We start from the raw sequence: 52,500 nt of genomic DNA, 5'->3' as shown, positions 1-52,500 counted from the left end.
TCATCATCCTCAGGCATGGAATTTTCCAGAACTTCAAGCTGGAACAACAACCCTTGACATCTGTGTGTGTGTGTGTGTGCAGGACGGTGCCAGCCCAGGACAAATCCTTCGCCGTGGGGGTCCAGTACATGCTCTTCAGAGTCCTCGGTGAGGTCCGCCACACCAATGAAGACCAGAAGGTCGGCTCTGACGTCTCCATCTTGTGTGTCCGCAGCCTTCATGCCCGGCCCGGTTCTGTACGGCACCATCATCGACTATACGTGCATCCTGTGGGACCGGAAGTGCGGACGGCAGACTTCCTGTCTCTACTACGACTTGGAGCACTTCAGACAAAGGCAAGTCACTGAGTTGGGGAGGTGTTTAGGGCACGTCCGACCGGTATACGGGGAAGAACCAGAACACGTTGGGGATCGGTGTGGATGGTTGTAAGGTCGGAATCGGGTTTAAAAATGGCGCAACATTTTGAGAGTTTAGGGCATTGTTGAATTATGAATACGTCCATTCATTTGAATGAGAATTTCCTGGAAATTTGGGAATTTCGAGAAAAAACAAGAATCTATGAAAACATTGATACTAGCACACTTGTCCTAGATCAGGGGTCGGCAACCCGCGGCTCTAGAGCCGCATGCGGCTCTTTAGCGCCGCCCTAGTGGCTCTCTGGAGCTTTTTCAGAAATGTATGAAAAATGGAAAAAGATGAGGGGAAAAAAATATATTTTTTGTTTTAATATGGTTTCTGTAGGAGGACAAACATGACACAAACATCCCTAATTGTTATAAAGCACACCGTTTATATTAAACATGCTTCACTGATTCGAGTATTTGGCGAGCACCGTTTTGTCCTACTAATTTTGGCGGTCCTTGAACTCACCGTAGTTTGTTTACATGTATAACTTTCTCCGACTTTCTAGGACGTGTTTTATGCCACATTTTTTTCTGTCTCATTTTGTCCACCAAACTTTTAACGTTGTGCATGAATGCACAAAGGTGAGTTTTGTTGATGTTATTGACTTGTGTGGAGTGCTAATCAGACATATTTGGTCACTGCATGACTGCAAGCTAATCGATGCTAACATGCTATTTAGGCTAGCTATATGTACATATTGCATCATTATGCCTTATTTGTAGGTATATTTGAGCTCATTTAGTTTCCTTTAAGTCATCTTAATTCCATTTATATCTCATGACACACTATCTGTATGTAATATGGTTTTTAATTTTTTTTGCTGCTCCAGACAGATTTGTTTTTGTATTTTTGGTCCAATATGGCTCTTTCAACATTTTGGGTTGCCGACCCCTGCCCTAGATGATATGAATGGGTTGGTGTTGGGATTTTTCGAATCAATTGAAAAATGTTGACATAGTAACGGTTTGAATTGAAAATGGGTATTTCGGAATTCCTGGAATTTCGGGAAAACCGAGAATTTGTACAAACATTTTTTTTTTTTAAATATGGATAATCCAACAATTGTCGTGGATGACATGGATGGGTCGGTGTTGGGATTTTTCGAATCGGTTGAAAAATGTTGACGTAGCAACAGTTTGAATTGAGAATGGGTATTTCGTCATTCCTGGAATTTTGGGAAAACCGAGGATTTGTACAATTTTTTATTTTTTTTTAAATACAGGTAATCCAACAATTGTCCTACATGATATGAATGGGTTGGTGTTGGGATTTTTCGAATCAGTTGAAAAATGTTGACATAGTAAAGTTTGAATTGAGAATGGGTATTTCGGAATGCCTGGAATTTCGGAGAAACCGGGAATTTGTACAATTTCTTTTTTTTTTAAATAAATGTAATTCAACAATTGTCCTAAATGATATAAATGGGTCGGTGTTGGGATTTTTCGAATCGGTTGAAAAATGTTAACGTAGTAACAGTTTGAATTGAGAATGGGTATTTGGGAATGCCTGGAATTTCGGAGAAACCGGGAATTTGTACAATTTCTTTTTTTTTTAAATACATGTAATCCAACAATTGTCCTAGATGATATGAATGGGTTGGTGTTGGGATTTTTCGAATCAGTTGAAAAATGCTGACATCGTAACAGTTTGAATTGAGAATGGGTATTTCGGAATGCCTGGAATTTCGGAGAAACCGGGAATTTGTACAATTTCTTTTTTTTTTTAAATAAATGTAATCCAACAATTGTCCTAAATGATATAAATGGGTCGGTGTTGGGATTTTTCGAATCGGTTGAAAAATGTTGACGTAGTAACAGTTTGAATTGAGAATGGGTATTTCGTCATTCCTGGAATTTTGGGAAAACCGAGGATTTGTACAATTTTTTATTTTTTTTTAAATATAGGTAATCCAACAATTGTCCTACATGATATGAATGGGTTGGTGTTGGGATTTTTCGAATCAGTTGAAAAATGTTGACATAGTAACAGTTTGAATTGAGAATGGGTATTTCGGAATGCCTGGAATTTCGGAGAAACCGGGAATTTGTACAATTTCTTTTTTTTTTAAATAAATGTAATCCAACAATTGTCCTAAATGATATAAATGGGTCGGTGTTGGGATTTTTCGAATCGGTTGAAAAATGTTGATGTAGTAACAGTTTGAATTGAGAATGGGTATTTCAGAATGCCTGGAATTTGGGAGAAACCGGGAATTTGTACAATTTCTTTTTTTTTTTAAATAAATGTAATCCAACAATTGTCCTAAATGATATAAATGGGTCAGTGTTGGGACTTTTCGAATCGGTTGAAAAATGTTGATGTAGTAACAGTTTGAATTGAGAATGGGTATTTCAGAATGCCTGGAATTTGGGAGAAACCGGGAATTTGTACAATTTCTTTTTTTTTTAAATAAATGTAATCCAACAATTGTCCTAAATGATATAAATGGGTCGGTGTTGGGATTTTTCGAATCGGTTGAAAAATGTTGACATAGTAACAGTTTGAATTGAGAATGGGTATTTAGGAATTCCTGGAATTTCGGGAACACCGAGGATTTGTACAATTTTTTTATTTTATTTTTTTAAATAGGTAATCTAACAATTGTCCTAGATGATATGAATGGGTCTGTGTCGGGATTTTTCGTGAATTTGTACCAAAAAAAAATTGATTGGTGTGTTTGTTGTTCCCACTTGAGGGATGTTTTTGAAGGTATTTTGGAATTCCTGGAATTTCGGGAAAACGTGGAATTTGTACAACTTTTTTTTTTGGTTGAAAATATAGGTAATCCAACAATTGTCCTAGATGATATGAAGGGGTCGGTGTTGGGATTTTTCGAATCGGTTGAAAAATGTTGACATAGTAACAGTTTGAATTGAAAATGGGTATTTCGGAATTCCTGGAATTTCGGGAACATCGAGGATTTGTACAATTTTTTTATTTTTTATTTTTAAAATGGGTAATCTAACAATTGTCCTAGATGATATGAATGGGTCGGTGTTGGGATTTTTCGTATCGGTTGAAAAATGTTGATGTAGTAACAGTTTGAATTGAGAATGGGTATTTTGGAATTCCTGGAATTTCGGGAAAACGTGGAATTTGTACAACTTTTTTTTGGGTTGAAAATATAGGTAATACAACAATTGTCCTAGATGATATGAAGGGGTCGGTGTTGGGATTTTTCGAATCGGTTGAAAAATGTTGACATAGTAACAGTTTGAATTGAAAATGGGTATTTCGGAATTCCTGGAATTTCGGGAACACCGAGGATTTGTACAATTTTTTTATTTTATTTTTTTAAATAGGTAATCTAACAATTGTCCTAGATGATATGAATGGGTCTGTGTCGGGATTTTTCGTGAATTTGTACCAAAAAAAAATTGATTGGTGTGTTTGTTGTTCCCACTTGAGGGATGTTTTTGAAGGTGGAATGATCAAAAACAGTTGAAAAATGTGGACAGTGAAAACTTTCCAAGAGGTGCAAATAGAACTTGAGAAAACCGGGAATTCGAAAACAGTAGTTTGATTGTCCAAGGTGAGTGGTGTGTTTGGATGGTGGTACGGTTCGAATCGGGTGAGAAATGTAGGGATTGTGCATGCTTGAAAATTGGGAATTCTGGGTAATCCGGGATGAATAAATAAAAAACGGCCAAAACACATTTTTTTACGGCACAAACGAATGGCAGTGTTATTGGGCTGCTAAGGCTAACACCTAATGAGACGCACACACCCAGGGATTTGATCACCCTGGGGTGGGCCCTTCCTCGGCAGAGGGTGTCTTGTGGTAAGCCGGGCCGAAACACCCCTTGACGCTGGGGCACACAACTGAAGATGGTGGAAAAGCCTCCCAGCAGTGTCACCTAGCCTCACTTAGGTATGCAGTTAGGTGCAAGTCTGGCTCAGGGAGGAGGACACCCCTGCCATGCAGAGTCCCCAGGGATTCTACCGACTAGTCCTTTCAACAAATTCATATCTGCAATTATTAGAGCGGCCAACTTCACGCATGTCCATGTGACGTTGTCTTTGTCTCGGCAGGTTCTTTGGTCTCCAGTTGGTCTTCATGTGCGGGGGTCTGCTCTGCTTCTTCTTGACCGCTGTGGTCCTGCACAGGAGGGCGGGGCTTCGGGTCCCCGAGGCCGCCGACAAAGACGTGTACGAGTTGGTGGACGGACGCAAACAAGCACAAGTCAAAGTCCAGACTTGAGTACATTATAAACGGTATACTTTTTATAAGGCGGGGGCAGTTCCCCTGACGTCCACCAGAGGACGCCAACATGTTACGCTCAGAGCCGTGTACTGCGAGAGTGTGGCCAACCCGGTTTCAAAGGTGGTCTCAAAATGGTGCTGTGAGGAGCTTTTGACCAATCATTGAGGAGCTTTTCCGGCCATACTTTCTCTGATTGGTCAAGATGCCCTCACATGACGACAGGGGTTATTTTGTGATTGAAATTGATTGATTGAAACTTTTATTAGTAGATTGCACAGTACAGTACATATTCCGTACAATTGACCACTAAATGGTAACACCCCAATAAGTTTTTCAACTTGTTTAAGTCGGGGTCCACGTTATGGACCACACCCTCCACTAACCACGTTAAACCCAGATTCCGATCTAACAAAGGTCTTAAAGGGGAACATTATCACAATTTCAGAAGGGTTAAAACCATTAAAAATCAGTTCCCAGTGGCTTATTTTATTTTTCGAAGTTTTTTTAAAAATTTTACCCATCACGCAATATCCCTAAAAAAAGCTTCAAAGTGCCTGATTTTAACCATCGTTATATACACCCGTCCATTTTCCTGTGACGTCACATAGTGATGCCAACACAAACAAACATAGAACAGCAAGGAATAGCGACATTAGCTTGGATTCAGACTTGTATTTCAGCGGCTTAAGCGATTCAACAGATCACGCATGTATTGAAACGGATGGTTGTAGTGTGGAGGCAGGTAGCGAAAACGAAATTGAAGAAGAAACTGAAGCTATTGAGCCATATCGGTTTGAACCGTATGCAAGCGAAACCGACGAAAACGACACGACAGCCAGCGACACGGGAGAAAGCGAGGACGAATTCGGCGATCGCCTTCTAACCAACGATTGGTATGTGTTTGTTTGGCATTAAAGGAAACTAACAACTATGAACTAGGTTTACAGCATATGAAATACATTTGGCAACAACATGCACTTTGAGAGTGCAGACAGCCTAGTTTTCATCAATTAATATATTCTGTAGACATACCCTCATCCGCTCGCAGATTTCTTTGACTTTATCGTTGGAAATGCATCTGCTTTGAGTGTCGCAGGATATCCACACATTCTTGCCATCTCTGTCGTAGCATAGCTTTCGTCGGTAAAGTGTGCGGAACAAACGTCCAATTCCTTGCCACTTTCGCATCTTTGGGCCACTGGTGCATCTTGAATCCGTCCCTGTTCGTGTTGTTACACCCTCCGACAACACACCGACGAGGCATGATGTCTCCAAGGTACGGAAAACAGTCGAAAAAACGGAAAATAACAGAGCTGATTTGACTCGGTGTTTGTAATGTGTTTGAGAAAATGTGACGTCATCGCTCCGAGAGCGAATAATAGAAAGGCGTTTAATTCGCCAAAGTTCACCCATTTAGAGTTCGGAAATCGGTTAAAAAAATATATGGTCTTTTTTCTGCAACATCAAGATATATATTGACGCTTACATAGGTCTGGTGATAATGTTCCCCTTTAACTCATTCTCCTTCTATGCCACATCAATATGGAATGCACTCCCAACAGGTGTAAAAGAAAGGGCATCTCTATCCTCCTTCAAAACCACACTAAAGGAACATCTCCAGGCAACTTCAACCCTAAACTAACACCCTCCCTTCCGCATCCTACCTCCCCGGATTGTAAATAATCAAATGTAGATACTTATTCTTATGCTTTCTGATCTCTCTCTCTATGTCCACTACTTGCTGTACATATCTTACCAAGTCAGTCCTACACTGTTTCAATGTCCATTTCTCTGATGATGCAATTGTTGATGACTGAAGTGTTGATATCAACCAAACCTAACCCGCCCCCTCTCCACATCCCACACCCCGGATTGTAAATAATGTAAATAATTCAATGTATATACTCTGATGATTATCTTGTGTGATGACTGTATTATGATGATAGTATATATCTGTATCATGAATCAATTTAAGTGGACCCCGACTTAAACAAGTTGAAAAACTTATTGGGGTGTTACCATTTAGTGGTCAATTGTACAGAATATGTACTGTCAGTGACGTGCGGTGAGGTTGATGGCTGGTGAGGCACTGACTTCATCACAGTCAGATTTACAAACATATGAACCCTAAAGACTTTCTTATTCACCATTTGATTGGCAGCAGTTAACGGGTTATGTTTAAAAGCTCATACCAGCATTCTTCCCTGCTTGGCACTCAGCATCAAGGGTTGGAATTGGGGGTTAAATCCACAAAAATTATTCCCAGGCGCGGCGCCGCTGCTGCCCATTGCTCCCCTCACCTCCCAGGGGGTGATCAAGGGGATGGGTCAAATGCAGAGGACAAATTTCATTACACCTAGTGTGTGTGTGACAATCATTGCTACTTTAACTTAACTTTAACTTTACACATACAAACTGTAGCACACAAAAAAGCACATTTAATAAAAAAAAACGTTATTATAGTCTTACCTTTATGTAATATATTGGGTTGGAGGCAATAACCAGTCGAGGTGATGAAGTACGTCTCTTTACTGTAGACTTCAGAACAGACTCAACACACTTGACGTCAGGTGCGCAACACCACGTAAATTGTTGGCCAACCAAAAAGTAACCACAGTACGCTATAGCCAACATTAACCAGGAGATGGCAACAGACAAACATAGATCACTCTTTTACATTCCTCCCCTTTCAGAAATGTAGAAGTTACTCAATAGAAATAAACAACCCAACCAAAAAATGCAGCAGCTCAATAAGAAGCCAAAAAGTGCAAAAACAATAATGTTCGTGTTGGAGGAGTTGTGAATGAATGAAATATAAAATCCGTGCTGCAGTCTGCAGGTGTACATAATGTTGTGGCCCTGCAGTCATTCACAACTCCTCCAACACGAACATTATTGTTTTTGCACTTTTTGGCTTCTTATTAAATAACTTTTTTAAATAGATTCAATCTTGCACGTGGAAAGTTTAAGTGTGGGCTTTAGTTGATATAACACTCCCGTCAGGGAGTGCATTCTCTACCACCAGGAGGCGGGATTACTGCGAGCCTCACACAGTGCGTCTTCGCAGCATTTTTATGATTGCTCAGCACAAGAAATACGTTACACACATACAGTTGTTGACAAAATACACTGTACATTATATACCTCAGCTAACTAAACTATGGAAATGTATAATATAATTCATATAGCAATACGGTCTCACTGCACAGCAGGCCAGCAGTTAGCCGAGTCCGCAATCCATGTTGAGGCACAACTGAGTGACGTGCCTCAACTGGCTGCTGATCACCGCACCGTCTCTTCTCAGTATTTGAACGGCAAATGTGAAAATTCAGCGATTTTGAATAACAATAATCTAAAACTGGTGAAGTTAAATGGAAAATAACTTTATAGTACAATCACTGGATACATATAACAATTTAATTAATTTTTTTTAGTGACTGCACGTCATTGTGTACTGTACTGTGCAATCTACTAATAAAAGTTTCAATCAATCAATCAATCAATCAAAAACCCTCTCTATGCAAGACTCTGGTTACACTTCAGCTAACGCACCACAATACTTCACATACTTCTATAAAAAATGTAACTCAATATTATACTTCATTACTGTTACTAAGATGTAGTTATATTTCAAAGGACCCTAAAACTATCTAATGTAGTCAACTTCTATTACCATGGTGAATAATATACATACTCAATTCCTCTCCCCTCAGATATTTGGAATCATTAAGAGCCTAGCTATAAGAATAAATCTATATATTGATGGATTGATCATATATTCTTAGTCAGTCAGGTATTGAATGAAAATATTTTTTTGCTCAGTATACGGTTTACCTGTTATACCTTAATTATCGGGTCTTGTTAGTTCCAGGCCGAACCGTGGCCAACCAAATTTCCACCAAGTAGCATTATTAATTAATGTAATATTTTCATGGTTGGAGCATAAAAAACAGTTTATGACCTCTAAATGTGTTTTTTGTTTACATACTTAGAGCCTCTAAATATAAAATAGCAGCTATACAGTATCACAGAGGATTCTCCTAGCTTCATTGCTATGGTTGTCACCCGGCCACTTCGACACGGCCATGTCATGGAAATACTTCATCGCATCCTGGGTATTTTTTTCTAAGTTAGAACTGGGCACCGTGTGCTGAAACCACGGGCTTAAACTGTTCCGCTAAAGCAAGAATTAATGGCAGCTTTGTTGTTGGAATTCCGCATTGTCAGCAATATGTTTTGTGCAAATCAAATTTTCCATCTAATGCTGTGAAATAGAGTGAGGTGCATTTCAGCCCAGTAAATATTAAAACTGGTATCAGGACTCTGAACCACATACTTTCTCATCTTGTCCTGTCTTTAATGATGACCTGAGCTCATAAGTAAAGAGTCTGCCAAAGTCCCCACTAGGGATGGCTACCGTTCACATTTGAACCAACACGGTACCAATTCCCAGTACCTGGTCCCAATTCCTGGTAGGCTACCTGGGAAAGAGACGAGGTAATCAGAATCAGAATCAGAAGTACTTTATTAACCCCAGAGGGGAAATTGAGATTTTCTGCACAATCCCATTCCAGATCATACAAACATTACAGGGAGACAGAAATAGGATCGCTGACGGGTCTGCCAACTTCCGGCGCTCCTTACATAAAAAAGGTGACAGACAGGTAAACGTAGAGGGGATGAGGGGTAGAGTGGTAAAAAAATACTCAGTCAAAGGCTGGACACCAGGGAGGGGGTCCAGACTGAGGCCAAGGAAAACAAACTCATAGCCATAGCACACATAAACATGTTGCATAGAATCAACAAAACTTGCAACAGAGGGGAGGGAGTGGGAGCTACGGAGGCCGGCTGCTGCTGTATAAGCGCTACTCAGCCGTCCATTGCTGCTAAGGGGAGTCAAGCGATGGTGAAGTGGTGGGGTTGGGGTAGTGGGGTTTGTGTGCATATGCCCATTGTCCAGGGTGTAGTGTTGTTGTGGCAATAGGCCTGGAGCCGCTCTGCAGGCAGTGCAAGCAAAGTTCAACAATGCTTGCGGAGCTCATACTACTGAGGACCTTGTTACTTCCACAGACCAACAAGCTCAGTAGAGGCAAGCCGCCACACCCAATCCAGCAGTTCATTAAACCACACCATCATCCGAGGGAACGACCACAAGCCCACACCAGCTCTGAGACTCAGTTCTCTGCTGGAGGTTGGCAAAACTCAGGCAGCAGGGCTAATCAGAGCATATAAAATACCCCAGTATCAAGTGGGGAAGGACATTGAGAACTATCTGATGCGCTTTGAGCGCATGGCAAAGACTTCGGTGTGACCAGGCCAGAGGGTGAGTGGGTATGTCTCGTTCGTCCGCTCACAGGGAGGCATTGAAGGCCTACAGCACCGCGAGTCAAGATAACACCACTCCTACCCAGAGGGAGGCGCTCATGATACAGTTTGACATCTCGCTGGAGACATATCTGACTGACGTTCCATGCTTTTGTGGGGATAGAACCCCGCTATATACACGCTGGATTTAGCTGAAGCAGATCGTCTTGGAGCAGTTTCTCCGTGTGCTTCCTGGAGACATCCCTATAATTGGGTGAAGGTCATCGGCGGTCTAAGCTAGACCTGCAGTGTCTAAACGCCAGGAGAGGAGGCCAAGTAACAGTGGCGTACAGTTGTCAGCCCTCATCACAGCCCAGATACCCACCCAGCCGCCACCTGTACCCCGAAGCCCAGCAGTGAGTCAGCAAGGCACTGGAAAGGAGCTGATCTGTTTTTACTGCCAGTAGCCAGGACATCAAACTTTTTTGTGCCCGCCAGCGATGACAGTTAATGGTGAACCAGTAGCTGCTCTTTTGGACTCTGGTAGCTTCCTGTCGCTAGTTCGTAGAGATGTAGTGCCGACGGGCATGGTGGATGATAGCAGGATGTTGTGTGTTCCCGGGGACAAATACTCCTACACTACTGTGGATGTTCCGGTTGTTATGGATTAACAACCGTACATATTAACCATTATCCTCTACCCAGGAACGTAGTCTATTGGAATAGGCTGCAAAGGGCCATATGGAGTCATGCGGACAGCGGGCCTTTTAAAAGGGTCTTCAAGAAGAGGATCTGGACTTCAAAGAGCCTTCGGGCAAGGACATGTAGGAGTTACACTAGGACTTTGGGGATTTGACTCTTAAACCTTGCCTGACCAGGATCTTCAGCTCTCGCTGGATTGGTTCGCAGCCGAGTGTGAAGCGACTGGGATGAGAATCAGCACCTCCAAGTCCGAGTCCATGGTTCTCGCCCGGAAAAGGGTGGAATGCCATCTTCGGGTTGGGGAGGAGACCCTGCCCCAAGTGGAGGAGTTCAAGTACCTCGGAGTCTTGTTCACGAGTGAGGGAAGAGTGGATTGTGAGATCGACAGGCGGATCGGTGCGGCGTCTTCAGTAATGCGGACGCTGTATCGATCCGTTGTGGTGAAGAAGGAGCTGAGCCGGAAGGCAAAGCTCTCAATTTACCGGTCGATCTACGTTCCCATCCTCACCTATGGTCATGAGCTTTGGGTTATGACCGAAAGGACAAGATCACAGGTACAAGCGGCCGAAATGAGTTTCCTCCGCCGGGTGGCAGGGCTCTCCCTTAGAGATAGGGTGAGAAGCTCTGTCATCAGGGGGGAGCTCAAAGTAAAGCCGCTGCTCCTCCACATCGAGAGGAGCCAGATGAGGTGGTTCGGGCATCTGGTCAGGATGCCACCCGATCGCCTCCTTCGGGAGGTGTTTAGGGCACGTCCGACCGTTAGGAGGCCACGGGGAAGACCCAGGACACGTTGGGAAGACTATGTCTCCTGGCTGGCCTGGGAACGCCTCGGGATCCCCCGGAAAGGAGCTGGACGAAGTGGCTGGGGAGAGGGAAGTCTGGGCTTCCCTGCTTAGGCTGCTGCCCCCGCGACCCGACCTCGGATAAGCGGAAGATGATGGATGGATGGATGGACCTTGGCTGTCAGGAGGTAGAAAAGACGGGCAAAAAGGAAATTACATTTTTGTATTTGTTAGCAGATGTCGCCAAGCGCCTGGTGGTATTGGTAACTCGCCGAGACCTCCTTTTACACCTGGCAGAGACCTCCTTTTATTACCCAGGGTTGGTAATAACGGCATTACTAACGGCTTTATTTTTTTCAGTAACGAGTAATCTAATTACTGTTCCCATTGTTGCAAAACCGTTGCTGAGAACGTGAAGTGGCTCGTTTCTACAGTTTGGTTAAGGTGTCAGGTTTCGGCCGCACATCAGCTGCCTGGAGAGAGAGCAGAGGTCGGGATGATGACATCATTGTAAAAGCGCTGATGATGATTGGCTGGGTGGGCGGATCCTGCCTTGCTCACGCTGTCTCCCTGCACGCTCTGACTGACACACAACAACGCGGCAGGATCGTGTAGCATTCCCTACTTTGTAGATGAGAAGGCTCATTGTGATAAATCGGAAGGCAACAGCGCCTCCTTGCCACACCCGCCGGATTGAATATGTCCTGTATTTTCTCAAACTGCAGAAGAGTATGTTGTTTTGCAAAGTCCCAAGAACTGAGATATGTTGGAGAAACGGATCTCCAAATTAACCCTGATTAAAACACAATTGAAATGTGGGTGGTTGATGAACCTTTTTGTGTGCTTGTTGTTTGCTATATCTCTCTAAGGCCATTCAGGAGCGCAGGTTTGTTTTTACCTTATTTCTTTATTTTAATTTTTTTTATCTATTTTTTTTCTTTTGGGGGGAAACACAGCATTTGATGCTATGGGAGTAAACCCAGACAGAAAATCAGGAGTGGAGCCCCTGAGGCGGCTGGGTGTCATTGACTGACCCCCTGCCGGCAGCTCCTGCAGCCAAGCCGATGCCAGACGTATTGCCTTGCTTTCCTCTCTGGGCCACATCGACACGGCCGAGAGGGGGATCTTGATGACTGGGCAACCCAGGATCTCCATATTTGCTGCCCAGGCATGCGCCACGGAGAGGTCACTCCAGCCTCCCCCCTAAAGTGAGGAAACAACACGGAAGCTGGCAGTCCTAAGCTCCACCCGATTGGCGCCAGCTACGACGTTGGCGGGAAGAACTCCCCCAAGGCGCAACTCATCGTCACTACTGACGGACGGATGCCTATGTGCGTGGACTGAACTCTCACAATATTATGCTAGATCCACTCGACGTCCATTGCACCGGTCGCCCAGGGGAGGGGGTTCCCCACATCTGCGGTCCCCTCCAAAGTTTCTCATTGTCCCATTGGGTTGAGTTTTTCCTTGCCCTGATGTGCATACTTGCCAACCCTCCCGGATTTTCCGGGAGACTCCCGAAATTCAGCGCCTCTCCCGAAAACCTACCGGGACAAATTTTCTCCCGAAAATCTCCCGAAATTCAGGCGGAGCTGGAGGCCACGCCCCCTCCAGCTCCATGCGGACCTAAGTGACGTGTTGACAGCCTGTTCACACGTCCGCTTTCCCACAATATAAACAGCTAATGATGGAGGTTGAGTTCTCGGTTTCTTATGTGGGTTTATTGTTAGGCAGTTTCATTAACGTCCTCCCAGCGCGGTAACAACACACAACAACAGCAGTCAAGTCTTCGTCTACGTAAAGCAGTTCGTCTGCCGTAAACAGCAATGTTGTGACACTTTTAAACAGGACAATACTGCCATCTACTGTACATGCATATGTGACCCACCCATAATGTGTCACATTTTTGTGTTGATTTATTTATTTTATTTTGTGGTTTGAATTCATTTTTCGAGCTGTCATTACACATTTATCAGTATTCACATTGGTCAGTAGGGGGCAGTAGAGCGTTTCTTCCCAATTGTATGCTATCACCTGCAGACCAGAAGTGTCTTGTCATTCTGATGAGAGCGACCAGTCTGTGAACAATTGAAACGTCCTGTGTGCTTTTTCCTCCTGTATAACAGGTTAGTTTTGGTGAATCAACTCACTGAATAATATCCATGTGATCTTTATAAGTTTAAGTACACATTCTGATGGTGGAGCCTAACTCTAAAGTGTTTGTGAGTTGTAGTTTGTATTTGTGAATTAATCCAGTGCACAGCTGCAGTAATCAATACAAAATGGCGACGTGAGTACGCAATGTTTATATAGGAACTTCTGATCCTAATTCAGACTCCCAAATTAGAGCTCCCGTTTTCTTATTGATTTTATAATGTATATTTGTATAATGTGTGTGTTCTGAAATAGTGACAGAGAATAGAACAAGGATGGACAATTCAACCCTTAACTCAACAATGAGTAGATGAGTGTTATGTGTGTGTATATGTGTAAATAAATGAACACTGAAATTCAAGTATTTATTTTATTTATTTATTTATATATATATATATATATATATATATATATATATATATATATATATATATATATATATATATATATATATATATATGTATATGTAATAAAATATATATATATATATATATATATATATATATATATATATATATATAGCTAGAATTCACTGAAAGTCAAGTATTTCTTATATATATATATATATATATATATATATATATGTATATATATATATATATATATATATATATATATATCTCTTAACCACGCCCCCCACGCCCCACCTCCCGAAATCGGAGGTCTCAAGGTTGGCAAGTATGCTGATGTGGGATCTGAGACGAGGATGTGCAGCCCTTTGAGACACTCGTGATTTAGGGCTATATAAGTAAACATTGATTGATTGATTGATTGGGTCTGGGTGAACAATCAGTCAGACTGTCCGTTTATTGTGGCGGTGGACGCCTCTGATTCGGGGATTGGGGCGGTTTTGTCCCAGCGCTCCAAATTGGACAACGGCATCCATCCATGCGCTTATTTTTCCAGACGCCTGTCACTTGCGGAACGTAACTATGATGCCGGAAACGGGGAGCTGCTGGCAGTTCACGACGCTTTAGCGGAGTGGAGACACTTAGCGTAGTTAACAAGAATGCAAAAAAAACTCAACGTTTGTCTTCTGGTCTCATAATGATTGTGAACGATAGGCTAAATTCCCCAATAAAGTGTAGTCTGTCATGTCTGTGTAATCATGTTTTGTTTTAGTCATGTTTTGTTTAGTTATTGGACTCTTTAGTTTCTGGCTTTTCACTCCCTTGTCTTGTTTCCATGATTACCCATTAGTTTCACCTGTTCCACGTTTCGACTCATTGTGCACTCTTGTTTGTCACCATAGCAACCCATTAGTTTTCACCTGTCACGTCACGCACCTGTTTCACGTTTTGAGTCACGCACCTGTTTTCGTTAATCATGTCTGTACTATTTAAGTTCATTGTTTTCAGTTTGTCTTTCTGGTGACATCCCCACATTTATGCTCTGCACATTTCTGACTCTTTTTTCATGTCCTTCGTTCACGCTGCTCCTTTTTGTCCATGCCAAGTAAGTTTTGTTTATTATTGCCAAAGTTAGTGTTTTTTGTTGTTCATAGTTTTTGCCTTTGTGCAAGTATTTGTTTTCATAGCCAAGTTTGTTCTCCGCCATTGTGCGCGCCTTTTGTTTACTTCCTTGTTTTGTAGTTGTAGTGTTTAAATAAAAATGTACTTACATTCCCGTCTCGCCCGAGCCAACTTTCCGTTGCATCCCGGAAAAGCAAACACCCAGGATCAAGTCATGACACAGTCATAATGAATTGTACACGTTTTTTTTAGAATAATTGTATACCTCAATAACTTGTTTTTCTCTTTAAAGTTGTGTTCTGTTCATCCAGTTATTGTTTCTGTAAATTGTGTAATAAAGTTGCTCTACTTGTGTATTTTTGAGCAGCCACTTGTGTCCTCCAAATGCTCTTTTGAGTCATTTTTCCTGACGTTTCGTAAAAAGCATTTTTCATGCTTTTATTCTACTTTTATTTATTTTTTAATCTCCTTGAGAGCTGAAATGTTTTGTGTGGTTTGAAAAAGAGGACACGGCGTTGGGAAGGGTTTTTTTCACTTCATGCCTCAGGAATGAGACGGCACAAATCAAAACCACATGTCGACCTCACACACACACAGACACACATTCTTGTATTTCTTACCTTCTTGGGACCGCCCAAAAATGCTTCCCTCTTTAGGACCACCCTTTCTAGATATATAAAGATTTGTATTTACAACATTAATAATATATACATACTATGCAAATATAAAAAAGGTAAGCTTTTCGTTTTTTTCGTTTTGTCTTACGTCAGCACCGGAAGTCGTAAAAATCAGCCGTTCACCTGGCCGGTTTTTTTCCGGGGATGAATAGGGAAGTCTTTCTTTAGCTGCCATCTTGTTTCATCATATATTGCTGCCTTTGCACCTGTTGATGTTTACTTTTGTACGCACATTAAATCGACAAAAAAATCCTGACTTTGGAGCAATGTTCACGGATTCTAGTATTCGGCTCTCTATTAGATGCAATGTTATTGGGGCCATGATTTATGTCCTCACTTGTTCACACCTCCTCATATGGAAGATACTTTTCCTTCCTAATGTCCCAAGAAAGGTAGAAATACAAGAAAACACACACACACACACACACACACACAAATTTGTGTATTTCTTACCTTCTTGAGACCTTCAAAAAATGCCTCCCTTTTTAGGACCACCCTTTTATAGATATATAAAGATTTGTACTTACAACATTAATAATATATACAAACTATGCAAATATAAAAAAGGTAAGCTTTTCAGTTTTTTCGTTTTGTAATACGTCGGCACCGGAAGTCGTAAAAATCAGCCGTTCACCTGGTCGGTTTTTTTCCGGGGATGAATAGGGAAGTCCTTCTTTAGCTGCCGTCTTGTGTCATCATATATTGCTGCCTTTGCACCTGTCAATGTTTACTTTTGTACGCACATTAAATCAACAAAAAAAATCCTGACTTTGGAGCAATGTTCACGGACTCTAGTGTCCGGCTCTCTATTAGATGCAATGTTATCGGGACCATGATTTATGTCCTCACTTGTTCACACCTCCTCATATGGGAGATACTTTTCCTTGTTGGTGTCCCAAGAAGGGTAGAAATACATTAATAATATATACAAACTATGCAAATATAAAAAAGGTAAACTTTTCGTTTTTTTTGTTTTGTCTTACGTCAGCACCGGAAGTCGTAAAATTAGCTGTTCGTTCACCTGGCCGTTTTTTTTCCGGGGATGTATAGGGAAATCCTTCTTTAGCTGCCGTCTTGTGTCATCATATATTGCTGCCTTTGCACCTGTCAATGTTTACTTTTGTACGCACATTAAATCAACAAAAAAAATCCTGACTTAGGAGCAATGTTCACGGACTCTAGTGTTCGGCTCTCTATTAGATGCAATGTTATTGGGACCATGATTTATGTCCTCACTTGTTCACACCTCCTCATATGGGAGATACTTTTCCTTGTTGGTGTCCCAAGAAGGGTAGAAATACATTAATAATATATACAAACTATGCAAATATAAAAAAGGTAAACTTTTCGTTTTTTTGTTTTGTCTTACGTCAGCACCGTAAGTCGTAAAAATTAGCTGTTCGTTCACCTGGCCGTTTTTTTTCGGGGATGAATAGGGAAGTCCTTCTTTAGCTGCCGTCTTGTTTCATCATATATTGCTGCCTTTGCACCTGTCGATGTTTACTTTTGTACGCACATTAAATCAACAAAAAAAATCCTGACTTTGGAGCAATGTTCACGGACTCTAGTGTTCGGCTCCCTATTAGATGCAATGTTATCGAGACCATGATTTATGTCCTCGCTTGTTCACACCTCCTCATATGGGAGATACTTTTCCTTGTTGGTGTCCCAAGAAGGGTAGAAATACATTAATAATATATACAAACTATGCAAATATAAAAAAGGTAAACTTTTCGGGTTTTTTTGTTTTGTCTTACGCCAGCACCGGAAGTCGTAAAATTAGCTGTTCGTTCACCTGGCCGTTTTTTTCCGGGGATGAATAGGGAAGTCTTTCTTTAGCTGCCGTCTTGTTTCATCATATATTGCTGCCTTTGCACCTGTCGATGTTTACTTTTGTACGCACATTAAATCAACAAAAAAAATCCTGACTTTGGAGCAATGTTCACGGACTCGAGAATTTGTCTCTATTAGATGCAATATATTGGGACCATGATTTATGTCCTCACTTGTTCACACCTCCTCATATGGAAGATACTTTTCCTTCCTCATGTCCCAAGAAGGGTAGAAATACAAGAACACACACACACACACACATTGACCTCGTGCTTCTTGTGCACGCTGATGGAAAAGTGTGCACTATGATTTGTTCCACATGTGGAAACTTTGACTTTCCTTTGTTGTTTTTAGTCGTCTTTATGTGCTACTCAAGAACCCGAGCGCAGTGGTGCCTGCCTCACTTTGTCCCGACGGTGGCGCTGGAGTCAGAGTCCTTTGTTTTACCGACTTTATTTCAGGAATGTAACAGAAACATTTTCACTTCCCTCCTAGGACCCGCTAAGAGCGTGTGTGTGCACGCGTTACGCGGTCAAGCCTTGGGGTCGAGCACCCTGCCGATGAAGAGCAGCGCCCCCGACGCCTCGTCACGGATGAGGAAGACGAAGGGGCGGTCCACGTGGTAGCGCAGGTGGCCGGTTGTCGAGGTGGCGGGCGGGGGCTGGTTGCCCTCGGTGGCCGTCTCCATGGCGACCTTGTGGTTGACGGTGACCAGCTTGACGGGCTGCGGCGATATCTTCTCCAGGTCTGTGTTGGCCAGCCAATCAGTGAGCCCTGCAGCGGGGGAGGGGGAGGAGCCATTTAAAAACTTCAAAATTTGCATACACAACTATGTAAACAACACTCACGTAAACATGTATGTCTACCCACGTAACATGTATGTGCACTTACGTAAACGTGTAAATCCATTCAAAAACACACCCGTGGAAACATCCACTCTAAACACATCAATTCATTCACATACAAAATCCATGTAAACAGGTATGTCCGCTCACGTAAACACATAAGTCCCTTCACATACACAACTATGCAAACACGCATGTCCACTCACATACACATGTATGTCCAATCACGCTAGCACGCAAGTCCATTCATTTACACAACCATGTAAACTTATGTAAACATGTAAATCCAGTCACAAACGCCAACGGAAACATGCATGTCCACTCAAGTTAAAAAATAAGTCACTTCACACACACAACTGTGTAAATATGTAGGTAAGTCTATTCACGTAAAAACATACATTCTTTCACTGACACGACCAAATGTTTGTCCACTCACATAAGCATGTCTGTCCACTCATGTAAAATTTTGATTGCATTCACTTACACAACCATGTACACTCGTATGTCCACTTACGTAAACATGTAAATCCAGTCACAAACGCCAACGGAAACATGCATGTCCACTCAAGTTAAAAAATAAGTCACTTCACGCACACAAACGTGTAAATATGTAGGTAAGTCTATTCACGTAAAAACATACATTCATTCACTGACACGACCAAACGTATGTCCACTCACGTAAACATGTCTGTCCACTCACGTAAAATTTTGATTGCATTCACTTACACAACCATGTACACACGTATGTCCATTCATATAAACACGTATGTCCACTCACGTAAACATGTTTCCACTTACGTAATAATGTAATTGCATTCACTTACACAATCATATAAACACACATGCCCACTTTAGTAAAAAAAAAGTCACTTAACCGTGTAAATGTCTAAGTAAGTCCATTCACATAAAAACATAAATCCATTCACTTATACAATCACGGAAAGATGCATGCCCACTTAAGTAAAACAAAATAAGTCACTTTACATACACAACTGTGTAAATATGTATATAAGTCCATTCACTTAAAAATGTAAATCCATTCACAGACACAACCATCAAAACCTGTATGTCCAATCACGTAAACACTTAAGTTGATTCACTTACACAACCATGTAATCACATATGTCCACTCACATAAACATATATGTCCACTTACGTAAGAATGTAATTGCATTCACTTACACAATCATGTAAACACGTATGTCCACTCACGTAAACATGTATGTCCACTTATGTAAAAATGTAATTGCATTCACTTACACAATCATGTAAACACATATGTCCACTCACGTAAACATGTGTGTCCACTTACGTAAGAATGTAATTGCATTCACTTACACAATCATGTACATATGTCCACATAGGTAAAAAAAAAAAAGTGACTTCACATACACAACTGTGTAAATATGTATGTAAGTCCATTCATGTAAAAACAAATCCATTCACAGACACAATCATGTAAACACATATGTCCACTTATGTAAAAATGTAATTGCATTCACTTACACAATCATGTAAACACATGTCCATTCACGTAAACATGTGTGTCCACTTACGTAAGAATGTAATTGCATTCACTTATACAATCATGTAAACACATATGTCTACATAGGTAGAAAAAAATAAGTCACTTCACATACACAACTGTGTAAATATGTATGTAAGTCCATTCACGTAAAAACGTATATATCCATTCCCATACACAATCATGTAAACACGCAAGCCCACTTAAGTAAAAATAATAAGTCCAACCATGTAAATATCTATGTAAGTCCAATCACGTAAAAAACATAAATCCATTCACTAACACACTCATGGAAAGACGCATGCCCACTTGGGTAAAACAAAATAAGTCACTTCACATTCACAACTGTGTAAATATGTATGTAAGTCCATTCACGTAAAAATGTAAATCCATTCACAGAAACAACCATGTAAACCGGTGTGTCCAATCATGTACACACTTAAGTTGATTCACTTACACAATCATGTAAATACACAAGTCCACGTAAGTAAAACCAAATAAGTCACTTGACATACACAACTGTGTAAATATGTGTGCAAGTCCATTCACGTAAAAATGTAAATCCATTCACAGAAACAACCGTGTAAACCGGTATGTCCAATCACGTACACACTTAAGTTGATTCACTTACACAATCATGTAAACACACAAGCCCACGTAAGTAAAACAAAATAAGTCACTTGACATACACAGCTGTGTAAATATGTATGTAAGTCCATTCACATAAAAACATAAATCAATTCACTAACACACTCATGGAAAGACGCAAGCCCACATAAGTAAAACAAAATAAGTCACTTTACATACACAACTGTGTAAATATGTGTGTAAGTCCATTCACGTAAAAATGTAAATCCATTCACAGAAACAACCATGTAAACTGGTATGTCCAATCATGTACAGACTTAAGTTGATTCACTTACACAATCATGTAAACACACAAGCCCACGTAAGTAAAACCAAACAAATCACTTTACATACACAACTGTGTAAATATGTGTGTAAGTCCATTCATGTAAAAATGTAAATCCATTCACAGACACAACCGTGTAAACCCGTATTTCCAATAACATAAACTTAAGTTGATTGACTCACACAACCATCTAAACATGTACATCCACTCAAGTAAACACGTTGTTCACTTCACATACCCAACCATGTAAACACGTATGTCCTTTCGCCTACAAACGAAAGTCCCCCCCCCGCCAAGACAAACGCGTAAGTCCATTGCAGTCACCCGGAAGCGGCGACTCACCCAAGTCGGCCATCAGCGGCAGCAGGTCGGTGGAGAAGCTGAACTTGAGGACGGGCAGCGCGATGGAGACGTGGGTGGCTTGCAGCGTCATGGACAAGTCCTGCACGAACTCGGCGGTCAGAGTGTCCTCCAGCGCCGTCAGGTTGGCGGTGACCTCGTCGGGCAGGAAGACGAACATGCTGACGTCGTCGTTCATCACGATCTGAGCGATCTGAGGGAGGACAGCTCTTAGGTGTTGCGTGGCCACGGTCGCTTCAGGCTCCGCCTACCGTGCAGCTCAGGTCGGGGTCTATGCCCATCTTGACGGGGTAGTTGTCCTGTTGCATCATGGGAACACGAACAGGCGCTTTGCCCTCCTGCTGGAAGTTGTCCAAGGTTGGCGCCTGACGAAACGCCGTTGCCCACTTCCCTGTTGACGACAAGACGAGTCGTGGACGGGCCGGCAGGGGGCGGCGGCGTGGGCTTACCTTTGAAGTAGGCGGCGCTGGCCGCGTTGACCCCGGGTGTCCGCGCGAGCGCCTTCTCCAAGAAGCGCGGAATCTTGCCGCCGGTCTCCTGGGAGACCCAGTCGTTCATGGCCTTGGTGTCCTGTGACCCGCCCTGCAGGACTTTGGGCCGCACGGCGTACTGCTGCTCCACCAGTGCCAAGAACTCCTGCTTGAGACGCAGGCCTGAAACGGGCACATGTTTGGTAGGTCACGTTTGGTCGGTCACGTTTGGTCGGTCACGTTTGGTAGGTCAGGTTTGGTAGGTCACGTTTGGTCGGTCACGTTTGGTCGGTCACGCTTGGTGGGTCAGGTTTGGTGGGTCACGTTTGGTGGGTCACGTTTGGTTGGTCACGTTTGGTTGGTCAGGTTTGGTCGGTCACGTTTGGTCGGTCACGTTTGGTGGGTCAGGTTTGGTAGGTCACGTTTGGTCGGTCACGTTTGGTCGGTCACGTTTGGTGGGTCAGGTTTGGTGGGTCAGGTTTGGTCGGTCACGTTTGGTCAGTCACGTTTGGTGGGTCAGGTTTGGTGGGTCACGTTTGGTCGGTCACGTTTGGTCGGTCACGTTTGGTCGGTCAGGTTTGGTCGGTCAGGTTTGGTAGGTCACGTTTGGTAGGTCACGTTTGGTAGGTCAGGTTTGGTAGGTCACGTTTGGTCGGTCACGTTTGGTAGGTCAGGTTTGGTCGGTCACGTTTGGTAGGTCAGGTTTGGAAGGTCACGTTTGGTAGGTCACGTTTGGTCGGTCAGGTTTGGAAGGTCACGTTTGGTCGGTCACGTTTGGTGGGTCAGGTTTGGTGGGTCACATTTGGTGGGTCACGTTTGGTGGGTCACGTTTGGTCGGTCACGTTTGGTCGGTCACGTTTGGTCGGTCACGTTTGGTGGGTCAGGTTTGATGGGTCACGTTTGGTCGGTCACGTTTGGTCGGTCACGTTTGGTGGGTCAGGTTTGGTGGGTCACGTTTGGTCGGTCACGTTTGGTCGGTCACGTTTGGTCGGTCACGTTTGGTCGGTCACGTTTGGTGGGTCAGGTTTGGTGGGTCACGTTTGGTCGGTCACGTTTGGTCGGTCACGTTTGGTCGGTCAGGTTTGGTCGGTCACGTTTGGTCGGTCACGTTTGGTCGGTCAGGTTTGGTAGGTCAGGTTTGGTAGGTCACGTTTGGTAGGTCAGGTTTGGTAGGTCAGGTTTGGTAGGTCACGTTTGGTCAGTTACGTTTGGTAGGTCACGTTTGGTAGGTCACGTTTGGTAGGTCACGTTTGGTCGGTCAGGTTTGGTAGGTCATGTTTGGTAGGTCACGTTTGGTAGGTCACGTTTGGTCGGTCACGTTTGGTCGGTCAGGTTTGGTAGGTCAGGTTTGGTAGGTCAGGTTTGGTCGGTCACGTTTGGTCGGTCACGTTTGGTAGATCAGGTTTGGTAGGTCACGTTTGGTCGGTCACGTTTGGTCGGTCAGGTTTGGTAGGTCAGGTTTGGTAGGTCAGGTTTGGTCGGTCACGTTTGGTCGGTCACGTTTGGTAGATCAGGTTTGGTAGGTCCCGTTTGGTCGGTCACGTTTGGTCGGTCCCGTTTGGTCGGTCAGGTTTGGTAGGTCAGGTTTGGTAGGTCAGGTTTGGTCGGTCACGTTTGGTCGGTCACATTTGGACGGTCACGTTTGGTAGGTCACGTTTGGTAGGTCAGGTTTGGTAGGTCACGTGCTCCGGGGGCGTCCCGTGAAGGTTAAGACTCACGTCGGGCCAGGTAGATGCGAGCGGCGCCGCTGAAGCCTTTGCCGGCCGCCTCGACGGAGGTCAGCAGGTCTTTGAGGGTGTTGTGGAGCTGAGGGTCTTGCAGGGTGTGGTACCTCAAGGCCCGGAACAGCTGCCTCTGGGCTCGCTCGGAACCCCCTGCGGGACCGAGGCCGCGTTAGCCTGGCGCGCTTACGCTGGCGGCTAACGTTTTCATTCAGGTTGGCGCTCACCCATGGACAGTTGGGTCAGAACCGCGGACACGCTGATGGGGGCCAGGAAGATGTTGGTGGACGCCTCGCGGGACGCCAGCGCGCGGAAAAGGTTGTAGCCAAAGTCCGAGGTGGCGGCGCCCATCTTGGTAGCGGGCGTGGTGAAGAGCTCCACATGCTCTTCCTCTGCGCCCGCCTCCTCGTCGTCGGTCTGCGCCTGGATCGGAACCTGCACGCCCAAACTACCGTTACCTGACTTGGACGTTTTTATTACAAGTCCAGTATGTGGGTCATACCTGAACCAGACCCAGGGCCACCAGGACCAAAACCAGCAGGGGGCTCGTCAGCTTCATCCTGAAACACACACACACACACACACACACACACACACACACACACACACACACACACACACACACACACACACACACACACACACACACACCCAAAGGGTCAGGTAGTTCTGGTCCAACACAGCCTGGTAAACAAGATGATCACGTGACTAAAGTCCATAAACTTCTGACTGGTGACGTCAGACCGCAGTGCACGTCAACGCGGTAAAAACATCAAAGAAAGCGGACTTCTCCGAGTTAACGCCGCGTGTTCGAGTCCCAGTCACGTGGCTGACGTTGGACAGACCGTCGTTCATCAAATTAAAGCGCGCCAAAAGAGCGGGAAAACCACTTAAAAAAAAGCGCACTCACCTCGTCGTTGCTCTCTCGCGCGCCACGTCGCTGCGCGTGACACGGGTCTGCGCGCCCCCGAGCAGCGCCGGTGACGCGCAAACGGAGATCGGTTCTTCGGAGTTTTTTTTGTGGTTTTTTTTGCCTCAACGTTTGTGACGTCACGTGGCCGCTCAGGGCAGTTGTTTAAGAAGTGGACATTTTATGAAGCTGTCAATCAGTGTTGACATGTCGCGGCCACGCTGTGCGCGCGCGCGCGCGTCGTACTCATGACGTCACACGCTGAGCTCGCCTCTCAGACGCACACGCAGCGCAACGGTGACCCGAGTCATTGTGATGGTCGCTAAACACAACAATAACATCCATCCATTTTCTACCGCTTGTCCCTTTTCAGGATCCATTCACATACACACCAATTGTAAAGATGTATGTCCACTCACTTAAACATATAAGCCCATTCACATACACACCAATTGTAAAGCTGTATGTCCACTCACGTAAACACATAAGTTCATTCCCATACACACCAATTGTAAAGACGTATGTCCACTCACGTAAACACATAAGTCCATTCCCATACACACCAGTTGTAAAAATGTATGTCCACTCACGTAAACACATAGGTCCATTCCCATACGCACCAGTTGTAAAGATGTGTGTCCACTCACGTAAAAACATACGTTCAATCACATACGCACCAATTGTAAACACACATGTCCACTCACGTAAACACATAAGTCCATTCCTATACACACCAGTTGTAAAGATGTATGTCCACTCACGTAAACACATAAGCCCATTCCATTACACACCAGTTGTAAAAATGTATGTGCACTCACGTAAACACATAAGCCCATTCACATACAAACAATTGTAAAGATGTATGTCAAAACACTTAAGCTCATTCACATACACACCAGTTGTAAAGATGTATGTCCACACACGTAAACACATAAGGTCATTCACATACACACCAACTGTCAACAATTACGTCCACACACGTAAACACATAAGTCCATTCCCATACACACCAATTGTAAAGATGTATGTCCACTCACGTAAACACATAAGTACATTCCCATACACACCAGTTGTAAAGATGTATGTCCACTCACGTAAACACATCAGCCCATTCCATTACACACCATGTAAAAATGAATGTCCACTCACGTAAACACTTAAGTCTATTCACATACACATCAATTGTAAGCACATGTCCACTCACGTACACGCCTAAGTCCATTCACATACACACCAACTGTAAACACGTATGTCAACTTACGTAAACATGTAAATACAGTCACAAACGGCCACGAAAACCCGCATGCCCACTAGAGTAAAAAGTCACTTCACATACACAACCATGTAGATATGTACGTAAGTCCATTCACGTAAAAACGTAAATCCATTCGCAGACACAACCATGTATACATGTCCCATCACGTAAGCACTCAAGTCGATTTACTTATACAACCATCTAAACATGTATGTCCACTAAGTAAAAAAATAAATCCATTCACATACACACCGACTGTAAAGATGTATTTCCACTCACGTAAACACATAAGCCCATTCACATCTACGCTAATTATAAAGATATATGTCCACTCACGTAAACACATACGGCCATTCACTTAAATAACTATGTAACCACGTATGTCCATTCACGTAAACACATAAGCCCATTCACATCCACGTTAATTGTAAACATGTCTGTCCACTCACGTAAACACATATGTTCATTCACTAAATTAACTATGTAACATGTTTGTCCACACACGTAAACACATAAGTCCATTCACATACACACCAAATGTAACTTGTATGTCCACTCACGTAAACACATGAGTCCATTCACCTACACAACAATTGTAAACATGTATGTCCACTCACGTGAACACATACTTTCATTCACTTAAAAAACTATGTAGCCACGTATGTCTACTCACGTAAACACATAAGCCCATTCACATCCACGCTTATTGTAAAGATGTATGTCCACTTACACAAACACATACGTCCATTCACTAAATCCACTATGTAACATGTATGTCCACTCACGTAAACACATAAGTCCATTCACATACACACCAAATGTAAACATGTATGTCCACTCACATGAACACGAGTCCATTCACCTACACAAAAATTGTAAACATGTATGTCCACTCACGTACACACAAAAGTCCAAACAACTATGTATACAAAGTCTACTCACATGGACATGTAAATCCATTCACAATCACACCCACGTAAACATGCACGTCCACTAAACGAGGAAAAAAAAAAATCACTCCACAAACACAATTCTGTAAATACGTGCAAAAGTCCACTGACGTAAACTCGTAAATCCATTCACATAAACTACAATGTAAACAGGTATGTCCACTCACATAAACACAGAAGTCACCTTACATACCCAACCATGTGAACGTGTACGGCCACTGATGTCCTTTCACCTACAAACGTAAGTCCAATCCTGCCAAGATAAATATGTAAATCCATTCCCATACGCACCCAGGTAAAAACCCATAAGTCCATTCATGTACACTACCAAAATACATACTGTATGTCCATTCATGCACAGTAAACATGTACATCCAGGTACACGCCCATATAAGCATGCATGTCCACTCACATGAACACGTAAGTCCTTTCACATATATGCCTATTTAAACACTTATGTTTAGTCATGCAAACACATAAGTCATTCACATACCCATGTGAACATGTATTTCCATTCACTTAAACACCAAGGTTCAATTTACATACATTCCCCTGTCAACCAGTATGTCCATTCACACAAACATGCAAGTTCATTCACACACACATTCATTCACTATTTCAACCTCAACCAATAATGTCTTTACTGTGTCCAACATTCATTTGTTCATTCATTTATTCGTATGTTTGTTTGTTCATTTATTTGTTTATTCATTCATTTTATTTGTATGTTCGTTTGTTCATTCATTTGTTCATTCATTCCTTTATTTGTTTGTTCATTCATTTGTTCTTCATTCATTCATTTGTTTGTTCATTCATGTATTTGTGTGTTCGTTCATTCATTCATTCATTCTATCATTTGTTCATTCATTCCTTCATTTGTTCGAACGTTCATTAATTTCTTTGTTCATTTATTCATTCCGTCATTTGTTTGTTCCTTCATTTATTTGTTCAATCCTTCGTTCATTCATTCTGTCATTCGTTTGTTCATTCATTCATTTGTTTCATAGTCAATTCATTTGTTCAGTCATTTGTTTGTTCATTTATTAAATCCGTCATTTGTATGTTGATTCATTCATTTGTTCAATCATTCATTCATTTGTTTGTTAGTTCGTTCATTCGTATATTCAATCATTTATTGTTATCTATTCATTTGTTCATTTATTCGTTCATTTGTTCATTCGTTTGTTTATTCATTCCATCATTTGATTGTTCATTCATTTGTTCAATCATTTGTGCGTTCGTTTATTCATTCCGTCATTTGTTTGTTGGTTCATTCATTTGTTCAATAATTTGTTCCTTTGTTTGTTAGTTCGTTCATTCATATATTCATTCATTAATTGTTATTTATTAATTTGTTCGTTCATTTGTTCATTCGTTTGTTTATTCATTCCATCATTTGATTGTTCATTCATTGGTTCAATCATTTGTGCGTTCGTTTATTCATTCCGTCATTTGTTTGTTGATTCATTCATTTGTTCAATCATTTATTCATTTGTTTGTTAGTTCGTTCATTCATATATTCATTCATTAATTGTTATTTATTCATTTGTTTGTTAATTCGTTCATTTGTTCATTCGTTTGTTTATACATTCTGTCATTTGTTTGATCATTCATTTGTTCAATCATTCGTTCATTTGTTTGTTCATTCGTATATTCATTCATTAATTGTTATTTATTAATTTGTTCATTTATTCGTTAATTTTTTCATTAGTTTTTTTATTCATTCCGTCATTTGTTTGATCATGTTAATTCATTTGTTCAATCATTTGTTCGTTTATTCATTTCGTCATCTGTTTGTTGATTCATTCATTTGTTCAATCATTCGTTCATTTGTTTGTTAGTTCGTTCAGTCGTATATTCATTCATTAATTGTTATTTATTCATTTGTTCGTTCATTCGTTCTTTTGTTCATTCTTTGTTTTTTCTTTACGTCATTTGTTTGATCATTCATTTGTTCATTCATTCGTTCATTCGTTTGTTTATTCATTCCGTCATTTGTTTGATCATGTTGATTCATTTGTTCAATCATTTGTTCGTTTATTCATTTCGTCATTTGTTTGTTGATTCATTCATTTGTTCAATCATTCTTTCATTTGTTTGTTGGGTCGTTCATTTGTATATTCATTCATTAATTGTTATATATTCATTTGTTCGTTCATTCGTTCATTTGTTCATTCGTTTGTTTATTCATTCCATCATTTGATTGTTGATTCATTCGTTCAATCATTTGTTCGTTTATTCATTTTGTCATTTGTTTGTTGATTCATTCATTTGTTCATTCTTTCATTTGTTTGTTAGGTTGTTCATTTGTATATTCATTCATTAATTGCTATTTATTCATTTGTTTGTTCATTTGTTCGTTCATTCGTTCATTTGTTTGTTTAGTCATTCCATCATTTGATTGTTCAATCATTTGTGCGTTCATTTATTTATTCTGTCAATTGTTTGTTGATTCATTCATTTGTTCAATCATTCGTTCATTTGTTTGTTAGTTCGTTCATTCGTATATTCATGCATTCATTGTTATTTATTCATTTGATTGTTCATTCATTTGTTCAACCATTTGTGCGTTTGTTTATTCATTCCGTCATTTGTTTGATTCATTCATTTGTTCAATCATTCGTTCATTTGTTTGTTAATTCGTTAATTCGTATATTCATTCATTAATTGTTATTAATTTGTTCGTTCATTCGTTCATTTGTTCATTCGTTTGTTTATTCATTCCATCATTTGATTGTTCATTCATTTGTTCAATCATTTGTGCGTTTGTTTATTCATTCCGTCATTTGTTGATTCATTCATTTGTTCAATCATTCGTTCATTTGTTTGTTAGTTCGTTCATTCGTATATTCATGCATTCATTGTTATTTATTCATTTGATTGTTCATTCATTTGTTCAACCATTTGTGCGTTTGTTTATTCATTCCGTCATTTGTTTGATTCATTCATTTGTTCAATCATTCGTTCATTTGTTTGTTAATTTGTTAATTCGTATATTCATTCATTAATTGTTATTAATTTGTTCGTTCATTCGTTCATTTGTTCATTCGTTTGTTTATTCATTCCATCATTTGATTGTTCATTCATTTGTTCAATCATTTGTGCGTTTGTTTATTCATTCCGTCATTTGTTGATTCATTCATTTGTTCAATCATTCGTTCATTTGTTTGTTAGTTCGTTCATTCGTATATTCATGCATTCATTGTTATTTATTCATTTGATTGTTCATTCATTTGTTCAACCATTTGTGCGTTTGTTTATTCATTCCGTCATTTGTTTGATTCATTCATTTGTTCAATCATTCGTTCGTTTGCTTGTTAGTTCGTTCATTCATATATTCATTCATTAATTGTTATTTATTAATTTGTTCGTTCATTTGTTCATTCGTTTGGTTATTCATTCCATCATTTGATTGTTCATTCATTTGTTCAATCATTTGTGCGTTCGTTTATTCATTCCGTCATTTGTTTGTTGATTCATTCATTTGTTCAATCATTCGTTCATTTGTTTGTTAGTTCGTTCATTCGTATATTCATGCATTCATTGTTTTTTTATTCATTTGATTGTTCATTCATTTGTTCAATCATTTGAGCTTTTATTTATTCATTCCGTCATTTTTTTGATTCATTCATTTGTTCAATCATTCGTTCATTAGTTTGTTAGTTCGTTCATTCGTATATTCATTCATTAATTGTTATTTATTCATTTGTTCGTTCATTCGTTCTTTTGTTCATTCGTTTGTTTTTTCTTTACGTCATTTGTTTGATCATTCATTTGTTCATTCATTCGTTTGTTTATTCATTCCATCATTTGATTGTTCATTCATTTGTTCAATCATTTGTGCGTTCGTTTATTAATTCCGTCATTTGTTTGATTCATTCATTTGTTCAATCATTCGTTCGTTTGTTTGTTAGTTCGTTCATTCGTATAGTCATTCATTAATTGTTATTTATTAATGTGTGCGTTCATTCGTTCATTTGTTCATTCATTTGTATATTCATTCCATCATTTGATTGTTCATTCATTTGTTCAATCATTTGTGCGTTCGTTTACTCATTCCGTCATTTGTTTGTTGATTCATTCATTTGTTCAATCATTCGTTCATTTGTTTGTTAGTTCGTTCATTTGTATATTCATGCATTCATTGTTATTTATTCATTTGATTGTTCATTCATTTGTTCAACCATTTGTGCGTTTGTTTATTCATTCCGTCATTTGTTTGATTCATTCATTTGTTCAATCATTCGTTTGTTTGTTTGTTAGTTCGTTCATTCGTATATTCATTCATTAATTGTTTATTAATTTGTGCGTTCATTCGTTCATTTGTTCATTCGTTTGTTTATTCATTCCATCATTTGAGTGTTCATTCATTTTCTTAAATCATTTGTGCGTTCGTTTATTCATTCCGTCATTTGTTTGTTGATTCATTCATTTGTTCAATCATTCATTGATTTGTTTGTTAGTTTGTTCATTCGTATATTCATTCATTAATTATTTATTCGTTCGTTTGTTCATTCGTATGTTTATTCATTCCCTCATTTGTTTGAACACTCATTTGTGCAATCATTCGTTCATTCATTCATGCATTTCTTTGTTCATTGCGTCATTCACCCATTCATCAACTGATTGGCAGCAAACTTGGCCATCACTCTTCACCTTCATCAGTGAGGAAGACCGCACGACTGTCTGTCTGTGTGTGTGTGTGTGTGTGTGTGTGTGTGTGTGTGTGTGTGTGTGTGTGTGTGTGTGTGTGTGTGTGTGTGTGTGTGTGTGTGTGTGTGTGTGTGTGTGTCTGTGTCTGTGTGTGTGTGTGTGTGTGTGTGTATGATCACATTTCCTTCTTTCTGTTGACTTAGGTGTGTGTGTGTGTGTGTGTGTGTGTGTGTGTGTGTGTGTGTGTGTGTGTGTGTGTGTGTGTGTGTGTGTGTGTGTGTGTGTGTGTGTGTGTGTGGTTAATATTTAGAGTGAATGAGGAGCGTGTTGAAGGCAGAGCGAAGCTTCAAGCAGCAAAGTGTTGTCATCCAGTTTGTTCTTTATCATCTTCTTCATCGTCATCTTCATCACCCGGTGACCCAAGTCTTCATCTTCATCACCCGGTGACCCAAGTCTTCATCCTCATCATCGTCCTCCTCAATGTCGGTTCTTCCGCTGCGAGTCCGAGTGTTGCGGCGCGTGTGGCGTCTGAAGAGGTTCTTCATCGTGGGCGTGAGCCCCTTCCTCCTGCTGCCCCTCGCCCTCAGCACCCCGGTGAGACCCCCCCTTCGTGACCTTTCACCTTTTCCCGCCTTTTCCTGGCCTCCGTCCTTGCTCTTGCTGCTTTTCCTGCGTCATGGAGTCGCCCTGACTTGTCTCGCCATGGCGTCGTCGGCCTCGTGCGCCGGTTGCCGCCGCAATGACGTCACGGCTAAAAAGCACGCCTCCCATTGGCCGAGAGCAACACAAACATGTTTGGCTTCGGACAACAAGGTTTTTTTGTTTTTTTTAATCTGGACTTAGTTGAGGAAATCAAAGTGTTGTGCTAACACTCGCATGTCACTCATTGACCAGCACACGGGGTCAAAGTTCACTGCCTGTTTGCTTTCAACCCTGGCGTCCTTCATTCATCAATACTGCCCTTGTGTGTGTGTGTGCGTGTGTGTGCGTGTGTGTGTGTGTGCACGCGCCTTCATTATTGGAAATACACACCAATAAAGTAAATAGCAAAGTGAAGTATATTTATATAGCGCTTTTCTCTAGTGACTCAAAGCGCTTTTACATAGCGAAACCCAATATCTAAGTCAGTGTTTTTCAACCACTGTGCCGCGGCCCACTGGTGTGCCGTGAGATACAGTCTGGTGTGCCGTGGGAGATTATCTAATTTGGGTTAAAAATATTTTTCGCAGACCAGTAATTATAGTCTGTTGTTGTTGAGTGGTCGGCAGAGTGACCGTGTAATACTCTTCCATATCAATAGATGGCAGCCGGTAGCTAATTGCTTTGTAGATGTTGGAAACAGCGGGAGGCAGTGTGCAGGTAAAAAGGTGTCTAATGCTTAAACTAAAAATAAACAAAAGGTGAGTGCCCCTAAGAAAAGGCATTGAAGCTTAGGGAAGGCTATGCAGAAGGAAACTAAAACTGAACTGGCTACAAAGTCAACAAAAACAGAATGCTGGATGACAGCAAAGACTTACTGTGGAGCAAAGACAAAGTACATCCAATCAACAATGTCCCCACAAAGAAGGATAAAACCCACTGAAATATTCTTGATTGCTGACATGAATCTGCTACAGGAAAATACCAAAAAAAATAGAAAAAGCCACCAAATTAGGAGTGCAAGACAAGAGGTAAAACACTACACACAGGAAAACAGCAGAACAGTCCAAATAAGTCAGGGTGTGATGTGACAGGTGGTGACAGTACACTTACTTTGAGACAAGAGCTATAGTGATGCATGCTTGGTTATGCTTTAAAGTCATATCCAACAATTGCGACAACGACTTTTTACTGTCAACTGAGTTTTGATTTTTAATGATTTCTGCTGGTGGTGTGCCTCCGCATTTTTTCTACGCAAAAAATGTGCCTTGGCTCAAAAAACACTGCTCTAAGTTCCATTTAAAGCAGTGTGGGTGGCACTGGGTAAAGTGTCTTGCTCAAGGGCACAACGGCAGTGACTAGGATGGCGGAAGCGGGGATCGAACCTGGAACCCTCAAGTTGCTGGCATGGCCACTCTACCAACCGATCTATACCGCCCCGAATAGCCAAACAAATATCGACATATTCGGGGGAAAAAATTATTTCAATTTTTAATTTTAAGTAAATATTACTGTAAAAAAATGACAGCTCAGTCTCTGAAATGAAATATGGTAGTTGTTTTATTTACAGTTGTTTGATGAAAAAAGCAACGTCAATTTTATAGCAAAATTCTGACGACTGAGCTGCCGGTTTATTTTGTTGCTATTCTTTTTTTACAGTGAAAAATTTAAAAAAGTAAGTAGATATTACAGTAAAAAAACTGGCAGCTCAGTCCCTAAAAATTTAAATATGGTACAGTTGTTCTATTTACAGTAATTTGGTGAATAAAGTAATGTACATTTTACAATAAATTCTGGCGACTGAGCTGTCAGGTTTTTTTTTTTTGGTTTGGTTTTTTTTACAGTGAAAAATGTGAAAAAGTAAGTAGATATTACGTTAAAAACTGGCAGCTCAGTCCTTAAAATTAAAAATATGGTACAGTTGTTCTCATTACAGCAATTTGGTGAATAAAGCATCGTAAATTTTAGAGTAAAATTCTGACGACTGAGCTGCCTTTTTTTTTTTTACAGTGAAAAATAAAATAAAAAAGTAAGTAGATATGGTAAAAACTGGCAACTCAGTCCCTAAAATTAAAAAGTTGGTACAGTTTTTCAGTTTACAGTAATTTGGTCAATCAAAGCATTGTACATTTTACAGTAAAATTCTGGCGACTGAGCTGCCAGTTGTTGTTTTTTTGTTGTTTTTTTTTGTGAAAAATGCAAAAAATAAAAAGTAGATATTACGGTAAAAATCTGGCAGCTCAGTCCCTAAAATTTAAAATATGGTACAGTTGTTCTATTTACAGTAATTTGGTGAATAAAGCATCGTAAATTTTACAGTAAACTTCTGGTGACTGAGCGGTCAGTTTATTTTATTATTATTTTTACAGTGAAAAATGTAAAAAAAAAAAGTCAGTAGATTTTACAGTAAGAAAATTGGCAGCCAAGTCCCGGCAAGTAAATGTGGTACAATTGTTCTATTTACAGTAATAAACTGTAAAAACAACAACCATAGATTTTATGGTAAACAAACTGGTAGTTCAGTCACCAGAATTTTATGGTAATAATAACAGTGGTACAGTTTTTCAGTTTACAGTAATTTGGTGAATAAAGCATCGTACATTTTACAGTAAACTTGTAGTGACTGAGCTGCCATTTTTGGGGTTTTTTTTGCTATAAAATCAACAGATTTTTTTTTTTAAAGTGAAAAATGTAAAAAAAAAAAAAAGTAAGTAGATATTAAAGTAAAAAACTGGCAGCTCAGTCCCTAAAGTTAAAAATATGGTACACACTATTTACAGTAATAAACTGTACAACAAGAACCGTAGATTTTACGGTAAAAAAAAAAACTGGCAGCTCAGTCACCAGAATTTTACTGTAATAATACCAGCAGTACAGTTCACAGTAATTTGTTGAATTTGGTAAATTTTACAGTAAAATTCTGGCGATTTTTTTCTATTTTATTTAAATTTTTAATTTTTAATTTAAATTTTATTTATTTTTTTTATTTTTTTAATCTTTTATTTATTTTTTTTATTTTGTATTTTAATTTTTAATTTTAAGTAAATATTACAGTAAAAAAATGACAGCTCAGTCTCTAAGTCTATATGGTACAGTTGTTATATATGTGTATGTATATATATATATATATATATATATATATATATATATATATATAAACTGTAAAAACAAGAACCGTAGATTTTAGAGTCACCAGAATTTTACGGCAATAATACCAGTGGTACAGTTTTTCAGTTTACAGTAATTTGTTGAATTTGTTCAATTTTACAGTAAAATTCTGGCGACTGAGCTGCCAGGATTTTTTATTTTATTTTAATTTTTTTAATGAAAAATTTAAAAAAGTAAGTAAATATTACAGTAAAAAAATGACAGCTCAGTCTCTAAAATTAAATATGGTACAGTTGTTCTATTTACAGTAATTTGATGAAAAAAGCAACGTCAATTTTATAGTAAAATTCTGGCGACTGAGATGACAGGTTGTTTTTTTTGTCGCTTTTGTTTTTTTACAGTGAAAAATGTAAAAAACAGTAAGTAGATATTAAAGTAAAAAACTGGCAGCTCAGTCCCTAAAATTAAAAATATTGTACAGTTGTTCTCGTTACAGTAATTTGGTGAATAAAAGCATTGTAAATTTTACAGTAAAATTCTGGCGACTTTTTTTTTCTTTTCTTCTTCTTTCAGTGAAAAATGTAAAAAAGTAAGTAAATATTATGGTAGAAAACTGGCAGCTCAGTCTCTAACAGTAAAATTGGTACCCTGTTTTTCTATTTACAGTAATAAACTGTAAAAACAACAATTTAGTAAAAATGTAGATTTCACTTAAAAAATTTGGTGACTCGGCTTTCTTTTTTCCAAAGTTGTGTTTTTACTTCACACACAGAAAACTGTTCCGGAAGTGAAACAAGTCCTAAATGACCCACAGGTGGTCCAAGTCCTGTGCGAAACTAAAGACTGTTTGCCTCAGTGGGAGCCCTCAGCCCCCCCGTATCATCATGATAAATTGAGACATGATCCCAGTGAGAACAGAACCAGAACCGAGCGTGGGCCCTCAGCTGGACTCGGAGTCAACACCTTTCTGTTGTCTTCTGACCAGGAGGCGGCGTGTGCCTACGTCATCTCGCTGATGGCCTTGTTCTGGTGCACCGAGGTTCTACCCCTGGCCGTCACCGCCCTGCTGCCCATCATCCTCTTCCCTGTGCTGGGCATCATGGAGTCCAAAGACGTAGGCCGCACCCACACACACACACACTCTTAGAGAGTCCAAAGACATGGGCAACACCCCCACACACACACAAGTAGAGGGTCCAAAGACCTAGGCCACACCCACACACACACACTTAGAGGGTCCAAAGACGTAGGCCCCACCTACACACACACACTTAGAGGGTCCAAAGATGTAGGCCACACCCACACACACACACACTTAGAGGCCACACCCACACCCACTGCAAAAAAAGTCTGTAAATAATTTGGTGTAAAAAAATTCTGGGCAGAAATATTCTGTGTAAAAAAAAATTCAGTGCAAAAGAAGTCAGTGGAAAAAATATAGTGGAAAAAAATTCTGGGCAGAAATGTTCAGTGTTAACACATTCGGTGCAGAAAAGTCTGTAAAAAATTCAGAGCAAAAAAATTATAGGCAGAAATAATGTGTTTAAAAAATGACATGTCAACAATTAGTGTAAAAATTCAGTGCAAAAAAATTCAGTGTAAAAAAATATAGTGGCAAAAAATCTGTAAAAAATTCAATGTAAAAAAATTATAGGCAGAAATATTGTAAAAAAAAAAAAAAATTGGTGTAAACAAATTCAGTGCTAAAAAAATCTGTGTAAAAAAATTCAGTGCAAAAAAAAATAGTGCAAAAATTCTTTGCAAAAAAAGTCAGTGTAAAACAATTCCGTGCAGAAAAATGAGGGTAAAAACTCGGTGCAAAAAAAAGTTAGTGTAAAAAAATTCAATGCAGAAAAGTTCAGTGTAAAAAGTCACTCTCGAAAAAAGGGTCCGAAGACATAGGCCACACCCACACTTAGAGGGTCCAAAGACTTAGGCCACACCCGCACACACACACACACACACACACACACTTAGAGGGTCCAAAGACGTAGGCCACACCCACACACACACACTTAGAGGATCCAAAGACGTAGGCCACACCCACACACACACACACTTAGAGGATCCAAAGACGTAGGCCACACCCACACGCACTTAGAGGCCACACCCACACCCACTTAGAGGGTCCAAAGACGTAGGCCACACCCACTCAAACACACTTAGAGGGTCCAAAGACGTAGGCCACAACCGCACACACACACACACTTAGAGGGTCCAAAGACGTAGGCCACACCCACTCACACACACTTAGAGGGTCCAAAGACGCAGGCCACACCCGCACACACACACACACACACACACACACACACGTTTAGAGGGTCCAAAGACTTAGGCCACACACACTTAGAGGGTCCAAAGACGTAGGCCACACCCACACACTTAGAGGGTCGATAGACTTAGGCCACACCCACATGTAGAGGGTCCAAAGACTTAGGCCACACACACTTAGAGGGTCCAAAGACGTAGGCCACACCCACACACTTAGAGGGTCGATAGACTTAGGCCACACCCACATGTAGAGGGTCCAAAGACGTAGGCCACACCCACACCCACTTAGAGGGTCCAAAGACTTAGGCCACACCCACACTTAGAGGGTCCAAAGACGTAGGCCACACCCACACACACACACCCACTTAGAGGGTCCAAAGACATAGGCCACACCCACACACCCACCCACTGAGAGGGTCCTGACGTGCAGGTGTGTGCAGGTGTGCATGCAGTACCTGCGGGACACCAACATGCTGTTTGTGGGCGGGCTCATGGTGGCGGTGGCCGTGGAACACTGGAACCTCCACAAGAGGATCGCGCTGAAGGTTCTGCTGGTGGTGGGCGTGCGTCCCGCCATGTGAGTCACACGTGCAAGTGGCCCACTCCCACTCCCACTCACACCCACACCCACACCCAACCCCGCACGTGTTTTGCAGGCTGATGCTGGGCTTCATGGGTGTGACGGCCTTCCTGTCCATGTGGATCAGCAACACGGCCACCACCGCCATGATGGTCCCCATCGTGCAGGCCGTGCTGGACCAGCTCCACTGCCGCCAGGACGATGGGCCCGACCCCAGGGAGCAGAGCAGCGTACAGGTTTTCCACGTGGGTGTGCCGCTACCTGGACAACCAGGTGAGTCCGGTCATTTCCTGTCATCTGAAATTTGTTCACGCCCCCAAATTTAAGGAATGTTGACAATTATTGTAATTAATATAATGTTTACATTTTTTTATTTCCCTAAAACATTTCCAGGAATTCCAGGATTTTTTTCATCCATTTGAAATAATTGACCATTTTTTCCGTATTTTCTATAAAAATAACAACGTTAAAATGCTCTTTTCTTATTTATGTTAGTTTATGTTATTGTTAGCATGCTAATTATCATGATAAGATTTTTGGCTCATTCATTAAATGCTGGCTAGAATTTATTTTTATTTTCCAAAAATTCCCACATTTCCAGGAATTCCAGGATTTTTTTCCCCCCATTTGAAATAATTGACCATTTTTCCCGTATTTTCAATAAAAATAACAACGTTAAAATGCTCTTTGCTTATTTATGTTAGTTTATGTTATTATTAGTATGCTAATAGCATGATAGCTTTTTGGCTCATTCATTAAATGCTGGCTAGAATTTCTTTTTTTCCAAACATTCCCACATTTCCAGGAATTCCAGGATTTATTTTTTTTCCTCATTTGAAATAATCAACAATGTTCTTTCGTATTTTCAATGACAATAACAATGCTAACATGCTCTTTGTTAATTTATGTTAGTTTATGTTACTGTTAGCATGCTAATGTTAGCATATTAGCATGCTAGCTTTTTAGCTAATTTTACAGACATACGCCTCAGAGTCAAATGCGATGCATGTGAACTGTTAGCATACTGACATTAGCGTGTTAGCATGCTAGCTTTTTTAAGCTAATTTTAGAGGTATACATTTAGGTGTCAAATATTTTGGTACTTGATGCTACTTGGCTAGCATGCTAACCGTTAGCATTCTTTTTCTGGTATTGATTTATTTATCTTGCCTCTGATTGGCCAACAAGCCCAGGGGGAGTGTCATGCAGAGGTGGGCGTGTCTTGAGCTGCTCTCTGTGTCCTGCAGGAGAGCGCGTGCAAAGTGAAGTGGGCGGAGTCTACCAGGAAGTGAACGGCCAAGTGGGAGGAGTCGCAGAGACGGTCTACCAGGAAGTGAACGGCCAAGTGGGCGGAGTCGCGGAGACGGTCTACCAGGAAGTGAACGGCCAAGAGGCGCTCAAACCGCCGCCGCAAGACAAACCTCCATCCCGAGGTCAGGGGTCAAGCAGAACTGCGGCGAGGGGGGCGGGACAGGAAGTGAGTGGTGTTGTGCTTCCAGCAGGCGTGGTGTGTCCAATGGAGGAGGAGGAGGCGGCGAGCGTCGGCGAGAAGAGGAAGAGGCAGAGCAAAGGCCTCCTGCTGTGCGTGAGCTACGCGGCGAGCATCGGCGGCATCGCCACTTTGACAGGAACCGGACCCAACCTGGTTCTGGTGGGCCAGATGAGCCAGTAAGCAGCATGGGCTCAGTGCTTTTTAAGAGGAGACTCTTATTGTGAAAGTCTCCCGCAGACTCTTCCCGCAGAACGGCGACGTGATCAACTTTGCGTCGTGGTTCGCCTTCGCCTTCCCCGCCATGGTTCTGATGCTGGCGCTGGCCTGGTTCTGGCTGCAGTTCGTCTTCATCGGCTGCAAGTGAGTCCGAGCAACTCTTTTTCTGCACTGAATTTTTACACTGAATTGTTCTTACACTGATTTGTTTACACAATATTTCTGCCTAGAATTTTTTTGCACTGAATTTTTACACATTGAATTGTTCTTACACTTGTTTCTACACACTGATATTTGTACTCAATATTTCTGCCTATAATGTTTTTACACTGAATTGTTTGCACTGAATTTTTACACTAATTTTTTTACACAATTTTTTTTACACAAAATTTCTGCCTATAATTTATTTACACTGACTTTTCTGCACTGAATTTTTACACTGACTTTTTTTGCACTGAATTTTTACACAATTTTTTCTGCACTGAAATTTTTACACTGAATATTTCTGCCCAGAACTTTTTTGCACTGATTTTTTAGTACCAATGATTGTCACACACACACACAAGGTGTGGTGAAATGTGTCCTCTGAATTGTTCTTACACTGAATTTCTATACACTGCTTTTTTTACACAATATTTCTGCCTATAATTTTTTACACTGACTTTTTTTGCGCTGAATTTTTAGACTACTTTTTTTTACAAAATGTGTTGTTGTTTTTTACACAATATTTCTGCCTATAATTTTTTTACACTGAATTTTTCTGCATTGGAATTTTTTACACTGCCTTTTTTGCACTGAATTTTTTACACTAATTTTTCTGCACTGAATTTTTTTACACTGAACATTTCCGGGCAGAATTTTTCTGCACTGAAATTTTACACTGATATTTTCTGCGTTGAATTTTTTACACAATATTTTTTTGCACTGAATTTTTACCCAAATTTTTCTGCCCTGAATTGTTTTACACTGGCTTTTTTGCACTGAATTTTTACACTATTTTTTTTGCACTGAATTTTTTTTTGCACTAATTGTTTACACTCATTTCTGCCTATATTTTTTTTACACTGAATTTTTTACAGACTTTTCGGCACTAAATTTTTTTACACTGAATTTTTTTTGCACTGAATTTTTGCAGTAATTGCTTACACTATTTTTTTAACACAATATTTCTGCCTATAATTTTTTTACACTGATTTGTTTTACAGATTTTTCGGCACCGAATTTTTTAAACTGGATTATTTTGCACTGAAGTTTTACACAAATTTTTCTACACTGAAATTTTTACACTGAAAATTTCTGCACAGAATTTTTCTGCATTGATTGTTTACAAACTGAATTGTTCTTACACTGTAATTCTATACACTGCTTTTTTACACAATATTTCTGCCTTTTATTTTTTTTACACTTACTTTTTTTGCACTGAATTTTGAGACTACTTTTTTTACACTAATTTTTGCCTATAATTTTTTTACACTGAATTTTTTTGCAGTGAATTTTTCACACGATTTTTTCTGCACTGAATTTTTTTACACTGATTTTTTACACTAAACATTTCTGCCCAGAACTTTTCTGCACTGAAATTTTACACTGATATTTTCCACATTTAATTTTTTACACTAACTTTTTTTGCACTGAATTTTTACCCTAATTTTTCTGCACTGAATTGTTATACACTGACTTTTTTTGCACAGAATTTTTTAACTATTTTTTTGCACTGAATTTTTTACACTGAATTTTTTTGCAGTGAATTTTTTACACAATTTTTTCTGCACTGAATTTTTTCACACTGATTTTTTACACTGAACATTTCTGCCCAGAACTTTTCTGCACTGAAATTTTACACTGATATTTTCCACATTTAATTTTTTACACTAACTTTTTTTGCACTGAATTTTTACCCTAATTGTTCTAAACTGAATTGTTTTACACTGACTTTTTTTGCACAGAATTTTTAAACTATTTTTTTTTTTTGCACTGAATTATTTTACACTGAATTTTTGCACTAATTGTTTATACTAATTTTTTTAACACAATATTTCTGCCTATATTTTTTTTGCACTGAATTTTTTACAGACTTTTCTGCACCGAATGTTTTAACTGAAAATTTCTGCCCAGAATTTTTTTTTGCACTGAATTTTTTACACTGGCTTCTTTTGCACTGAATTTGTTTTACACAGAATATTTCTGCCCAGAATTTTTTTACACCAAATTTTTCACAGACTTTTTTTGCAGTGAATATTTACCCTGACCCTGTGACCTCTGATCGGCAGCTTTCGGCGAACGTGGGGGTGCGGCGCGGGGCCGACGGCGGAGGAGCAGGCGGCATACGAGGTGATCAAAGACGAGCACCGCCGTCTGGGCCGCATGAGCTACGGCGAGGTCAACGTGCTGCTGCTCTTCGTCCTCATGGTGGCGCTGTGGTTCACACGGGACCCTCGCTTCGTGGACGGCTGGGCCACGCGCCTCTTCAACGCCAACGGCGAGTGAGTAACGCGTGGTGGGCGGGTCACATGACCGCCGACTACGCCCACCGACAGGAAGTGTGTCTCCGCAGGTTCGTCACAGACGCCACCGTCTCTCTCCTGGTGGCGCTCATGTTGTTCGTCCTGCCCTCTGAGCCACCGCGCTACCTGTGCTGCTGGGGGCGGAGCTCCGACGCAGGTGGGTACGCACGCACGCACACTTTCGCCGCAGGCTGCCGATCAGAGGTCACAGGGTCAGCGTAAATATTCACTGCAAAAAAAGTCTGTAAATAATTTGGTGTAAAAAAATTCTGGGCAGAAATATTCTGTGTAAAAAAAAATTCAGTGCAAAAGAAGTCAGTGGAAAAAATTTAGTGGAAAAAAATTCTGGGCAGAAATGTTCAGTGTTAACACATTCGGTGCAGAAAAGTCTGTAAAAAAATTCAGAGCAAAAAAATTATAGGCAGAAATAGTGTGTTTAAAAAATGACTGTCAACAATTAGTGTAAAAATTCAGTGCAAAAAAATTCAGTGTAAAAAAATTCAGTGGCAAAAAGTCTGTAAAAAATGCAATGTAAAAAAATTATAGGCAGAAATATTGTAATAAAAAAATTGGTGTAAACAAATTCAGTGCTAAAAAAATCTGTGTAAAAAAATTCAGCGCAAAAAAAAAAAATAGTGCAAAAATTCTGTGCAAAAAAAGTCAGTGTAAAACAATTCCGTGCAGAAAAATGAGGGTAAAAACCCGGTGCAAAAAAAAGTTAGTGTAAAAAAATTCAATGCAGAAAATATCAGTGTCAAATTTCAGTGCATAAGAATTCTGGGCAGAAAAGTTCAGTGTAAAAAGTCACTCTCAAAAAATTCAGTGCAAAAAATTAAAAGCAGAAAAATTCAGTGCAAAAAATTAAAAGCAGAAAAATTCAGTGTAAAAAAACTATAGGCATAAATATTGTGTAAAACAAAATGAGTGTAAAAAAAAAAAGCAGTGTAAAAATTCAATGCAGTGTAAAACAATTCAGTGCAAAAAAAATTAGGGTAAAAATTCAGTGCAAAAAAAAGTTAGTCTAAAAAATTCAATTCAGAAAATATTAGTTTCAATTTTCAGTGCAGAAAAATTCTGGGCAGTAATGTTCATTGTAAAAAATCACTGTAAAAAAAATTCAGTGCAGAAAAAATTTAGTGTAAAAAATTAAATGCAAAAAAGGCAGTATAAAAAATTCAGTGCAAAAAAGGTCAGTGTAAAAAAATTCAGTGGCGAAAAGTCTAACAAATGCAGTGTAAAAAAATTATAGGCAGAAATATTGTGTTAAAAAAAATGTGTGTAAACAATTAGTGCAAAAATTCAGTGCTAAAAAATTCAGTGTAAAAAAATTCAGTGCAAAAAAAGTCAGTGTGAAACAATTCAATGCAGATAAATTAGGGTAAAAATTCAGTGCAAAAAAAAGTTAGTGTAAAAAAATTCAATATAGAAAACATCAGTGTCAAATTTTAGTGCAGAAAAATTCTGGGCAGAAATGTTCCGTGTAAAAAATCACTGTAAAAAAAAATCAGTTCAGAAAAATGTGTGTAAAAAATTCATTGCAAAAAATTATAGGAAAAAATTAGTGTAAAAAAGTAGTCTAAAAATTCAGTGCAAAAAAAAGGCAGTGTAAAAAATTCAGTGGCGAAATTCAGTGTAAACAAATTATAGGCAGAAATATTGTGTTAAAAGATGAGTGTAAACAATTAGTGCAAAAATTCAGTGCTAAAAATTTCAGTGTAAAAAAATTCATGCAAAAAGATAGTGTAAAAAATTCTGTGCAAAAAAAGTCAGTGTTAAACAATTAAGTGCAGAAAAATTAGGGTAAAAATTCAGTGCAAAAAAAAGTTAGTGTAAAAAATTAAATGCAGAAAATATCAGTGTCAAATTTCAGTGCAGAAAAATTCTGGGCAGAAATGTTCAGTGTAAAAAATCACTGTAAAAAAATGCAGTGCAGAAAAATTTGTGTAAAAAATTCAGTGCAAAAAAAGCAGCGTAAAAAATTCAGTGTTAAAAAATTATAGGCAGAAATGAGTGTAAAAAAAGTAGTCTAAAATTTCAGTGCAAAAAAAATTACAGGCATAAATATTGTGTAAAAAAAAAAGCAGTGTATAGAAATACAGTGTATGTGTCTTTGCTGTCTTCCAATCAGGCCCCGCCCCTCCCCTGCTCACCTGGCAGGTGACCCAGAAGAAGATGCCGTGGAACATCGTGCTGCTGCTGGGCGGCGGCTTCGCACTGGCGAAAGGAAGCGAGGTGGGCGATGGCGGCGGCGGTGGAGTGACAAACAGGAAGTGCTGAACGCTTGTGTGTCCTCAGGAGTCGGGACTCTCCCGCTGGCTGGGGGAACAGATGGCGCCGCTTCACTCCATCCCGCCGTGGGCCGTGGTGGTGGTGCTCTGCCTCCTCATCGCCGTCTTCACAGAATGTGCCAGCAACGTCGCCACGGCGACGCTCTTCCTGCCCATTGTGGCGTCCATGGTAAGCGCGCCGCCTTCCTCGCCGTCGCCGTGTCTCGCCTGACGACCCGTGTGGCGCCTGTGTGCAGTCCCAGTCCATCGGGCTGAACCCGCTCTACGTCATGATCCCCTGCACCCTCAGCGCCTCCTTCGCCTTCATGCTGCCCGTCGCCACCCCCCCCAACGCCATCGTCTTCTCTGCTGGATACCTCAGGGTGTCGGACATGGCGAGTCTGGCCTCACTCAGGCCGAATGCTACCTGCCTCAGATAAACATATAGCCTGTTAGCTTTAGCCACATGCTAATTGTTAGCAACATGCTAACTGCAAGCCACGTGAAAGTATATGTATAACTTCAGCCACATGTTAATTGTTAGCCACATGCTAGTGGAAATAAAACTTAAGCCACATGCTAATTGTTAGCCACATGCTAGTGAACATAAAACTTAAGCCACATGCTAATTGTTAGCCACATGCTAGTAAACATAAAACTTACGCCACATGCTAATTTTTAGCCACATGCTAGTGGAAATAAAACTTAAGCCACATGCTAATTGTTAGCCACATGCTAGTGAACATAAAACTTAAGCCACATGCTAATTGTTAGCCACATGCTAGTGAACAAAAAACTCAAGCCACATGCTAATTGTTAGCCCCATGCTAGTGAACATAAAACTTAAGCCACATGCTAATTGTTAGCCACATGCTAGTGAACTTAAAACTTAAGCCAAAAAAAAATTATAGGCAGAAATATTGTGTTAAAAGAAATAGTGTAAACAAAAAAATTCTGTGTAAAAAATTCAGAGCAAAAAAAAAAATTGTTTAAAATTTCTGTGCAAAAAAAGGCAGTGTAAAACAATTCAGTGCAGAAAAATTAAGATAAAAATTCAGTGCAAAAAAAGTTAGTGTAAAAAAGTCAATGCGGAAAATAGTGTAAAATTTCAGTGCAGAAAAATTCTGGGCAGAAATGTTCATTGTAAAAAAAATTCAGTGCAGAAAAATTAGTGTAAAAAAATTCAGTGCAAAAATGGCAGTGTAAAAAATTAAATGCAGAAAATTTCAGTGTAAAAAATATTGTGTAAAAAACAAATTTGTGTAAAAAAAGTAGTCTAAAAATTCAGTGCAAAAAAAGTCAGTGTAAAAAAAATAGGCAGAAATATTGTGTAAAAAAAGCAGTGTATAAAAATTCAGTGTAAGTGTAAGAGCAATTCAGTTTGAAAAAAATCAGTGCAAAAAAAATTCTGGGCAGAAATATTCAGTGTAAAAATTTCAGTGCAGAAAAATTAGTGTAAAATTTGGTGCAAAAAAGGCAGTGTAAAAAAATTCAGTGTAAAAATTCAGCGTAAAAACATTAGGCAGAAATATTGTGTAAAAATATCAGTGTGTTGAAACAAGTGTAAGAACAATTCAATGCGTAAAAATTCAGTGCAAAAAAAGTCAGTGTAAAAAAAATTCTAGGCAGAAATATTGTGTAAAAATCAGTGTAACAACAATTCAGTGTAAAAATTGAGTGCAGAAAAGAGTTGCTATATATATGTTCAAACATGCTGATACACAAACACTAACCAGCACATGTGCGCCCCCTGCAGGTTAAAACGGGCGTGGTGATGAACGTCATCGGCATCGTGTGCATCAGCGTGGCCATCAACAGTTGGGGTCGACTCTTGTTCTCCCTGGACTCCTTCCCTTCCTGGGCAAATGTCACCACACACGTTTAGCTCCGCCCATTAAGGCTTCCTCATCGACATTTTATTTTGAAAAGTCCTACACTTCCGGTCAAACCTGTGCAGTGGGCGGAGTCTGCACGTGACAAGCTGCTACAAAAAAAAAAGTTCATGTCTTACTTTTTACTGCTCGTCATGGTCACTTTTGGTGACGTAACCAATAACATCCGAGCAAATGTATTTATTTAGACTTGTATTTTGACTACTAACTATGGCACAATAGTGACGTAAGAATGTTTTTTGAACACGTTCAGCAGACTGACCTCACTTTAATAAGCTTTACATAAATATGTGTCACTCGTACGTGTTTAATCGATACAACATCAGCTAGTATTGCGTTTATTTATGCACTTATCGTGTCTAATGAAGTGACAAACATAAACATGTAACATATGTAATATAGATAACAATAAATGGAATGTTATTAAGTCATATGTTTGTTGCATAATGTCTCTCTCAAGCGGTCATTTGATGAACCACAGCTGCCGTAAAGTGTCAAAAAAAAGTAAAAAAAAATGTAATTTCCGGCAAACATTATTGTGTTGTGTTGCGGCTAATCGCAAAACAACAAACCGTTTTGTCTTCGTATTTTCACACTTTGGTTCCAAGGTGTACTTTTAATCTGCTTTTATATGTGTTTGTATTCATGAAAGGCTTAGTCGGTCGCTTTTTTAGCAGACTGACCTCACTTTAATAAGCTTTACATAAATATTTATCACTCGTTCGTGTTTAATCGATACAACATCAGCTATTATTGCGTTTATTTATGCACTTATCGTGTCTAATGAAGTGGCAAACATAAACAATAACATGTAACATATGTAATATAAATAACAATAAATTGAATGTTATTAAGTCATATGTTTGTTGGCAGTGTTGGGACTAACGCGTTACAAAGTAACGCGTTACTGTAACGCCGTTAGTTTCGGCGGTAACTAGTAATCTAACGCGTTATTTTTTATATTCAGTAACTCAGTTACCGTTACTATGTGATGCGTTACTGCGTTATTTTGCGTTATTTTTTATGTAGTATCGGCTAGAAACTGAGGATCTGAGTGTGTTTTATTGCAGCGTAGCAGAGACGTGCTTCTGATTCTTCCTCTGCGCTCTCTGTGTGTGTGTGCGTGTGGGTGTGGGAAGGGGAGGAGAGGGGAGGGGGGTGCGCAATACAACGTAAACCGTTGGCCAACCAAAAAGTAACCACAGAACACTATACGACTATACGGTATAGTGTTCTGTGGTTACTTTTTGGTTGGCCAAGCGGACGTGACGACAGGCTGTCCCCACTCAGATCCGCACAGACCAGGAGGGGGCGTGCCTTAAGTCCGGCTGGAAATCGGGAGACATTTGGAGAATGGTTGTCCCAGGGAGAGGCACTGAAATTCGGGAGGGTTGGCAAGTATGAGATATTCTCACTTCTTTTCTTTTGTCGAGCACAAAGAAAAGAACATTTTAGTTAAATGTAAGTTGTGTCTTGGATCAAAGATCCCGTCTACTGCCCAAAACAACAATTCAAATCTGCCTGGTTAGGCTCTGTGTATGTCACGTGTGCCTTCCTTGGGTGAAGCCAGCTTTACAGCTATGTTGTTGATTGATTGATTGATTGATTGAAACTTTTATTAGTAGATTCCGTACAATTGACCACTAAATTGGTAACACCCAAATAAGTTTTTTAACTTGTTTAAGTCGGGGTCCACTTAAATTGATTCATGATACAGATATACACTATCAAATATATACTAACATCATAATACAGTCATCACACAAGATAATCATCAGGGTATATACATTGAATTATTTACATTATTTACAATCCGGGGTGTGGGATATGGAGGGGGGTGGGAGGGGGTTAGGTTTGGTTGGTATCAACACTTTAGTCATCAACAATTGCATCATCAGAGAAATGGACATTGAAACAGTGTAGGACTGACTTGGTAGGATATGTACAGCAAGTAGTGGACACAGAGAGAGAGATCAGAAAGTATAAGAAAAAGTGTCTACATTTGATTATTTACAATCCGAAGAGGTATTATGTGGAAGGGAGGGTGTTAGTTTAGGGTTTTAGTTGCCTGGAGGTGTTCTTTTAGTGCGGTTTTGAAGGAGGATAGAGATGCCCTTTCTTTTACACCTGTTGGGAGTGCATTCCATATTGATGTGGCATAGACAGAGAATGAGTTAAGACCTTTGTTTGTTCGGAATCTGGGTTTAACGTGGTTAGTGTTAGTGTTAGTGTTATTATGCTGTTTGTTACTTATGTATGTTATGTTGCAGCTATTTAAAATAGTTTTGTCATTTTGTTCTGGCCTGAAATAAATTGGCCCTTTGAAACATATCTTTGTCTTTGTGTGTTGTATGTAGACCACATTGCTTAGCAGAGTTCAGTGATGCAAATGCATGTCAAGTTGATCAACAGATTGTATTATTCTCCAGTGCAATAACAGTACTGAAATGAAGGCTAAAAGGGCATTAATGGGAGCTTTAAAAAAAAAAGAGTAGAAGAAGTAACTAAATAGTTACTTTTCACAGTAACACATTACTTTTTGGTGTAAGTAACTGAGTTAGTAACTGAGTTACTTTTGAAATAAAGTAACTAGTAACTGTAACTAGTTACTGGTTTTCAGTAACTAACCCAACACTGTTTGTTGCATAATGTCTCTCTCAAGCGGTCATTTGATGAACCACAGCTGCCGTAAAGTGTCAAAAAATTTAATTTCCGGCAAACATGCTTGTGTTGCGGCTAATCGCAAAACAACAAACCGTTTTGTCTTCGTATTTTCACACTTTGGTTCCAAGATGTACTTTTAATCTGCTTTTATATGTGTTTCTATTCATGAAACGCTTAGTCAGTCCCTTTTTTAGCAGACTGACCTCACTTTAATAAGCTTTACATAAATATTTGTCACTCGTTCGTGTTTAATCGATACAACATCAGCTAGTATTGCGTTTATTGATGCATTCCTATCGTGTCTAATGAAGTGGCAAACATAAACAATAACATGTAACATATGTAATATAGATAACAATAAATTGGATGTTATTAAGTCATATGTTTGTTGCATAATGTCTCCCTCAAGCGGTCATTTGATGAACCACAGCTGCCGTAAAGTGTCAAAAAAAAGGTCCAAAAATGTCATTTCCGGCAAACATGGCTGTGTTGTGTTGCGGCTAATCGCAAAACAACAAAGCGTTTTTCTTCGTATTTTCACACTTTGGTTCCAAAGTGTGATTTTAATCTGCTTTTGCTCGCTCGACTGCATCTTCCTGCAGTTTGTTTTCTAACGCCATGGAGACAGGTTAGTTGGCATTTCTTCTTAGCTTCTATTATGCTAGCAGGCTAAAGCTAGTTAATATGGACGTTTGACACAAAATGTACCACCTAATTTGTTTTACAAGATAATGATACGCGTTTCGTCACGTTATTGTTTAAATAAATCCTTGTACAAGAACATGATCCAGATGGTTTCATTGTGTTGCAGAGGAGCAGGCGAGGAACCGCTTCCAGTCGGAGTTGGAGTTCATTCAATGTTTGGCAAATCCAAACTATCTCAACTGTGAGTGACTTTGACCTTAAAATAACTAAATATGATCCACGCGTGGACATACTTGCCAACCTTGAGACCTCAGAATTAGGGAGATATTCAAAAGGCCCGCTGGGGGTCATATATATATATGTATATATGTGTGTATATATATATATATATATATATATATATATATATATATATATATATATATATATATATATATATATATATATATATTAGAGATGCGCGGTTTGCGGACACAAAATAAAAAAAAATTAGATTTTATCCGCGGGTCGGGTCGGGCGGTTGAAATAAAAAAAAATTAGATTTTAAATAGATTCAGGCGGGTGGCAGTTAAACCAATTGGGAAATATATATACATAGTTAAATGTTGTTACAACAGAAGAAGAAAAAAAAAAGAGATGGACACTTTTACGGAGCAGAGAAGGGACGCCTCGCCGGGGTCCGGGACCGAGGCCCCTCCCCCCGAGAGGGCCCCACCGGGAGCCGTAGCTGAGGCGATCCGCGAGAAGGGCCCGACGCACGTCCAGGGTCACCACCGCGGCCACCGCACCGACACCCCGCCTCGTCTGCCTTCGCCGCGGCCGGCGTCACGCGCAGCAGGTAAGCAGCTTACCTGCCCGCCACCCCTGTTGCCGGGGGCGCGTAACAGGGGTCACTCCGCGCGCAGTGCGCTCACGAAAGGGGTGGGGCTCACCCTGGTTGATATAGACAGCAGGACGGTGGCCATGGAAGTCGGAACCCGCTAAGGAGTGTGTAACAACCCACCTGCCGAATCAACTAGCCCTGAAAATGGATGGCGCTGGAGCGTCGGGCCCATACCCGGCCGTCGCCGGCAGCGAGAGCCGCGAGGGCTAGGCCGCGACGAGTAGGATGGCCGCCGCGGTGCGCGCTGAAGCCTCGGGCGCGAGCCCGGGTGGTGCCGCTGCGGGTGCGAGGGACATCGCACCTCCAAGTGCTTGGAGGTGCGCTCGGCGCGGCTCCCATATGATTGCGCACTGGTGTGCGTCTGGGCCGTGACAGCATGGCACGCATTGAATGTCTGTGCTGCATTGGATCAGTCTCCTTTCTTTAACAGGCAAAAGCTTTATAACCTCACTAATGCCTTGCATCGTCTATATTAGATATATAACAACAGCCCTTTGAGACACTTGTGATTTAGGGCTATATAAATAAAGATTGATTGATTGATTGATTGATGAACAACGGGCGGGTGGGGGCAGGTGCGGTTCTGATTAAATGTTAGATCGGGTGGATGGCGGATGGTTGACGACTTTCTGATGCGGTTGCGGATGAAATAATTGCCTATCCGTGCATCTCTAATATATATATGTATATATGTGTGTATATATATATATACACACACACACACACATAAATAAATACCTGAATTTCAGTGTCCGGGTCTGTGAAACCCGTTTTAATTTTTTATTAAAAGAAAAATGATACAATTAATTAATTTTTCAAACTGAGACTCACTGACTTTGGCTCATTTTCTGTGAAGAACATATATGAGAATACATAGTTAATGACCACACACCATACACTAGTGATGGGTTGATGAGGCGTCATGAAGCGTTTCGACACATTGCAAAACTGTATTGATACTGTGTCGATACTGTGTCACTAAATACTGACATCTGCTGGACATTAAAAATCCCTACAGGCAACCCAAGGACCGACTCAACTGACACTGATTTTATGACCTAGTATATACAATAATATAAACCAAGTCATTGTATTTCATTTAGGATTATTTTTTATCTTTTTTAGATACAGTCAATAAATAATGTGAACATGTATCATAACATGGAAATCTAAGAGAACGTGTTGTGAATAAGGATGCTTGTGGACTGGGAATTTTTTTTTTTACACTTTTTTATTCCAGAAAAACAGTTTTTCCAACGTATTAAATTTTAGACGATTTCTCTTCTTAGTTATTATTTTTCTGGTTGTAGAAAAGACCCACTCACAGGGCACAGAGGAGGCGTCAGTGCGACACAGTTCGCGTATCGGTCACGTGACCGAAACAGCTCATGATCGGTCACGTGACTTTCTAAAAGCGGTACGCGCACCGACACAGGGTTTTGCTCTATGAGCTCGACGCATGCGCCGATGCATCGGTGTTGCCGGACCCATCACTACCATACACCCCCCCTACACATTTCTATTACATATAAGATGTTCGGACCCGAACATGGCTAATAGAAGTGTGGAAATTTATGTTCTGTGTACCACACGCACCCACCCAGTGTTTTTCTGTAAATAACAATATATAAACTTTAAGCATAAGAGTTGTGTGATAACTTACACATAATTATTCCAACAACAAGAAAGAGGTTTTATCACATCAACATGGGACTAACAACAGTCCTTTAAATCTGAGTAATACCACAGAAAATGGGTGGATTTCCGATCAATGTGTCGAATATATTTGGCTGACGTTAACACATTGACTACTTCCAGCTGCAATACCACTCCCCATAGCGACGAAGGAAGCTACCAAGCTAGAAAGTCAACAGGTGTCATGGCTGCTGATTGAGTCGATTTCCCCCCGGGATAATAATGCAGGCTTAAAGCACTCTTCAAAAAAGATTTGTGTGTTGCAGTCCTTGCTCAGAGAGGCTTCCTGAGGGAGAGAACCTTCATCAACTACCTGAAGTATTTGCTCTACTGGAAGGAGCCCGACTACGCCAAATTTCTCAAGTAAGACGTTCCCCAAAGGAGACGAACTTGAGTGAGTGTTGACGCGCCCCCTTGTGGCCCGCCCAGGTACCCCCACTGCCTGCACATGCTGGAGCTCCTGCAGTACGAGCACTTCCGCAAGGAGCTGGTCAACGCCCAGTGCGCCA

At 40.4% G+C, this 52,500-nt stretch overlaps 4 protein-coding genes across 6 annotated transcripts in view; 3 read left to right on the top strand and 1 right to left on the bottom strand.

Moving 5' to 3' along the window:
* slco2b1 (solute carrier organic anion transporter family, member 2B1) overlaps positions 1-8,949 on the top strand; it is a 23,959-nt gene extending 15,010 nt beyond the window's left edge. The window contains exons 12-15 of the mRNA XM_061931135.2: positions 1-13; positions 83-147; positions 215-335; positions 4,438-8,949. The exon at positions 1-13 is cut by the window's left edge and continues 151 nt beyond it. Coding sequence (XP_061787119.2) covers positions 1-13; positions 83-147; positions 215-335; positions 4,438-4,606 — 368 coding nt within the window. The 3' untranslated portion in view covers positions 4,607-8,949. The remainder of the gene's footprint in view (positions 14-82; positions 148-214; positions 336-4,437) is intronic.
* Positions 8,950-17,967: 9,018 nt separating this feature from the next.
* Positions 17,968-24,363, bottom strand: serpinf1 (serpin peptidase inhibitor, clade F (alpha-2 antiplasmin, pigment epithelium derived factor), member 1). The gene is made up of 8 exons (XM_061931021.2): positions 24,278-24,363; positions 23,870-23,927; positions 23,595-23,790; positions 23,365-23,520; positions 21,626-21,829; positions 21,428-21,567; positions 21,159-21,369; positions 17,968-18,307 (listed from the first exon to the last, which is right to left on the bottom strand). The coding sequence occupies exons 2-8, from the start codon at positions 23,924-23,926 to the stop codon at positions 18,066-18,068; spliced, it is 1,206 nt and encodes a 401-aa protein (XP_061787005.2). The 5' UTR covers position 23,927; positions 24,278-24,363; the 3' UTR covers positions 17,968-18,065.
* Positions 24,364-31,463: 7,100 nt separating this feature from the next.
* On the top strand, positions 31,464-46,482 carry LOC133577151 (Na(+)/citrate cotransporter-like). 3 transcript variants are annotated; one of them, XM_061930743.2, is made up of 12 exons: positions 31,464-31,729; positions 35,868-35,996; positions 37,594-37,730; positions 37,810-38,006; positions 38,981-39,401; positions 39,463-39,585; positions 41,712-41,924; positions 41,996-42,102; positions 44,074-44,177; positions 44,241-44,402; positions 44,470-44,607; positions 45,969-46,482. In XM_061930743.2, the coding sequence occupies exons 1-12, from the start codon at positions 31,616-31,618 to the stop codon at positions 46,095-46,097; spliced, it is 1,974 nt and encodes a 657-aa protein (XP_061786727.2). In that variant the 5' UTR covers positions 31,464-31,615; the 3' UTR covers positions 46,098-46,482. The 3 variants fall into 3 exon arrangements, with proteins under 3 accessions (XP_061786727.2, XP_072768618.1, XP_072768617.1); XM_072912517.1 differs by lacking the exon at positions 45,969-46,482 and having other exon boundaries at positions 38,981-39,166; positions 39,236-39,401; positions 44,470-45,152; XM_072912516.1 differs by lacking the exon at positions 45,969-46,482 and having other exon boundaries at positions 38,981-39,166; positions 39,233-39,401; positions 44,470-45,152.
* Positions 46,483-48,967: 2,485 nt separating this feature from the next.
* Positions 48,968-52,500, top strand: part of med31 (mediator complex subunit 31) — a 3,828-nt gene continuing 295 nt past the window's right edge. Inside the window, exons 1-4 of the mRNA XM_061931196.2 lie at positions 48,968-49,396; positions 49,580-49,654; positions 52,258-52,354; positions 52,421-52,500. The exon at positions 52,421-52,500 is cut by the window's right edge and continues 295 nt beyond it. Coding sequence (XP_061787180.1) covers positions 49,387-49,396; positions 49,580-49,654; positions 52,258-52,354; positions 52,421-52,500 — 262 coding nt within the window. The 5' untranslated portion in view covers positions 48,968-49,386. The remainder of the gene's footprint in view (positions 49,397-49,579; positions 49,655-52,257; positions 52,355-52,420) is intronic.

This window comes from Nerophis lumbriciformis, linkage group LG37 (assembly GCF_033978685.3).
Source record: "Nerophis lumbriciformis linkage group LG37, RoL_Nlum_v2.1, whole genome shotgun sequence".
Taxonomy (NCBI): Eukaryota; Metazoa; Chordata; class Actinopteri; order Syngnathiformes; family Syngnathidae; genus Nerophis; species Nerophis lumbriciformis.
The sequence above is the reverse complement of the archived record's forward strand: the minus strand, read 5'-3'. Positions and strand labels throughout refer to the sequence as shown.

Excerpts from the sequence above, each read along its gene's own strand:
- LOC133577151 (XM_061930743.2), top strand. The coding sequence starts at position 31,616 with ATGTCGGTTCTTCCGCTGCGAGTCCGAGTGTTGCGGCGCGTGTGGCGT. Across the intron at positions 35,997-37,593 it reads GCATCATGGAGTCCAAAGAC|GTGTGCATGCAGTACCTGCG; the intron begins GTAGGCCGCACC and ends AGGTGTGTGCAG. Across the intron at positions 39,586-41,711 it reads TTCGTCTTCATCGGCTGCAA|CTTTCGGCGAACGTGGGGGT; the intron begins GTGAGTCCGAGC and ends TCTGATCGGCAG.
- serpinf1 (XM_061931021.2), bottom strand. The coding sequence starts at position 23,926 with ATGAAGCTGACGAGCCCCCTGCTGGTTTTGGTCCTGGTGGCCCTGGGT. Across the intron at positions 21,830-23,364 it reads TCGCATCTACCTGGCCCGAC|GCCTGCGTCTCAAGCAGGAG; the intron begins GTGAGTCTTAAC and ends TGCCCGTTTCAG. Across the intron at positions 21,568-21,625 it reads CAGCGCCGCCTACTTCAAAG|GGAAGTGGGCAACGGCGTTT; the intron begins GTAAGCCCACGC and ends TGTCGTCAACAG.